At 43.2% G+C, this 68,278-nt stretch overlaps 1 protein-coding gene across 2 annotated transcripts; it reads right to left on the bottom strand.

The window, feature by feature from the left end:
• Positions 1-11,957: 11,957 nt before the first annotated feature.
• On the bottom strand, positions 11,958-66,762 carry c1qtnf1 (C1q and TNF related 1). Of its 2 annotated transcripts, none has more exons than XM_046354376.1 (4): positions 66,536-66,762; positions 14,394-14,587; positions 14,120-14,247; positions 11,958-12,900 (listed from the first exon to the last, which is right to left on the bottom strand). In XM_046354376.1, the coding sequence occupies exons 2-4, from the start codon at positions 14,585-14,587 to the stop codon at positions 12,350-12,352; spliced, it is 873 nt and encodes a 290-aa protein (XP_046210332.1). In that variant the 5' UTR covers positions 66,536-66,762; the 3' UTR covers positions 11,958-12,349. The 2 variants fall into 2 exon arrangements, with proteins under 2 accessions (XP_046210332.1, XP_046210333.1); XM_046354377.1 differs by lacking the exon at positions 66,536-66,762 and adding an exon at positions 66,237-66,254.
• Positions 66,763-68,278: the final 1,516 nt, after the last annotated feature.

Below are 68,278 nucleotides of genomic sequence, written 5' to 3'. Positions count from 1 at the left end.
TAGGTGTGTGTTTGATACATTTTGATCATAGGTGTGTGTTTGATACATTTTGATCATAGGTGTGTGTTTGATACATTTTGATCATAGGTGTGTGTTTGATACATTTTGATCATAGGTGTGTGTTTGATACATTTTTATCATAGGTGTGTGTGATATATTTTAACTGCCTGGTTGATTTGTGCACTAGTAACAATTGGCCTTACCCCATAGAGGCTAGGGATGTGTCAAATTGAAAAAAAGGTTTTCCATAAAAACAATAAAGACATTTGATAAAATTCCATGTCAAATCCTATTGCGTGGTACGACCGCTAGGGTGCAAGTTTTACTGCAGTCATACAGTAGGCGGCATCTGGAATCTGCTCGGGTAGGTTAAATTTAGCTCTGAACACAACCGTTAAAAATTCTTAAGGTTCCTCCCCTTTTTTTCAAATGTTTGCCTAAAATGACATACCCAAATTTAACTGCCTGTAGCTCAGGACCTGAAGCAAGGATATGCATATTATTGATACCATTTTAAAGGAAAAACATTGAAGTTTGTGGAAATGTGAAATTAATATTGGTGAATATAACACATTAGATCTGGTAAAAGATAATACAAAGAAAAAAACTTGTTTTTTTTGTACCTTCATATGCAAGAGAAAGGCCATAATGTATTATTCCAGCCCACGCGCAATTTAGATTTGGTCCACTAGATGGCAGCAGTGTATGTGCAAAGTTTTAGACTGATCCAATAAATCATTGCATTTATGTTCAAAATGTTGTATCAAGACTGCCAAAATGTGCCTCATTTTGTTATTAATAACTTTTCAAGTTCATAACTGTGCACTCTCCTCAAACAATAACATGATATTATTTCACTGTAATAGCTACTGTAAATTGGACAGTGCAGTTTTATTAACAAGAATTTAAGCTTTCTGCCAATATCAGATATGTCTATGTCCTGGGAAATGTTCTTGTTACTTAAACCGTTATGCTAATCACATTAGCGCACATTAGCTCAACCGTCCCGAGGGTGGGACACCGATCTATAGAGGTTAAGAGGTTTTAATTCACTTTGACTCCAGTGTTCCTTCCATTTTTTATGTGCATTAGCGACTCACAACAAAAATATACATAGCCAAGTGATCACAGTTCTACCTACATTCTATTTACCCCAGTTATTTGTCTTGCACTCCATTTCGAACCGACTGCTCCCTACACACAGCTCCTATTAGGCCTATTGAAATGACTGCCTATAAAAACATACAGTGCCTTGTGAAAGTATTCGGCCTCCTTAAACTTTGCGACCTTTTGCCACATTTCAGGCTTCAAACATAAAGATATAAACCTGTATTTTTTTGTGAAGAATCAACAACAAGTGGGACACAATCATGAAGTGGAACGACATTTATTGGATATTTCAAACTTTTTTAACAAATCAAAAACTGAAAAATTGGGTGTGCAAAATTATTCAGCCCCTTTACTTTCAGTGCAGCAAACTCTCTCCAGATGTTCAGTGAGGATCTCTGAATGATCCAATGTTGACCTAAATGACTAATGATGATAAATACAATCCACCTGTGTGTAATCAAGTCTCCGTATAACTGCACCTGCACTGTGATAGTCTCAGAGGTCCGTTAAAAGCGCAGAGAGCATAATGAAGAACAAGGAACACACCAGGCAGGTCCGAGATACTGTTGTGAAGAAGTTTAAATCCGGATTTGGATACAAAAAGATTTCCCAAACTTTAAACATCCCAAGGAGCACTGTGCAAGCGATAATATTGAAATGCAAGGAGTATCAGACCACTGCAAATCTACCAAGGCCTGGCCGTCCCTCTAAACTTTCAGCTCATACAAGGAGAAGACTGATCAGAGATGCAGCCAAGAGACCCATGATCACTCTGGATAAACTGCAGAGATCTACAGCTGAGGTGGGAGACTCTGTCCATAGGACAACAATCAGTCGTATATTGCACAAATCTGGCCTTTATGGAAGAGTGGCAAGAAGAAAGCCATTTCTTAAAGATATCCATAAAAAGTGTTGTTTAAAGTTTGCCACAAGCCACCTGTGAGACACACCAAACATGTGGAAGAAGGTGTTCTGGTCAGATGAAACCAAAATTGAACTTTTTGGCAACAATGCAAAACGTTATGTTTGGCGTAAAAGCAACACACCTCATCACCCTGAATACACCATCCCCACTGTCAAACATGGTGGTGGCAGCATCATGGTTTGGGCCTGCTTTTCTTCAGCAGGGACAGGGAAGATGGTTAAAATTGATGGGAAGATGGATGGAGCCAAATACAGGACCATTCTGGAAGAAAACCTGATGGAGTCTGCAAAAGACCTGAGACTGGGACGGAGATTTGTCTTCCAACAAGACAATGATCCAAAACATAAAGCAAAATCTTCAATGGAATGGTTCAAAAATAAACATATCCAGATGTTTGAATGGCCAAGTCAAAGTCCAGACATGAATCCAATCGAGAATCTGTGGAAAGAACTGAAAATTGCTGTTCACAAATGCTCTCCATCCAACCTCACTGAGCTCGAGCTGTTTTGCAAGGAGGAATGGGAAAACATTTCAGTCTCTCGATGTGCAAAACTGATAGAGACATACCCCAAGCGACTTACAGCTGTAATCGCAGCAAAAGGTGGCGCTACAAAGTATTAACTTAAGGGGGCTGAATAATTTTGCACGCCCAATTTTTCAATTTTTGATTTGTTAAAAAAGTTTGAAATATCCAATAAATGTCGTTCCACTTCATGATTGTGTCCACTTGTTGTTGATTCTTCACAAAAAATACAGTTTTATATCTTTATGTTTGAAGCCTGAAATGTGGCAAAAGGTCGCAAAGTTCAAGGGGGCCGAATACTTTCGCAAGGCACTGTATATAACTGATGGGTTACACAAACAAAACTGCAGACAAGCTACATTCCTTGCCAAATCATGACAGTTTATCACTAATTCAAAATGTACTGGTTGATTAAAGCAGGGAAATATGTGTTCCAACTACGAGCTGCAGCTTTGGAATAATAAATGTGTCTCTTCTATTTTAAGCTTTTTGCTAATGGTCTCCAACAGGTCAATCGCTAGCTACCCGTAGCTTGCAGCACACCTATGAGTAACTCGCCAACCAATTCTGAAAGTACATGCAATTTTCAAGTGTTACAGCGCAAACTGTCAAAAACAAATTTCACAAGTATCAGAGCCAATTAATGCTTGATCCAACAATGTGGTCGGAGGCACCATATGAATGGTGGGATGCAATTGCACATCTCAGAAGGCACGCAGAGGCCAAATTGAGCTCCATACCGCATCACTGTGCACCTCTCAAATGTTTTAACAATGCAGAACACAAACTCACTTCCTTGACAACTTTCTTCACAACAGCTCTGCGCTGCTCGGTGATGTGCAAGAAGTATGAATACCCTGACTTCTGCAGAGGCCATATCACCATAAATGCTGCACGGCTAATGTAGATGTCAGATTGATCATGCGGTGCCTTTCAGACACCTCAAGCTCCAGCTACTATCTAATCAAGGCAAAGTTGACATTATCCCACCCCTGGTTAGCCACTATTGGCTTAAAAATCCAAACCTAACACAATCTCTGCCAATACATTTCCAGCATTATTGCCCTGTCTGTCTCTGTGGTGCGCGCTTTTGTCTATCACTATGTATGTAGCCAACCAGTTGATGTGATTACCATCTTGTGGGTTGACAGAAATACTAAGTGTTAACTGAGAAGTAGGCTTACAGTTGAAGTCGGAAATGTACATACACTTAGGTTGGAGTCATTAAAACTTGTTTTTCAACCACTCTACAAATGTACTGTTAACAAAGTATAGTTTTGGCAAGTCAGTTAGTACATCTACTGTGTGAATGACACAAGTAATTTTTCTAACAATTGTTTATAGACAGATTATTTCACTTATAATTTACTGTATCACAATTCCAGTGTGTCAGAAGTTTACATAAACTAAGTTGACTGTGCCTTTAAACAGCTTGGAAAATTCCAGAAAATGATGTCATGGCTTTAGAAGCTTCTAATAGGCTAATTGACATCATTTGAGTCAATTGGAGGTGTACCTGTGGATGTATTTCAAGGCCTACCTTCAAACTCACTGTCTCTTTGCTTGACATCAAGGGAAAATCAAAAGAAATCAGCCAAGACCTCAGGAAAATAATTGTAGCCCTTCAGTATTCTGGTTCATCCTTGGGAGCAACTTCTAAACGCCTGAAGGTACCACATTCATCTGTAACAACAATAGTACGCAAGTATAAACACCATGGGACCACGCAGCCGTCATACCGGAAGATGAACATACTTTGATGCGAAAAGTGCAAATCAATCCCAGAACAACAGCACAGGACCTTGTGAAGATGCTGGAGGAAACCGGTACCAAAGTATCTATATCCACAGTAAAACAAGTCCTATATCGACATAACCTGAAAGGCCGCTGAGCAAGGTAGAAGCCACTGTTCCAAAACTGCCATAGAAAAGCCAGACTACGGTTTGCAACTGCACATGGGGACAAAGATTGTACTTTTTGTAGAAATGTCCTCAGGTCTGATGAAACAAAAATAGAACTGTTTGGCCATAATGACCATCGTTATGTTTGGAAGAAAAAGGGGGAGGCTTGCAAGCCAAAGAACACCATCCTAACCGTGAAGCACAGGGGTGGCAGCATCATGTTGTGGGGGTGCTTTGCTGCAGGAGGGACTGGTGCACTTCACAAAATGGATGGCATCATGAGGCAGGAAAATGATGTGGATATATTGACGCAACATCTCAAGACATCAGTCCGGAAGTTAAAGCTTGGTCGCAAATGGGTCTTCCAAATTGACAATGACTCCAAGCATACTTCCAAAGTTGTGGCAAAATGGCTTAATGACAACAAAGTCAAGGTATTGGAGTGGCCATCACAAAGCCCTGACCTCTACCCTCTAGAAGATTTGTGGGCAGAACTGAAAAAGTGTGTGCGTGCAAGGAGGCCTACAAACCTGACTCAGTTACACCAGCTCTGTCAGGAGGAATGGGCCAAAAATCACCCAACTTATTGTAGAAGGCTACCCGAAACGTTTGACCCAGGTTAAACTATTTAAAGGCAATGCTACCAAATACTAATTGAGTGTATGTAAACTTCTGACCCACTGGGAATGTGATGAAAGAAAGAAAAGCTGAAATAAATCATTCGCTCTACTATTATTATTATTTCACATTCTTAAAATAAAGTGGTGATCCTAACTGACCTAAAACATTGAATTATTACTAGGATTAAATGTCAGGACTTGTGAAAAACAGAGTTTAAATGTATTTGGCTAAGGTGTATGTAAACTTCCAACTTCAACTGTACCTGGCAGTACAGTATATCATGAGTAAGTATTTAATTTGTACCTACACTGAACAAAAATATAAATTCCCCATGTAAAGTGGTGGTCCAGTGTTTCCTGAGCCCAAATAAAAGATCACAGAAATGTTCCTTAAGTACAAAAAGTGTATTTCTCTCAAATGTTGAGCTTTTCTTTTTTTTGCCAAGATAATCCATTCACCTGACAGGTGTGGCATATCAAGAAGCTAATTAAAAAGCATGGTCATTACAAAGGTGCACCTTGTGCTGGGGACAATAAAAGGTCACTCTAAAATGTGCAGTTTTGTCACACAACACAATGCCACAGATGTCTCAAGTTTTGAGGGAGTGTGCAATTGGCAAGCTACCTCCAAAGTTGTTGTAGATAATTGTGTATTGTGTCGTGTGGGCAAGCTGTTTGCTGATGTCAACGTTGTGAACAGAGTGTCCCATGGTGGCGGTGGGGTTATGGTATGGGCAGGTATAAGCTACGGACAACAAACACAATTGCATTTTATCGAGGGCAATTTGAATGCACAGTGTACCGTGACGAGATACTGAGGCCCATTGTTGTTCCATTCATCTGCAGCGATCACCTCATGTGTCAGCATGGTAGTGCACAGCCCCATTTCACAAGGACCTGTACACAATTCCTGGAAGCAGAAAATTCCCCAGTTCTTCCATGGCCTGCATGCTCAGACATGTCACCCATTGAGCATGTTTGGGATGCTCTGGATCAAGGTGCATGACAGCTTGTTCCAGTTCCCGCCAATATCCAGCAAGTCCATGCTAAGGAGATTTGTTGTACTGCATGACCAAGTAGTGGTCACACCAGATATTGACTAGCTTTGTGATCCATGCCCCTTCTTTTTTTGAATGCATCTGTGACCAACAGATAAATATATCTGTATTCCCAGTCATGTGAAATCCATAGATTAGGGCCTAATGAAGTTATACATTGTTAAAACAAAAATGTTATTTTTGGTCTGAATGGAAAGCTAAGGTGAGCAATGAGGTAAAGGTTAAGGGTTAGAATCACATTTCAAGAAAAGGAATTGTAGAAATAGACGGGGTTTATGACTTTGTGACTGAGGTAACTAGTGACGACTAGGCACAACTCCAATATAAAATGTTTTTTCTCCAAGTTGCCAGTATGTCACAGGTCCTACTTATATCAGAACACTTGTAACAGCCTAATCATTACAAAACTTCTATTCGATCAAATAAGCTACACTTAGGAAATAAGCCAATTGACTCTCTCATTGACCTCACAGTTACAATATCCCTCTTGCTTCGCCTTTTCCTTTCTGGATCAACGATAATGGGTCATAACGAAAGTGGCTCACCTTTAGACAGGCATATTTCTATGGCAACGAATCCTTCAGAACTACCCTGTTCCAGGGCAGGCTAACTCACGACTACCTCCACTGACCCTGCATGAAATCACTGAGCCGTGATTTAAGGAACGTGAAGCTGGTTAGAAAACCCTGAATAGATCTAGCTTGTTTCGTAGAATACTCCTCGGCACTGGTACCAGGCTGTATCAACTAGCTACGTTTGCTCTAAGTACATTTAGCTAGCTAGCCAGCTGTGTTACCACCAGCTGTGTTACCACAATTTATTTTAGCTACAACTTGCTAAGAAAATCCAAACTCGCTAGGTGTTTGCAGACAGTAAGATACAGAAATGAATTGTGTAATTATAGAATGCTCATGGATATATATATATATTAATAAGCAAAGTGGAAAGCAGCATTGTTGTCACCAACATATTGTTGCATCTGCGGCATTGACCATGCAGACTATCACTGCAAGTGGTTGTGACCGGTTGAGTGAAAGGGGGCGGGGCTTGGTGTGTGTGGAAGGAGATAGGAGAGAGATGACTCAAGTAGCAAACAAATAAACTATAAAAACAGACATTACACACGGCAGAGTAGCGTAACACATTTAACAAACCAAACTTTGACACACACTTATACGAGGTGGAGTAAAAACCCAAACTGGTCCGTGCATCAATACCGGTATATAGTAAAATACGGTATACCACCTGAAGTGAGAGTGTGGTTATGGTTATTTAAAAGTCATGGATTTCTCTATATGATAGCTTGAGAGGAGAGGTGGACATGACGCTAGGGTTGAGGCTTGGGTTTTGGTTGAACACTAACCCTAGCATTTGAAGCTCATTACAACACCCAACACTGCCACTCAGAGGGAAAAATGTTTCTTATACTCTTCACTCTGCATTTTCAGAGAATCTTCCAACCACAACTTCAGCATTTCACCTGTAAGTAAACACAGGACCATTTTACTCCAATAGAAAAAGATTAGAGTAAATTCAGAGTTAAAGCTAACAGCTCTACTGGTAGGTAGTACAAAACGTAGACCCCATTGCTAACCACCCCGTACAGACAGTGATATCTCCCTGTGTGAGTGATGTGGTCAGCTAAAATGGTGTCAGCCATTTTAGCTGCCATCTTTCTCTATGCATTTATGCTGCGCTTGGGAGATTCCCTGGCTCTGGCATCTGCTGATTACCCCTACACACTAATCTATTCTCATAGCTTATTTATACTCGGTTCACTCTACCCCCACGGGTAAAAGCTTTTTAAATCACTTATCTTCATCAAGGGAAGAGAGAAGGAGAGAGTGAGACGAGGAGGAGGGGAGTGAAAAAAAGACTACTGGTGTTTCCTTTTCTTCCAGTTTTTTTATGCTTGTATTTTGCAGCTCATTCTTGCTAGTGGCTAAATGGCTGGAGGCCAGAGATACTGAGGGGAGGGTGTACGGGGTGTGTGTGTATGGGGGGGGGGGTAGTGCTGACAGTGTGTTTGTGAAGTGTGTGTGTGTTGAACAGGAGGAGTGCTGGGATTGAGCCAAGACAGGCCAGGATAGGACAGGGAATTGGTCAGGATCAAACACAGAGCTGCTTTACCAATCCAAGCCACAAGAGGGCAGAAGAAGACCTCTGCAAAACCAGGAGCCTATAGAAATGATTCAATGTTCTTACTGTCACAAAACAGTTATAACATTTCAAAATTGCTCTTATTTCTGTGTGTGTGTGTGTGTGTGTGTGTGTGTGTGTGTGTGTGTGTGTGTGTGTGTGTGTGTGTGTGTGTGTGTGTGTGTGTGTGTGTGTGTGTGTGTGTGTGTGTGTGTGTGTGTGTGTGTGTGTGTGTGTGTGTGTGTGTGTGTGTGTGTGTGTGTGTGTGTGTGTGTGTGTGTGTGTGTGTGTGTGTGTGTGTGTGTGTGTGTGTGTGTGTGTGTGTGTGTGCATGACTACTGCATGCATATGTGCCTATGTGGGCATAGAGAATGAGAGAGAGGGACAGAGAGAGGAAGTAGTAACTAAGAAGACATAATATTTGCTGTCTACAGGTTGGGTCTGGGTTTGGGTTGGTGTGCTTTGTTCTCCCAAGCACATTCCTCTGTGTCCACCGAGAAAGTTTGGCAGGTACACACCATCAAATAGCCAGGAGAAATAGAGACACACCCTATATAATACAGGCATACACACACACACACACACAACAACTAAACAAGCATGCAAAACCACCATATATCCCATGCACCCTATCACTCAAACAACAGAACATTATTTATTTGTCTTTTTAATGAATATGGTCCATATACATACTCAACTTGATCGTATCAAAACTGCTTTTAAACAATGCATAGTGGCTGAACAGCCTTAGTCAAACAGTCTACTATAGAAAACATGTATGTCTGCAGGCACTAAAACATTTTCTGGCAATTCTGGTCTCGGCTAAGTATTTCCTGGGATCTAATTCCAGACCAAATTCAATATCTGGCCTTTCTCCCTAGATCATCTTTTCATGTGATGGTTTGGTTTGAAAAGAGGCCCTTCAGAACCATGAGGGACAGTCAACTAAGACCCATGGATCGTTGGTAGAGCAAGAAAGCGTTGTGGGTTTGACTCCCATGGTGGACCAGTATGAAAATGTATGCACTCATTAAGTAGCTCTGGATAAGATCATCTACTAAAATATAAATGTTAAAAATGTGTGAGGGTTTGGTTTGCACAAGGACCGAACTAGGACCCATTGATTGGGAATAAGGGTTTGGTTTGGAACGGGGCCCAACTAGGACATAGGGTGTGAGGGTTTGTTTTGGTTTGGAACAAGGACCATCTAGGACACAGGGATAGGGTGTGGGGGTTTGGTTTGGAATGGGGCCTTGGCAGTTAACAGTGAGCTCTAGGGACGTCAACTCGTATACAAATATATTGGCCCTCTCCTATTCTCGCTATACACCAAGTCACTTGGCTCTGTCATAACCTCACATGGTCTCTCTTATCATTGCTATGCAGACGACACACAATTAATCTTCTCCTTTCCCCCTTCTGATGACCAGGTGGCGAATCGCATCTCTGCATGTCTGGCAGACATATCAGTGTGGATGACGGATCACCACCTCAAGCTGAACCTCGGCAAGACGGAGCTGCTCTTCCTCCCGGGGAAGGACTGCCCGTTCCATGATCTCGCCATCACGGTTGACAACTCCACTGTGTCCTCCTCCCAGAGCGCCAAGAACCTTGGTGTGATCCTGGACAACACCCTGTCGTTCTCAACTAACATCAAGGCGGTGGCCCGTTCCTGTAGGTTCATGCTCTACAACATCCGCAGAGTACGACCCTGCCTCACACAGGAAGCGGCGCAGGTCCTAATCCAGGCACTTGTCATCTCCCGTCTGGATTACTGCAACTCGCTGTTGGCTGGGCTCCCTGCCTGTGCCATTAAACCCCTTCAACTCATCCAGAACGCCGCAGCCGTCTGGTGTTCAACCTTCCCAAGTTCTCTCACGTCACCCCGCTCCTCCGTTCTCTCCACTGGCTTCCAGTTGAAGCTCGCATCCGCTACAAGACCATGGTGCTTGCCTACGGAGCTGTGGGGAACGGCACCTCAGTACCTCCAGGCTCTGATCAGGCCCTACACCCAAACAAGGGCACTGCGTTCATCCACCTCTGGCCTGCTCGCCTCCCTACCACTGAGGAAGTACAGCTCCCGCTCAGCCCAGTCAAAACTGTTCGCTGCCCTGGCCCCCCAATGGTGGAACAAACTCCCTCACGACGCCAGGACAGCGGAGTCAATCACCACCTTCCGGAGACACCTGAAACCCCACCTCTTTAAGGAATACCTAGGATAGGTTAAGTAATCCCTCTCACCCCACCCCCCCTAAGTTTTAGATGCACTATTGTTAAGTGACTGTCCCACTGGATGTCATAAGGTGAATGCACCAATTTGTAAGTCGCTCTGGATAAGAGCGTCTGCTAAATGACTTAAATGTAAATGTAAATGTAATATTTCTGAAACCACCTTGGACATTTTCAATGACTCAAGGTTTCATAGAAAGTGAATACTGGCTTGTGGAAAAATATTTTGTTTAAGATATTCATATTTTGGTAGATATTTCTACACCACTGAGGTCTAACACGTTTTTATTGACAATACATTATATTTAAAAAAACTAAAAACATAGTATATATCAAATACTTTGCACAACTCAATAATATATATATTGATTGTTGCTCAAATCTAAACAGCACCATTGAACAGTTAAAGCACCATGTAGTATTATTATTGTATATGTAACTGATTTTGCCCTATGCGATTATCATTTCCATTTTTGCTAAACCGATATTGTATCTTCAGTAAATCTGAGTCTATTGTTGTATTATGGAGACTGGGTTACATCCACACTGGACCAATGTTGTCAATATTGGCGCTGGGTTTTTTATTCAAATAATCAAAGGGCAACCCCACCCTAGTACAATAACTCCACAGACAGGGCTGACTACAGTCTACAAATGTCAGACAGACAACACTGCAGAAATGGAGTGACCTTTTCTATCTGAATGGAAAGAGGTTTGCTTCCAGGTTTTGAATGTCCACAGTCACTGAACAACCAGAATGCTTTGGCTCATTCACTTCTAGCACCTGTTGCTTTATCTTTATCTTTATCCAGGTTGTATGAAATGTTTTATAATATATGAAGTATACCTGTGTAGTTCATCCAGTCAGGGAATAAAGCCTGAATAACAAGATATAAAGTGCTCCATCTCCTGTTCACTGTGAATTGGTCTGTAATGGAGGTTTTTCCTGGGTAAGTCCTATCAATACCTGTTTTAGGATATGTTTACAGTGTAATTTAATAGCCATTTTGTGTAACTCAAAAAGATGTTCTATCGCTACATCTGCATTTGAAAGCTATGATGGGTGCTCTTAACCTAACATATGGTTTATCTGAGTGCAAACTTGGTAAGAATTATAATACTTTCCATCACACAAAATACATAATTCATAAAATGGTCTCCATCCCAAATGGCACCCTATTCCCTATTTAGTGCACTAATTTTCATCATGCTCCATAGGGTTCTGGTCAAAAGTAGTGCAAAATATAGGGAGTAGGGTGCCATTTGGGATGTACACTTAGTGCTGCCAGGGGACATGGAGTACTTTTTAAGGTTTACTGGCCAAATGGACATCAGTACAGCTATGTGATGGCTGCAGATGCAGGACACTTCTTCACACCCTCAAGGCACTTTAAACTCAACAACACAACAGTGACAATCTCGAATTCATTTTGTTTGGTTCCTGACAAAACATCCAAAAGATCCTCAATCTTTATTGGACTGTGTGGGCAACATGTTTTTGCTAGATTAAGACTTGGCTTGGTTTACTTCTCAAAATATATATTTTGCTATCTGGATTATGTTATATAAAATACATTTATTAAAAGACACAATAAGAATATTAAGGAGATATTCTACTATGAACTGTGAACCAATCACTCTTCTGATTGTGTCTCCATCTCGTTTCACACGTGTCCATAATATCACACAAGCCCACAACCCTGTCTACATCTCAAATAGCACCCTGTTCTCCCCTATATAGTACACTACTTTTGACCAGGGCCCATATGGCTCTGCTCAAAAGTAGTGCACTATATATGGAAAAGGGTGCCACCTGGGACATAGACGCATCCGTCCCCCTCCTCCTACCCCTCGCTCTTTGGCTTGATGAGGTGTCCATTGAAAGTGACGTAGGTATCAAAGTCATCGCTGAAGATGGCGTTCTCTCTCTCCCCTTTGAACAGCCTGACCCACACCTGGTCCTCTCTCTCCAGCTCTAGCATCAGGCTCTGGCTCTGCATGATACTCCGGTCACTGGGCTGAGCGTACAGGATCACCACCTCCCTCTCGTTATGCATAACGTGCACATACGTCTCCTTCTGGTTCCACGTGTGCACGTTCAGGCTGAAGTAGTAGACCCCTGGCACGTAGCAGTAGAACTTGCCGGTGAACATGTTGAAGTGGCCGTAGAGGTTGACGAGCTCGGTGTCGAACACTAAGGTCTGGTAGTAGTCGTTGGAGTGGATGGCCTTCTTGCGGCCCACGGAGAAAGCAGCGTACTGGGCCTTGCAGGGTTCACCCGGGGTCCCTATGCTCCCTTTGGTGCCCCTGATGCCGTTGGGCCCCCGGGGACCGGATTGGCCAGACTTACCGGATTTACCGTACGGTCCTCGCTGGCCACTGTCCCCCTTCTCACCTGGAGGAGGAAGAAGTAGAAATGTTAGTAAAACTCCAGTACATGCAACTTTTCAAGGCAATAAGAAGAGAATACCTCAGGTCAGTGAATGCAGTCAAAGGTCATGGTTTAAGGTAAGACTACAGATAAATTATTGTGTTTGTGTCTGACACAGATTTGCCCACTGCTTTGCATAGCTAGTGGTCATTCACCATAACAGTTACAGTACCACATCTGTTTTCACATTCTCAGCATCCAAGATGTACAACGTGGCAGATACAAATGCCCACAGCTGTTGTCCCCTCTCCTAACCCACTGGTTCCCAAACATGTGTACGCCCAAAGCCTTTAATCGCCTCATCATTATCCCCCAAGACACAACTTGAGTCTCAAATTACACCTTATTCCTTATATAGTGTACTAATTTTGACCAGGGCCCATAGGCACTATGTATGCAATAGGGTGCCATTTGGAATGCAGACACACTCCAGTTTTAAAGCTGAGACCCAGTAAAACGTTTCACAGCCCACCAGTGAGTCCTAACCCACTACTTTTCCTAACCCTGGGGAACAATTTACTTACCCACAAACTCAAAGCGTTTGTCCCCTCTCATCTTTGTGGAGAGTCACCAAGCTCATCCTGCTTGCCAAAGACCCTGCATGCCTGTGTGGTTTAGCCCTGAACTGATCTTGGCAGAGACATTATTCTGGTTAGAAAGGTATGAGAGGCTCGCTGACTCTCCAAAGCCTTGTGGGTAGTTGCTATTTGCGAGCTTCAGTTGCTAACTTCAAACCCATTTGCTATCCGGCCCTTTACCTTTATGGCAAATGAACCAATCTGCTTTCTGCTACACTGGACCACAAATTTGATGTTCTTGCAACTCTTTAAATGGAAAGTGCTGTCCCCTAGTGCCTAGCCTAGTGGTTAGAGCGTTGGACTAGTAACCGAAAGGTTGCAAGTTCAAATCCCTGAGCTGACAAGGTACAAATCTGTCGTTCTGCCCCTGGACAGGCAGTTAACCCACTGTTCCTAGGCCGTCATTGAAAATAAGAATTTGTTCTTAACCGACTTCCCTAGTAAAATAACGGTAAAATAAAAAATGGTTGAAGTTAAGTTCAAGTTAATTGCGTCCACCAACCATCTCTCCTCAGAAATTGAGCCTGGGAACAAGGTTAAGTTTAAGTATGTAAATTCACTTAACTTAATGTGGTAGTCAGTAGTAGTGCAGGTGACCAACCTACCTTTGAGGATGGTGATGTTGATCTGTGGCACCGCTTGGTACTGTTGTGGGTAGTGGGGGTTGGAATAATGAGGAGGGGGCTGCTCTCCAGGGTCACAACACCGCCGACAGTCTTTACCCCTCACTTCACTACCAGGGGCAATAGAAAACAATGTCAATGGATACATCCCAAATGGCAACCTGTTCCCTATTTTGTGCAATACTTTTGGCCCATAGAGCACTATATAGGGGTGCCACTCAGAGGGGTAGTATGTAGGAGTAGTATGCAGTAGTACCTGACATCTCTGTGGTAGACCTTGGTATTTGTCCTGGGGTCTGTCCTGAGGTCTGTTGTCTCACTGTCCCTGTCTCTGTTCTGGTCTTGTTCCTGGTCGTAGGGGGTCCGGTAGGGTTCACCTGAGACCACCAATAGGAGCAGTACCACCCACGCACACAGGGCAGAGGGCGGCTGCCCACCCCGCACTGTCATCTTCGGGAAACAGGAAGTGACATCAGTCATAATTAACTCCATATCTTCTCCAATGTACTTTGAGAAGGAGAGGAGGAGAGAGGACACAGGAAATCAAGGAGATACAATTGAAATTCATCCATTAAAAACAAAATGGTTGTTCTGCACTTTAGTTTTGCCATGAATAGACCTCTTTCTTTCTTTCTTTCTTTAGGACAGTGATTACTACATCATCGGTGAAGTTGGGGACAGGCCCAGTGTCTCTGGAGACAGAGTGGTTGGCTTGCTACATAATGTGTTTGTGGGATAAACCAAACTCATATATTCTCATCTGTTTTCACTTGGATGGCTATGACACCTCAATATGACAAACAACAACAGTGTGCGTCCCAAATGTCACTATATAGTGCATTGCGTTTTACAAGGGCTCTGGTCAAAAGTGGTGCACTATATAGGGAATATGGTATCATTTGAGACGGAGACAGACTGTACTCTCAGAGTAAAAAAGTAAATAAATAAAAACACACATTTCCACACATTAGCCTAACTCAAGAGAAATTATGCTGGAGAATATAGTTGTCTTTGAACTTCTTTAAAGCTAGAATCCTTAGTTACTACATCAATTTTTGGACTAAGAAATGATATATACCCTCTAATTCTTGAAGAATATAACTTATAACGTCAATTCCACAGTAAAGTAAAAGCGCTGAGACTCAAAACCATTGATTTCGAAGTTTAACAAACCATACAACTCTATGCACAATAACTACTTTTAACATTTTGCACTGAACATTTTACAAAAGAACTGTGCAGATGCAAACTTTGGTAACAGAATCTCTGTAAAATCTCACTCAGTTTTTTATGTGTCCATGTTTTCCAAATAAATATTTGCTCTGAAATATTATTTAATTATGTAACAGTAAGTAAGTGAAGTGGATTTACACCTGGTAAGGGAATTGCGATAAAGGAATTCTGTCATGCGTCCCTGATCTGTTTGACACAGAAATGCATAATTATAGATATAATTTTCTTCATGGTGATGTATCCTAAATAGGTACACAAAGGTATCCAATATCCTCCTTTGCATATGTGGGTATTATTCTACACACTGGCTATTATTTTAATGTCTCTGCACCCAAACAAGACCAAATATGGTTGGTCTGGGCCGGAACAAATCTGAACCAATCATAGACGTCTATGTTTCACAAGCTTGGACATCAAAGTACACCACAAGAAAGCTCAATAGAGCACAGTAGAGTACAGTACAAAACAGTAGAGTACAGTAAAGTACAGTTGTGGCCAAAATATTTAATAATGACACAAATATTAATTTTCACAAAGTCTGCTGCCTCATTGTCTTTAGATATTTTTGTCAGATGTTACTATGGAATATGGAAAGTATAATTACAAGCATTTCATAAGTGTCAAAGGCTTTTATTGACAATTACATGAAGTTGATGCAAAGAGTCAATATTTGCAGTGTTCTTTTCCAAGACTTCTGCAATCCTGGCATGCTGTCAATTAACTTCTGGGCCACATCCTGATGGCAGCCCAATCTTGCATAATCTATTCTTGGAGTTTGTCAGAATTTGTGGGTTTTTGCTTGTCCACCCGCCTCTTGAGGATTGACCACAAATACTCAATGGGATTAAGGTCTGGGGAGTTTCCTGGTCATGGACCCAAAATATCAATGTTTTGTTCCCCGAGCCACTTAGTTATCACTTTTGCCTTATGGCAAGGTGCTCCATCATGCTGGAAAAGGCATTGTTTCGTTGGTGGTTGGGAGAAGTTGCTCTCGGAGGATGTGTTGATACCATTCTTTATTCATGGCTGTTTTCTTCTGCAAATTTTGAGTGAGCCCACTCCCTTGGCTGAGAAGCAGCCCCACACATGAGTGGTCTCAGGATGCTTTACTGTTGGCATGACACAGGACTGATGATAGCGCTCACCTTGTCTTCTCCAGACAAGCTTTTTTTACGGATGCCCCAAACAATCGGAAAGGGCATTCATCAGAGAAAATGACTTTACCCCAGTCCTCAGCAGTCCAATCCTTGTACCTTTTGCAGAATATCAGTCTGTCCCTGATGTTTTTCCTGGAGAGAAGTGGCTTCTTCTTCTTCTTCTTCTTTGCTGCCCTTCTTGACAACAGGCCATCCTCCAAAAGTCTTCGCCTCACTGTGCGTGCAGATGCACTCACACCTGCCTGCTGCCATTCCTGAGCAAGCTCTGTACTCGTGGTGCCCCAATCCCGCAGCTGAATCAACTTTAGGAGATGCTCCTGGCGCTTGCTGGACTTTCTTGGGCACCCTGAAGCCTTCTTCACAACAGTTGAACCGCTCTCCTTGAAGTTCTTGATGATCCGATAAATGATTGATTTATGTGCAATTTTCCTGCCAGAAATATCCTTGCCCGTGAAGCCCTTTTTGTGCAAAGCAATGATGACGGCACATGTTTCCTTGCAGGCAACCATGTTTGACGGAGGAAGAACAATGATTCCAAGCACAACCCTCCTTTTGAAGCTTCCAGTCTGTTATTCGAACTCAATCAGCATGACAGAGTGATCTCCAGCCTTGTCATCGTCAACACTCACACCTGTGTTAACGAGAAAATCACTGACATGATGTCAGCTGGTCCTTTTGTGGCAGGGCAGAAATGCAGGAGAAATGTTTTTGGGGATTCAGTTCATTTGCATGGCAAAGAGGGACTTTTTCAATCCTATAGAGAATTTGTGGGCAGAACTGAAAAAGTGTGTGCGAGCAAGGGGTCCTATAAATCTTACTCACTTACACCAGCTCTGTCAGGAGGACTATGCCAAAATTCACCCAACTTATTGTGGGAAGCTTGAGGAAGGCTACCCGAAATATTTGACCCAAGTTAAACAATTTTAAAGCAATGTTACCAAATACTAATTGAGTGTATGTAAACTTCTGACCCACTGGGAATGTGATGAAAGATGAAATAAATCATTCTCTCTACTATTATTCTGACATTTCACATTCTTAAAATAAAGTGGTAATCCTAACTGGCCTAAAACAGGGAATTCTACTAGGATTAAATGTCAGGAATTGTGAAAAAGTTAGTTTAAATGTATTTGACTAAGGTATATGTCAACCTCCGACTTCAACTGTATACACTACCGGTCAAAAGTTTTAGAACACCTTCTCATTCAAGGGTTTTTCTTTCATTTTAATATTTTTACATTGTAGAATAATAGTGAAGACATCAAAACTATGAAATAACACATATGGAATAATGTAGTAACCAAAAAAGTGTTAAATAAATCAAAATATATTTTATATTTGAGATTCTTCAAATAGCCACCCTTTGCCTTGATGACAGCTTTGCACAACATTTGCAATGTACAAATTAGGAAGTGTGTGTGTGTGTGTGTGTGTGTGTGTGTGTGTGTGTGTGTGTGTGTGTGTGTGTGTGTGTGTGTGTGTGTGTGTGTGTGTGTGTGTGTGTGTGTGTGTGTGTGTGTGTGTGTGTGTGTGTGTGTGTGTGTGTGTGTGTGTGTGTGTGTGTGTGTGTGTGTGTGTGTGTGTGTGTGTGTGTGTGTGTGTGTGTGTGTGTGTGTGTGTGCGTGTTGCCTCGGTATGCATGTGTGTGCTATGTGTAAAGGTTTTGTGTCAGTGTAGTGTGTGTGAGTGAGTATGTATATAGTGGACTGTATGTAAAGTCTAGTGAGTGTGTGATAGTTTGGGTACCATTAATTTACTTTTTAGCAGACTGGCTATTTAGCAGTCTTATGGGTTAGGGGTAGAAGCTGTCTCTGAGCCTTTTGGTCCAAGAGCCGATGCTCCGGTATCGTTTTGCAAAGGGCAGCAGATTGAGCAGTCTATGGTTTCGGTGGCTGGAGTCTTTGGCAGTTTTTTGGGCCTTCCTCTGACACTGCCTGGTGTAAAGGTCCTGGATGGCAGGGAGCTTGGCGCCAGTGATGTACTGGGCTGTCTGCACCACCGTTTGTAGTGCTTTGCAGTCAAGGGCGGTGCAATTGCGGAGATGCATCAAGTTAAAATGCTCTTGATGGTGAAGCTGTATAACTTTTTGAGGATCAGAAGGCCCATGCCAAATCTTTTCAGCCTCCTGAGGGGGAAGAGGCCATCCCATGTCCTCTTCACAACTGTGTGGGTGTGGGTGGACCATGTTAAGTCCTTAGTGATATAGACGCCAAGGAACTTGAAGCTCTAGACCTACTCCACAAAAGTCCCATCAATATGGATGGGGTGTTCGCTCCCCTCTTTCTCCAATAGTCCACAATCAGCTCCTTGGTCTTACTGATGTTGAGAGGGAGGTTGTTGTCCTGGTACCATACGGCTAAGTCTCTGACCTTCTCCCTGTAGGCTGACTCATCACAGTTGGTGATCAGGCATACCAATGTCGTATCATCAGAAAACTTGATGGTGTTGGAGTCATGCAAAGCCACACAGTCATGGGTGAACAGGGAGTACAGAAGGGGACTAAGTACACACCCCTGAGGGGCCCCTGTGCTGAGGGCCAGCGTGGGGGAGGTGTTGTTGCCTACCCTTACCACCTGTGGCTGGCCCGTCAGGAAGTACAGGATCCAGATGCAGAGGGAGGGGTTCAATCCCAGGGGCCCTAGCTTGGTGGTGAGCTTGGAGGGGACTATGGTGTTGAACGCTGAGCTGTAGTCTATGAACAGCATTCTCACATAGTTATTTCCCGTCTTGTCCAGGAAGGAGAGGGCAGTGTGAAGTGCAATTGAAATGGAGTATTCTGTGGATCTGTTGGAGCGGTATGTGAATTGGAGTGAGTCTAGGGTGTCTGGGATGATGGTGTAGATGTGTGCCATGATCAGCTTTTCAAAGCACTTCATAATTACAGAAGTGAGTGCTACAGGGCGACAGTCATTTAGGCAAGTTACCTTGGAGCTCTTGGGAACAGGGACAATAGTGGTTAGCTTGAAACGTGTTGGGATTACAGACTGGGACAGGGAGAGATTGAAAATGTCTGGGAAGACATCTGCCAGCTGGCCTGTGCATGCTTTGAGAACATGTCCTGGGATTCCATCTGTGATTCTTAACCTGTTTAAATTATTGTTATCATGCCAGAGTTGGGAAGACTATATAACACTGGAGAATTTGCTATATATAATCAGAAGGATAGAATTATGGTCAGATTTGCCAAACAGGGGGCGGGGGAGAGCTTTGTATGCATCTCTTTGTGTGGAGTAAAGGTGGTCTAGGATTAATTTTTTCTCTGGTAAAACTGAATTAAGTTTGCCTGCATTAAAGTCCCCGGCCACTAGGAGGGCTGCTTCTGGGTGAGCATTTTCTTCTTTGCTTATGGCCTTACAGAGTTGGTTGAGAGGGGTTTTAGTGCCAGCTTCATTCTGTGGTGTTAAATAGATGGCTACAAATAATTTGGATGAGAACTCTCTTGGTAGATAGTGTGGTCTACAGCTTGTCATAAGCTACTCTACCTTAGGCGAAAAATACATTGAAACTTCTTTTATATTAGACATCGCACACCAGCTGTGTTTCTTCCAGTCCGCAGTAATCACTGTTCTGATGTCCAGATGTTATTGTTGGTCATAAGAGACGGTAGCGGCAACATTATGTACACAATAAGTTAAAAAAGAAGTTACACAAAATGCAAAAAAAAAAAAAATATCACAATTGGTTGGGAGAAAGTAAAAAGCCAGCCATGTTCTTCGGCGCCATCTTGACATACATACATACATACATACATACATACATACATACATACATACATACATACATACATACATACATACATACATACATACATACATACATACATACATACATACATACATACATACATACATACATACATACATACATACATACATACATACATACATACATACATACATACATACATACATACATACATACATACATACATACATACATACATACATACATACATACATACATACATACATACATACATACATACATACATACATTCTATTTGCCATCGCTTTGAAACTGTGTTCTTTCACAAATGTTCTTAACCTATATACGTTTTACGGTACAGTATGTTTTACATTAGTTATCTTGTTGTTATTAGTTATTAGTCCCAACCTTCAGGTCCATTCAACCCCTCCCATCTATCTCTTAACACCATCCATATTGGATTTCTATTTGCCATATATTTTTCATCTTGTGATATTTCACAAAAGTTCTGAACCTTTCTATTCTCATTGTTTCTACAGATTGTAAATTGAAAACAAAAGTTTTTGCTAAAAGTATTATTATATTATTGATCGATTGACTATGACTTTTGAGCTCACCCAGTAGTGCTATCTGCAAGGTTAGCTCCAGGTAAATATTGCAATTCTTCAGGCTTTCCTGGACCTGTGATCAAAAACAAGCTACAAATGGACAGTACCAAAACAAATTATCTAATGATTCTGCCTATTTGCAGCAAAATCTGCAGAGCTGGGAAGATTGTATCCCCCACATAAAGTTTATTGGTTGCATGAATTTTGTTTCAAAGTTTTGAATCCGGCGTCATTTTGCGTATCAGTTCATAAACCATGTGCCATGGAATCGGCCCGTCAAAAATCTCTTCCCAACTATTTTGCAATCTAAATGGCACGGCTGTCAAATGTTTTGGTCCTTAAATGAAACTGGTAAACTTTTTTATTTATCACAATTGTCTTCAACCAATTATGGTCTTTAATGCAGTGTCGACAGACAAGTTCCTTACTTTTTCCCCCTTCCACTTTCCTCTTCCATTTTTGCGGTAATGCTGCAACTAGTTGGCTGTAATTTTGGATATTGCAGACATTTCCATGTTTTTGTTGTCTGCATGTGTGACATAACTCCACCTGTCCTATTAATTATATAATTTACAAAGATGATACATTTTTTAAACATTCTATCATAAAATTAGTATATTTGAGTTTAACCACAATATTTGTTGTGTTACTTGTTCTGTCTTTTCTGGTTGTCACAGCTGTTGAAAGGAGAGGACCAAGGTGCAGTGTGGTGAGCGTGCATTTTCTTTTACTTAATCAAAATGACGCCGAAGGGAAACGGGCCTTTCTTGAATATAGGGTGAGATATTCTTACTAATTTGCTAGAGAACCAGTTCCGATTTAAGTATAACTTTTGTATGACTGAAGCCTTTAGTGAGAGGTCTAATGCTTTAATATTTAATCATTTCTGCCCCCCAAATTCATATTCATTATATAAATATGCCCTTTTAATTTTGTTATTTGTTAAACATATTTCCTTTCTCACGAACAAGCATTTTCTGTTTCCCCAACTAGGCATTCTTTTGTATTTCCCAGTAAGAGTAACACTTAGTCTTTCCCTCCACATGTTGAACACAATGTACGTGTGTGCTTTCTGCAGATGTATTTATTGCATTCTACACAAGTGGTGCTGGTTTTATTGTCTCGTCGAGGAGGGCAGAGCTGGCATCTTTTCCATTTCTTGTCAACACCTGTATCCACTGCATCCATCAGAGATCTGCTGCTCTCACGTTGAGATGAAGCTTGGGAAAGCTCCTTTTCACGCAAACATAATTATAAAAGCGCAACCAGAAACATTCAAAACAAAATACTGCAATAAACACTTGTTTATTTTGAACCTGCGCAAATATCTATACACATGAAAGCCTCCTGGTCAAAATGACCCACAACATCATGTTCGTATACAAAATCTACACAGATATTCCACAACACATCAGTGTGTCCACCTTTTGAAGTTAGGTTCATGACCATAAATTAGGAAAAGTAATTTAATTTCATGAAGAAAAGGGAGAGGTTAACTAGTATTTTAGACAACATAATAGGAGGGTTAAACTAAAACAGCATATAAGCAAATAGGTAAACTGGGATATTACTAAAGAGTTAATCAGGGTGATTTTTCCACAGATAGAAAGGTATTTAACCTTTTCATGGTGGCAAGATCTATTTTTGCCAACTTTCTATTAAAATGTATTGGAGTGAGATATATACCAAGTATATCCACATCACCATCAGACCATTTAATTGGGAAACTACACAGTAATGTAAAATGTATATTTTTTTGTGATCCAATACGTAAAATAGTACATTTGATACTATATTAATTTGGTTGTAATCCAGAGAGGTTAGAAAAATGATCTAGATCCATATATGGAGGGATCCAAGTTGTGGATTTAAAAGAAAACATGAATCATCAGCGTACAATGACATCTTTGTTTTTAAGTCCTGTATTTCTAATCCCTTGATATTACTGTTGGATCTGATTTTAACAGCTAACATTTTGATGGCCATAATAAATAGATATGCCGATAGTGGACAACCTTGTTTTACTAGTTTAAAACTTTCTGAGAAGTAGCCATCATTTACTATTTTACACCTAGGGTTATTATACATAATTTTAACCCATTTTAGAAGAGATTCTCCTAAATTGAAATGTTCCAGGCATTTCTATATAAACTCCAGTCGTACTAAAAAATCTTTTCAAAGTCAGCAATAAATAGCAGTCCTGGTTTCCCAGATTTTTCAGTGTTCTATTGTTTCCAGTTTTTGACTTATATTATCTCCAACGTATCCTCCATGTAAAAAACCTGTCTGGTTAGAATGAATAATGTCCAACAATATACATTTTGCAGGAATTGCTGCATCACGACAATGAAGTGTAACGGGCCTCCAATTTTTTTCCCCACTTGTATCCTGTTTCAGTAATAATTAATTCATACCTTCTTGTTGAGTGTCTGACAATCTACCATTTACATAGAAGCTGTTATAACATGCTAATAACGGTCCTCTGAGTATATCAAAAAACTTTTGGTATACCTCAACTGGTATGCCATCCAGCCCTTGAGTTTTCCCAGACTTAAAGGCTTTAATTGCGTTGATAAATTCCTCCTCTGTAATTTCACCTTCACATGAGTCTTTCTGTATGGCTGTTAATTTTAGATTATCAATTGAAACAAATCTATATAATTAGCTTAATTTAGAGGAGATGGAGGAGAATGAAATGAAAACATATGCTTAAAGTACTTTGCTTCCTCTTTCAAAATATAATATGGTGAATCATGGGTAACTCCATCGTTTGTAACAAGTTTCAATAGATTATTTTTGGTAGCATTTCTATGTTGAAGATTAAAAAATAATTTGGTGCATTTTTCCCCATATTCCATCCAGTTTGCTTTAATATTATAATATATGACCATTTATTTTAGTTTTTCCTCTAACCTATTCTGAGCCTCTATGGTACAGTTTTTATTGTTCTCCATCTGTTCTGTTTGACCTGTTTCCTTTGTTAGTATGGACTCCTTTGACCTACATTGCTTTTGTTTTAGAGATGAATACTGAATTGCATGGCCTCTAAAGGCACATTTAAAAGTGTCCCACACTAAGGGGATTTGCTGTACCTATGTAATGACGGAAAAATTCAGTTATAAATTCCTCTGTCCTAGTTAAAAACAAGTTATCCGATAGGCTTTGATTAAATTTCCAATATCATTGGCTTATTGGTTTGACTTGATTCTGTACACCTGGGGCCTGTTCAGGAGAATGGAAATTTACAGAATGTTCAGATAAAAATGTATTGTGTACATCAAATATGATCGTTATTATTACATATATATATTTATGTTTATTTAACTAGGCAAGTCAGTTAAGAACAAATTCCTATGACTGCCTACCAAAAGGCAAAAGGCCTCCTGCGGGGACGGAGGCTGGGATTAAAAATATAGGACAAAACACACATCACGACAAGAGAGACACCACAACACTACATAAAAAGAGACCTATAAGACAGGAATATGTTCCGGGATTCTTCCAATGCCCTCTGACGACCCATCAAACAGGCAAAGCATGAATACAGGACTAAGATCGAATCGTACTACACCAGCTCCGATGCTCGTCAGATGTGGCAGGGCTTGCAAACTATTGCAGACTACAAAGGGAAGCACACCCGAGAGCTGCCCAGTAACACAAGCCTACCAGACGAGCTAAATTACTTCTATGCTCGCTTCTTCTGCAAGTAACACTGAAACAAGCATGAGAGGATCAACTGTTCCGGACGACTGTGTGATTACGCTCGCCGCAGCCGATGTGAGTAAGACCTTTAAGCAGGTCAACATTCACAAGGTCGCAAGGCCAGACGGATTACCAGGACGTGGACTCTGAGCATGCGCTGACCAAATGGCAAGTGTCTTCATTGACAATTTCAACCTCTCCCTGTCGGAGTCTGTAATACCAACATGTTTCAAGCAGACCATCATAGCCCCTGTGCCCAAAAACACTAAGATAACCTGCCTAAATGAATACCGACCCGTAGCACTCACGTCTGTAGCCACGAAGTGCTTTGAACGGCTGGTCATGGCTCAAATCAACACCATTTTCCCAGAAACCCTAGACCCACTCCAATTTGCATACCGCCCCAACAGATCCACAGATAATGCAATCTCTATTTCACTCCACACGGCCCTTTCACACTTGGACAAAAGGAACACCTATGTGAGAATGTTATTCATTGATTACAGCTCTGCGTTCAACACCATAGTGCCTTCAAAGCTCATCACTAAGCTAAGGACCCTGGGACTAAACACCTCCCTCTGCAACTGGATCCTGGACTTCTTGACGGGCCACCCCCAGGTAGTAAGGGTATCTGCCATGCTGATCCTCAACTCGGGGGCCCCTTAGGGGTGCGTGCTCAGTCCCCTTCTTTACTCCCTGTTCACTCATGACTGCACGGCCAGGCACGACTCCAACACCATCATTAAGTTTGCCGATGACACAACAGTGTAGGCCTGATCACCGACAATGATGATACAGCCTATAGGGAGAAGGTCAGAGACGGGGCTGTGTGGTACCAAGACAACAACGTCTCCCTAAATGTGATCAAGACAAAGGAGATGATCGTGGACTACAAGAAAGCAGGTTGAGAGCTTCAAGTTTCTTGGTGTCCTCATCACCAACAACCTAACATGGTCCAAACACACCAAGACAGTCGTGAAGAGGGCACAGCAAAATCTATTCCCCCTCAGGAGACTGAAGAAATGTGTGATGGGTCCTCAGATCCTCAGAAGGTTCTACAGCTGCACCATCGAGAGCATCCTGACTGGTTGCATCACTGCCTGGTATGGAAACTGCTCGGCCTCCGACTGCAAGGCACTACAGTGGATAATGTGTACGGCCCAATACATCACTGGGGCCAAGCTTCCTGCCATCCAGCCTCTCTAGTCATAGACTGTTGTCTCTGCTACCGCACGGCAAGCGGTACCAGAGCGCCAAGTCTAGGTCCAAGAGGCTTCTAAATAACTTCTACCCCCAAGCCATAAGGCTCCTGAACATCTAATCAAATGGCTACCCAGACTATTTGCATATTGCCCCCCCCCTCTCTCTCTTTACACTGCTGCTACTCTCTGTTATTATCTATGCATAGTCACTTTAATAACTCTACCTACATGTACATATTACCTCAATTACCTCGGCTAACCAGTGTCCCCGCACAACTCTGTACTGGTAACCCCTGTATATATACTCAATATTGTTATTTTACTGCTGCTCTTTAATTATTTGTTACTTTTATTTAAATCTTTGACCAAAGTCTGCAGTGTGTGTGTAAGTGCATGAGTGCTGGAGGCGAGCAAAAGCTCGGGAGAGAGGAGGGAGTGTGGCGGGGGTACCTGTACCAGACAGGGGGGGACACGCCAGACGGTGAACCGATCGCCAGGTGGAATCCAAGCAGCAGTGCAGCAGGCAACGGGAGTAGGTGTCACACCCACTTGGGAGAAGTTTTTTTTAGGAGGCAGATTCCTTATAGAAAACCCCAGCTAGCTAGCCAGACTCTGTCCACCGTTTTTCTTCCACGTGAAAAAGGAGGTCGTTAGCTAGCTATATCACTTCAGTTTCGGCGAATGGTCCTTTTAAAACGTCCAAACAAATTTGTCCTGTGGCTGTTGTATTTTGGAGATTTGCGAGGAGGATATCTTCTGATGTGATCAACGCAACAATATTGTTTCTTATTGAGGTAGCTTACAATTTTAGTGTCCTGGCTGCATGTCAGTTCAAGTTGGAATTGATATGATGATGATTGTAATAAATTAATATAGCCAAAGATTATCATGCTTCGCATCTTTCTCTGATAAATCTACTGTCAGATAGATTGACATATTTATTATAAGACGTGTGTGCTCTATTCATGCTCTATTCAAGTCACGTCCTTTGTAGTTTCTTTCTCAGATCTGTATTCAAAAAGTTTTAACAAGTAGTCCATGGATGAGAGGATCATTGTGGACCAGGTGGCCGGTTGGTGAGAGCCATGGCACGGGGGAAGAAACTGTTCAGGTGGCGGGAAGTTTTGGTCGTGATTGACTTGAACCGTTTGCCAGATGGGAGTATGTGGACGAAAGGGTGGAAGTGGTCGGTGATGATCTTTCATGCACGCTTCCTTGCCCTGGAGTCGTACTCAAATATATTTTTTTACGTAGTTGCTTTCGCAGAGTTGTATTTAAAGTTTTTGGGATCTGCATTCAAATAGTTATAGTCACCTCCAACATAACTAGAATTTCGATATCATGGATGGTCAGTCCTTGCATCCATAGCGTTGTCTATGCATTTGACAGTGGTTACATTTCTCCAGGCCCATCCCTCACCTTTTTACCAAAACAGCAGCAGGTTGGCCACTTTGTTTTTGTTTCATTAAGGATTCTAGCTTTAAGGTAGTGATAACCTGACTCCCTCGGACCGCCCTGAAGATCAGATACAGTGTGTTTGAAGATTACCTGAATCCAAAGATCAAGTTAAGGGTCACTGCTCTCTTATCCTTGATAGGAATGTGATGTTACTCTTTGGATCAGGACTATGGGATGAGAGAAAGGGTCAGAGTCAGATGACTGCTCAAGTATGTATGGGATGTTGTTTTTCCATACATATCATGGGGAGTGTGTGTGTACTGGCAGCACATATATTTGGCAACTATTTAAGGCTATTCTGGTGGTCTAAAAGTATATGGCATATTTTTATGGCACTTTTTATGGCTCCTGGCATTGCATTATGGCTCCTGGCATTGCATTATGGCTCCTGGCATTGCAGTATGGCTCCTGGCATTGTATTATGGCTCCTGGCATTGTATTATGGCTCCTGGCATTGTATTATGGCTCCTGGCATTGTATTATGGCTCCTGGCATTGTATTATGGCTCCTGGCATTGCATTATGGCTCCTGGCATTGCATTATGGCTCCTGGCATTGTATTATGGCTCCTGGCATTGTATTATGGCTCCTGGCATTGTATTATGGCTCCTGGCATTGTATTATGGCTCCTGGCATTGTATTTGTTTCTCACAGTATGTGTATTTTTGTCTGCTGCTGTTTTGACATTGAATATAGACATACACTGAGTGTACAAAACATTAAGAATGCCTGCTCTTTCCATGAAATAGACTGACCTGGTGAATCCAGGTGAAAGCTATGATCCCTTATTGATGTCACTTAAATCTACTTCAATCAATGTAGATGAAGGGGAGGAGACAGGTTAAAGAAGGTTTTTTAAGCCTTGAGACAGGGATTGGGTATGTGTGCCATTCAGGGGGTGCCAGGCGCACCGGTTTGTGTCAAGAACCGGAACCGGTACCACCCAAATGACATCCAGCCAACTTGACAACTGTGGGAAACATTGGAGTCAACATGGGCCAGCATCCCTGTGTAATGCTTCGACACCTTGTAGAGTCAACAAGGGCCAGCATCCCTGTGTAATGCTTCGACACCTTGTAGAGTCAACATGGGCCAGCATCCCTGTGTAATGCTTCGACACCTTGTAGAGTCAACATGGGCCAGCATCCCTGTGTAATGCTTCGACACCTTGTAGAGTCAACATGGGCCAGCATCCCTGTGTAATGCTTCGACACCTTGTAGATTCCACGCAGCAACGAATTGAGGCTGTCCCGAGGGCAAGGTGGATACAACTCAATATTAGGAAGGTGTTCTTAATGTTTTGTACACTCAGTGTATATTTGATGAAGTCATAAGAAGAAATATTGCAGCGTCATAGAATAAGTTGTAATACAATGCAATATTATATTTAGACTGCGTGCATCTACAAATATAATGACGAGAGGACATAACCCTAACCTTAAAAATCCACTTTAAAACAGCCACTCACTTAAATGGCCACTGATCCTTTTTATCCTCAATCAAATAATGACTTCCTCTGCAATTTGACAGAAGGTTTCACTGCGTTTTACCAGAGCGTGAGTACCAAATGGCACCCTATTCCCTATGTACAGTAATGGCCCCTGGTCAAAAATAGTGCTCTATAAATGCAATAGAGTGCCATTTGGGACTGAGAGACTGCCGTCCATTACCAAAGGAAGTGGTCAATTGCCTGTGATCCATTCAGTGAAATACAGGGTAGAGCATTACCTTTCAGTGTAATGGTAGGGCTTGATTGTTTTTCTTATCCAATTAGGAGATTGTATCCCTCTAAAGTCTGGAATTACAACACACACACACACACACATATGCATGCACGCACACACAAACACACTCTCCTCTCTCCGTAACAAGGTAATTGCTAGCATCACAGCCGCTTTTAAGCTGGGGGTCACTGTTTCAGGGTTTGATTTGGTTTCCTGTGATGCGATGTGGTTGAAATGGTTTTCCAAAACGAAGCCATGCGGTCAGCTTTTAAAGCAACCTCTTTAGAAAACATAGCATCACACACAACCACATCAACACACACAAATATGTGGCACAGACTCACGAACACACGTACCCACACACACACACACATACACATACACATGCAGTAAGTAGAGTTGTGCTTTTGAAGTCAACAGGCCAGACAGAACACTACTACCAATTAACCATTGAACAAAATATCTGTGAACCACTGTGGTAGTAAATCAGACAGCGGTTGCATCCCAAATGGTGCTCTATTCCCTATATGGTGAACTACTTTTAACCCCTATGGGCCCTGGTTAAAATAAGTGTACTTAAAAGGGAATAGGGTGCCATTTGGCATGCAGCCAGAGAACAGACAATCAACACAAATAGAAGATACTTTGTACTGGCCGAGAAGGTTCATACACGGTCTGATAAGGTACAGGTCTAAGAATGGAGACAAAGAATGGATAAACAGTAGCTACGTTGTTAACAAAGGATGGAAGAAGAAAGAAAAGACACCAGCGAATGAAACAAGACAGAAGATATCAAAAGTATAATCAGTTTGTGTGTGTGTGTTCATGCATGGGTGTGAGACTGGATCTCCTCAAGAGCACAATAATCTTGCTGGTGCATCTGGAGAAGTTCAAAGCAGCGGCATCATGCACCTATGATTTTAGAGGGGGCACGAGGTATGTGAGGATGGAGGGGGGATGGTCTGGAAGCATTTTTCAAACCCCTTTTTCCTGCAATCGAAAGCAATTATTCATTATGCCTAATTCTATGTAAAAATATGTATAATTTTCTACATAGGTTATCTAAGCATTTATCTTTACCTGTTCAATTGTCATTTGAATGAATTATGTACATTGATTCTGTAAGAACTTTTACGCCTTAGAAGAGTTTATTACAACTGCCACACTGGTATATAGCAACATAACCCCATAATTAAAGACATTTTGGTATTTTCTAAAGTCTAGCAACCTTGCAAGCATGCATGCCAGCGAAGATAGTTAAACAAGATACTCTAACTGGTAGCACAGTAGCCTTTAGGCAGCACAGAAGTCAGTAAATTACTGTAGATTTACAGGACCTTTAATGTAACACAAATTTACAACATATTACTGGAACACCTGACTGCTGTATTTCTAGAATTAGTGTAGTGGAATGCCATTGAGCCCGCATAATGCATTGCACTTTACAGTACTGTACTGTAATATATAATTATATAATTACAGTAGCTATCTGTAAAATAAAATGCTGTAAATCTACAACAATTTGTTACAGTGTGAGGTTGGGAGTTTGGGAACCTCTCTAGCTAGCTAAAGTCAACTTCATAAAATTGCTATGTGGCTAGTATTACAGTGAAACAACAAAACGTTTTGGTTTTATTTATTCATCAAGAAGGAATCAATAGAGATAAATAGTAATGGTGTCTTTTTGTAGGCACTATCTCCACCATTAGGTCTGTGGTAAACACAGGCTTAGGAGATCTTATACGTTTTGTGAGATAATCTTCACCAGCGAATGTAACCTTTTGTGAATTTTGAAGCATTTCTGTAATACAAAAAAGCACAAAGCACATAAAATGATTCGTATTTCATAAATGTCATGTTAACTGACTGATATTATCTCATAGAGCAAAACGTCTAAGATATCCTAAGCCTGTGTTAAATGCCGAAAATAAGGTCTGAGGTTATCGCAAAACCCTATTCTTTCCCCATTGTTTTTCCTGAACGAACCAGAGGTAACTCTCTTCCGTTTCTTTAGGACAACAAGCTGGCGAGCTCTATATGCTACATAAATTGATCAAATTAATTTACAAACACACCTCCTGCGAGTCCTGCCCATCACTGGCAGCTAAAATCAAATCAAAGAATGTGTGTGTCACTTGACACTCTCCCCTCCCCTGACGACACTGTCTGCATGCATTAGATTATCTAGCACGCTGCCTAGCATATCTTTGCTCCATGGTGCACCTTAGAAGGAACCACTTAGTGGGAGAATAGGGCTGGTCCAGTCAGTGTGCCCCCTTCGCAAAATACAGATGACAAATTTTTCTAAATTATAAAAATAATAATTTAGTTTAGTAATACATTCAACATCTGACTTTTTTTTTAACAGGACAGATCTAAGGGGGCATGTGCCCTCGTGCGCCTATGGACATGATGCCTATTGTTCAAAGGCATTGTGACCACAGCTGAAACTAATCGCCTAGCTAATCTGATTTGTTCAGTCTATGACCCCTGACCTCTAACACTATAACCTCTGTTTGTTCAGAGCAGTGGCTCTGTCACAAATGGCACCCTATTCCCTCTGGCTAAAAGTAGTACACTATATAGGGAAGCGGGTGCAATTTGGGACGCAGTGGTTGACTTTGAAGAAAAAGAGGGATGGAATTGCCCAATGCTCAAACAACAAAGACTCACATTTCATTCAGCTCACAGGAATATCTGTTCATTTTTGGAGTGGTTGTCTTGTTTTGTCATCTATGACCAAACATTCTGGAGCTAAGTGTGTGTTGTGTTGTCTTGATGATTATGTAAAGAGTGGTTATTGGTGATTTATGTGTGTTTACACAACAGTAAGATGGGCTAAAATAGTCCAAAACTATTTTATCCCATCTTACTCTTGTGTAAACATACATGAATTACCACTAACCACTCTTTACATAATCATCAAGACAACACACACTTGGCTCCAGAATTGGCCCTGTATACTTTTACTTGACCATGTAACTCATTGTTGTTTATTGGAAACAGTGGTTGTGAGTGACTATTTACAGCAAACCAGACATCACTTTATGCCTCTCCTAAATCATGTTAGCAATATAGATCTGTAATATTCAAAGCTGATATCTAACAAAACCATTGAACACTAAAGTATGCACTTTCCGAGTTCTCTCATAAGACAGCCATGATTTTGAACAAAGGACGATTCCTCATTTTGTGTTTGAGTTGGTGTTCCTCTTCAAGCCCCTATGATGTTTACAATCCCACTTCCGATATCTTCCTAACCATCCCCCCTCTTTCCTCCGGATCCCCTCCAGAGATGTTTACACTACATTGGCAGACACACATACATGCTGTATGTATGCACAAACACTGTATATATGCACGCACGCACACACACACACACACACTGTACATACGCTTTGGACCAGCAAGTTTAGGGAACATGAGAAAAATAGTAAATCTCCAACCACAGTCCTGACCTTACTGTAAACTGTGTTGCATAACCCATAGTGTTATTGCTTCCCATATCTCCAGGGAACTCTTGCACCGGCTGTGTGTGTGTGTGTGTGTGTGTGTGTGTGTGTGTGTGTGTGTGTGTGTGTGTGTGTGTGTGTGTGTGTGTGTGTGTGTGTGTGTGTGTGTGTGTGTGTGTGTGTGTGTGTGTGTGTGTGTGTGTGTGTGTGTGTGTGTGTGTGTGTGTAAAGATGGACTACAGATACATAAACATTTATCTTGTTACTTATATAAGATATTATAATGATAAATGTATCAAACTAAAATATAACATAATTTTATACAGTTGTGTTTAGATAATACAGATACATACAGGTATTGGTAGCACTTTATAATAGCTCAATGTAATAAAGCATTTATAACGGATTAAATAGTAAATAGTTTGTTTATTTCTTATTAATCCAGACATAAGATGTTTGATATATGTCCTTATAAACCATTTATTAAACAGTAGTTAATTATTTTTGGGGGTGTCATCTAAAGTTTGGGATACTTATACTTTACAAATGTTTTGAGTGACCAATGTCATTTCTAACAAAAATGTGGAAAGATTAAATCGTCTGTGACAGTAGAAGAGTCACGTTGTCGTTTTGAGATAGGTTCCCCTGTCTTACTCTCCGTCATGTTTGGGTGTTGCTTGTTGTCATTACTTCATGTCTTAAAGTAATGATGGACTGTCGTTTCTTTGCTTATTTGAGCTGTTCTTGCCATAATAATAATCCACTGGATGTCATAAGGTGAATGTACCAATTTGTAAGTCGCTCTGGATAAGAGCGTCTGCTAAATGACTTAAATGCAAATGTAATATTATGGACTTGGTCATTAACTTCTTGGTGACAGGTGGCAGTATTTTCACGTCCGGATGAAATGCATGCCCAAATTAAACTGCCTGCTACTCATCCCCAGAAGATATGCATATTATTAGATTTGGATAGAAAACACTCTGACGTTTCTAAAACTGTTTGAATCATGTCTGTGAGTATAACAGAACTTATTTAGCAGACAAAACTCAGAGGACAAACCATTCAGATTTTATTTTTTTGAGGTCACTCTCTTTTCAATGGGTTTTCATTGGGAATCCAGATTTCTAAGGGACCTTCTTGCAGTTCCTATTGCGTCCACTGGATGTCAACAGTCTTTAGAAATTGGTTGAGGTTATTGCTTTGTGTAATGAAGAAGTACGGCCATCTTGAACGAGGGTCACTTGAAGTGTACTGTTAGATAGAGCGCGTGACCAGAAAGCATGCTACAGTTTGTTTTCCTCCTGTATTGAACACAGATCATTCCGTCTTAAATTTGATCAATTATTTACGTAAAAAGATACCTGAAGATGTATTACAAAAGTAGTTTGTGTCACGCCTTGGTCATTGTATTTTGAGTTTTTGTTATATGTTTGGGTAGGCCAGGGTGTGACATGGGTTTATATGTTGTTTTCGTATTGGGGTTTGTAATATTGGGATTGCGGCTGATTAGGGGTGTGTCTAGTTAGGCTTGGCTGCCTGAGGCGATTCTCAATCAGAGTCAGGTGCTTGTCGTTGTCTCTGATTGAGAACCGTATTTAGACAGCCTGACTTTCGCTCTGTATTTTGTGGGTGTTTGTTCCTGTCTCTGTGTTGTATTCACCAGATAGGCTGTAATTAGTTTCTGGTTTCGTTTGTTGTTTTCGTATTTCAGTTTTTTCATGTACCGTCTTATCATTCATTAAAGTCATGAGTAACCTACACGCTGCATTTCGGTCTGACTCTCTTCTTACAACAGACGAACGTTGTTACAGTTTGAAATGTTTTGGCAAAGTTTACAGGTAACTTTTGAGATATTGTAGTCACGTTGCGCAAGTTGGAACCGGTGTGTTTCTGGATCAAACGCGCCAAATAAATGGACATTTTGGAAATATTTTGACGGAATTAATCGAACAAAAGGACCTTTTGTGATGTTTATGGGACATATTGGAGTGCCAGCAAAAGCAGCTCGTCAAAGGTAAGGCATGAATTACATTTTTATTTCTGCGTTTTGTGTCACGCCTGCAGGGTTGAAATATGGTTCCTCTCTTTGTTTACAGAGGTGCTATCCTCAGATAATAGCATTGTTTGCTTTCTCACGGAAAAGCCTTTTTGAAATGTGACATGTTGGCTGGATTCACAACAAGTGTAGCTTTAATTTGCTGTCTTGCATGTGTGATTTAATGAAAGTTTGATTTTTATAGTAATTTATTTTTAGCTCTTTCTGCATTTTCTTTTGGTCCTCTGAATTTGGCGCTCTGCATTTTCCCTGGCTTTTGGCGAGCGTCCCACATATCTCAGAGAGGTTAACGAGCGTCCCACATATCCCAGAGAGGTTAACGAGCGTCCCACATATCCCAGAGAGGTTAACGAAATAGGACTATCTTCTGTATATCCTCCCTACATTGTCACAATACAACTGATTGGCTCAAACGCATTAAGAAGGAAAGATATTCTACAAATGTACTTTTAACAAGGCACGCCTGTTAATTGAAAAAAGTAACTACCCTAAGAGTGTGCAATACTGTCATCAAGGCAAATGGTGGCTACTTTACTTCTAAAATATATTTTGATTTGTTTAACACTTTTTTGGTTCCTACATGATTCCATATGTGTTATTTCATAATGTTGATGTCTTCACTATTATTCTACAATGTAGAAAATTGTACAAATAAAATAAAATAAGAAAAACCCTTGAATGAGTAGGTGTGTACAAACTTTTGACAGACAGACAGACAGACAGACAGACAGACAGACAGACAGACAGACAGACAGACAGACAGACAGACAGACAGACAGACAGACAGACAGACAGACAGACAGACAGACAGACAGACAGACAGACAGACAGACAGACAGACAGACAGACAGACAGACAGACAGACAGACAGACGAAAACACAGTCATGGTAAGCACAAATCACCCAGAAAAAAACGATATTTTCCTCCACAAATTAATCCCCAATCAATACTTTAAAATTGCCTGAATGGCACCAGGCATTTTTTTCAATAATGAGGCAAGTGTCTGAATTCATTTGTTGTTGTAGAGAGGAGGAAGTAGAACCCTTCAGGAATTTGAAAGTTTCCCATAATTTAGCTTGGTTTCCATTTCAATATGGAAGAGCGGTTACATAATAATCAAATTTAGCCTTTTTAATTTGTTTTACACAATGATTCTTCAATTGCTTAAAAGCTTGCTAGTGTGGGCCAAAGCATGTGCTCCTGGCCTTTACCCACGCATCATCTCGTTTTACAAATCAAATCAAATTGTATTTGTCACATACACATGTTTAGCAGATGTTATTGTGGGTGTAGCGAAATGCTTGTATTTCTAGCTCCGACAGTGCAGTAAAATCTAAAAAGTAATATCTAACAATTTCACAACATATACCCAATACACACAAATCTAAGTAAAGGAATGGAATTAAGAATATATAAATATATGGATGAGCAATGTAGACTAAGATACAGTAGAATAGTATAGAATACAGTATATGCATATGAGATGGGTAATGCAAGATATGTAAACATTATTTAAGTGACTAGTGTTCCATTAATAAAAGTGGCCAGAGATTTCAAGTCTATGTACATAGTCAGCAGCCTCTAATGTGCTAGTGATGTCTATTTAACAGTCTGATGGCCTTGAGATAGATGCTGTTTTTCAGTCTCTTGGTCCCAGCTTTGATGCACCTTTTGATGCAGGCAGTGGCTCGGGTGGCGGTTGTCCTTGATGATCTTTTTGGCCTTCCTGAGGCATCGGTGCTGGAGGTGTCCTAGAGGGTAGGTTGTTTGCCCCCGGTGATGCGTTGGGCTGTAAAAATTTGTGAGGGTTTCAGGTGCCAAGCCAAATTTCTTCAGCCTCCTGAGGTTGAAGAGGCGCTTTTGAGCCTTCTTCACGACACAGTGTGTGGGTGGACCATTTCAGTTTGTCAGTGATGTATACACCAACGTACTTGAAGCTTTCCACATTCTCCACTGTGGTCCTGTCAATGTGGATAGGATGGTGCTCCCTCTGCTGTTTCCTGAAGTCCACAATCATCTCCTTTGTTTTGTTGACGTTGAGTGAGAGGCTATTTTCCTGGCACCTCACTCCCAGAGCCCTCAACTCCTCCCTGTAGACTGTCTCGTCATTGTTGGTAATCAAGCCTACTACAGTTGTGTCGTCTGCAAACTTGATGATTGAGTTGGAGATGTGCTTGGCCACGCAGTCATGTGTGAACAGGGAGTTCAGGAGGGGGCTGAGCACGCACCCTTCTGGGGACCCAGTGTTGAGGATCAGCGAAGTGGAGATGTTGTTTCCTACCTTCACCACCTGGGGGCGGCCCGTCAGGAAGGCCAGGACCCAGTTTCACAGGGCCGGGTTCAGTCCCAGGGCCTCGAGCTTAATGATGAGCTTGGAGGGTACTATGGTGTTCAATGCTGGGCTATAGTCAATGAACTACATTCTTAAGTATTCCCCTTGTCCAGATGGGATAGGGCAGTGTGCAGTGAGATGGTGATTGCATCGTCTGTGGATCTATTAGGGTGGTAAGCAAAGTGAAATGGGTCTAGGGTGATAGGTAAGTTAGAAGTGATATGATCCTTGATTATTCTCTCAAAGCACTTCATGATGAAAGAATTGTAGTCATTTAGTTCAGTTATCTTTGCTTTCTTGGGAACAGGAACAATGGTGGCCATCTTGAAGCATGTTAGGATAGCAGAATGGGATAGGGAGAGATTGAACATGTCCATAAACACACCATCAAGGTGGTCTGTGCATGCTCTGAGGACTCCTGGGTCGGCAGCCTTGCGAGGGTTAACACGTTTAAATGTCTTACTCACGTCGGCCACGGTGAAGGATAGCCCACAGTCCTTGGTAGCGGGCCGTGTCGGTGGCACTGTGCTATCCTCCAAGTGGGCAAAGAAGGTGTTTAGCTTGTCCAGGAACAAGAGGTCGCTGTCTGCGACGTTGCTGGTTTTCCTTTTGTAGTCCATGATTGTCTGTAGACCCTGCGACATATGTCTTGTGTCTGAGCCGTTGAATTGCGACTCCACGTTGTCTCTGTACTGACGTTTTGCCTATTTGATTGCCTTGTGGAGGGAATAACTACAGTGTTTGTACTCTGCCATATTCCCAGTCACCTTGACATGGTTACATGGGGTGGTTCGCGCTTTCAGTTTTGCGCGAATGCTGCCATCTAGCCACAGTTTCTGATTAGGGTAGGTTTTAATAGTCACAGTGGGTACAACATCTCCTATACACTTCCTGTTAAACTCAGTCACCGTATCAGTATATTCGTCGAGATTATTCTCGAATGCTGCCCGGAACATATCCCAGTTCGAGTGATCAAAACAATCTTGAAGTGTGGATTCCAATTAGTCAGACCAGTGTTGAATAGTCCTTAGCACGGGTACTTCCTGTTTTAGTTTCTGCCTATAGGAAGGGAGGAGCAAAATGGTGTCATGGTCAGATTTGCCGAAAGGAGGGCGGGGGAGGGCTGTGTAGGCATCCCGGAAGTTGGAGTAGCAGTGGTCGAGTGTTTTAGCAGCAGGAGTACTACAGTCAATGTGTTGATAGAACTTCGGCAGCCTTATCCTCAAATTTTCTTTGTTAAAATCTCCAGCTACATTAACAGCAGCCTCAGGATATGTGGTTTCCAGTTTGCACAAAGTCCAGTGAAGTTCTTTGATGGCTGTCATGGTATCGGCTTGAGGGGGATAAACACAGCTGTGACTATAACCGAATAAAATTATCTTGGGAGATAATACGGTTGGCATTTGATTGTGAGTTATTCTAGGTCAGGTGAACAAAAGGACTTGAGTTCCTGTTTGTTATCACAAGTACACCATGAGTTGTTAATCATGAAACATACACCCCGCCCTTCTTCCTGGAGAGATATTTATTCCTGTCTACGCAATGAACTTAAAATCCAACTTGCTGGACCGACTTAGACAGTAAATCCTGAGAGAGCCTGGTTTCCGTGAAATAGAGTATGTTACAATCCCTGATGTCTCTCTGGAAAGAGACCTTCGCCCTGAGCTCATCAACTTTATTATCCAGAGACTGAACATTAGCTAGTAATATACTCTGAAGCGGTGGGTGGTGTGCGTGCCTCCTAAGTTGGACTAGAAGACCACTCCGAGTACCTCTCCTCCGCAGCGTTGTTTTGGTTGGCCTCTGGAATCAGTTCAAATGCCCTGGGGGGTGCGAACAAAAGATCCGCTTTGGGAAAGTCATATTCCTGGTTGTAACGCAAGTAGTGCTGGTGAGTTACCACTGCTCTGATCTCCAATAGTTCTTCTTGGCTGTATGTAATAACACACAAAAAATATCTGGTCTAATAATGTTTCCTAAGAGCTAGGAGCAGGGCAGCCCTCTAATGTCAGCGCCATTTTAGGATCTCTAGGGTTGGGCCGCGTAGGCTTTGTCACCAGCTGGGTTAGTTTTACATCATTAGACATGTTTTTTAGATTGTCTGAAGCCTGTATTTCCCAATCATAATTTAGGTCACCCCGGATAATAACTGCTGATTTAGTAAAAGAAGACCACAAACTAATTATTTCCTTGAGTGCAAAAAAGGTTAGCCGACCCCACCAGAGATTCTGGGTTCGAGCCCAGGCTCTGCCACAGCCGGCCGTGACCGGGAGGCTCATGGCACGACGCACAATTGGCCCAGCGTCGCCCGGGTTAGGGAGGGTTTGGCCGGCAGGGATATCCTTGTCCCATCATGCACTAGCGACTCCTGTGGCGGGCCAGCCGCAGTGCACTCTGACCAGGTCACTAGGTGTACGGTGTTTCCTTCGACACAGCTGGCTTCCGGGTTGGATGTGCGTTGTGTCAAGAAGCAGTGCGGTTTGGTTGGGTTGTGTTTCAGAGGACGTGTGGCCTTCACCTCTCCCAGGAGTTGCAGCAATGAGACAAGACAGTAACTACTACTAATTGGATACCACAAAATTGGGGAGAAAAAGGGGGTCAAAAAATAAGAAAAAAGGAAATATGAACACAGGGTTCAGGTCCTAGATGGTTTGGGTGGAGCCCATCATCCCTGTAGAGCATATTTTATTTCCAAAAGGTGTCAAAAATGGAGGGTTGTCATGCCAACATCAGACCAGAGAATCTTGTTTCTCATGGTCTGAGAGTCCTAATATATAATAATAATATATGCCATTTAGCAGACGCTTTTATCCAAAGCGACTTACAGTCATGTGTGCATACATTCTACGTATGGGTGGTCCCGGGCTGTCATGCTCTACCAACTGAGCTTTGCTCTTTGCCAAACTGCTGTCATGATGCTGATGAGTAGCTTCCGTCTGACCACTACCATAAAGGCCTGATTGGTGGAGGGCTGCAGAGATGGTTGTCCTTCTGGAAAGTTCTCCCATCTCCACAGAGGAACTCTGGAGCTCTGTCAGAGTGACCATCTGGTTCTTGATCACCTCCCTGAACAAAAATCCATTCTCCCCGATTGCTCAGTTTGGCCGGGCGGTCAGCTCTAGGTAGAGTCTTGGTGGTTCCAAACTTGATGAAACATTCTTTGTAATCTCTGAAGGTGGGTGCTGCCAATCTGGGAAAAACTCAGTTTCCCAGGAAAATGGTAGAAAATGGTTGAGTGGAGTTTAAATTCTGTTGAACTCCACTCAAATAAAATATGTTGTTGAGGAATCAGCTAAAAGTCAATCACTCCACACAGTGTGATAGTTAGTTAGATTGAATCACACAGTTCGTAGGATCACCACAGTTATAGGCAGCAAGCCAGAACACAACCACAGACTATAAACTTCAGCCAGCACTAGGACCCACAATAAACACAACCAAGGCACAAAACTGGCGAAGAAATCAACAGCAGGGATAGAGTGGCAATTAAATGCTGGGTTCCATCAAAACAGCAATGCAACAGAGGCCATGTTACCAGAATGATAATCAGGAGAGAAGCAGCTTGGAGGGGGATGTATTTCCCAGTACAGGATGGTGGAATGCCGGGAGGGTGGCAAGCACTACACAGGGCCGAGGAGAATCCAAAACGTGTAAATCCAAGTGGATTTCAAGTTTGGAATTAGTCCAAAAACATTCAAGACACAATGTCAAGCGGAAGGATGGAATATGTCCATATATAGTTATAATCGGTTTTTGGATCATCGACCCAAAATATGTAATCTTCTTTATTACTTTGCCAAACATATCATGACGATAGTGGTGCTCAACATGTGTTACATTTGTGAACGTCTAAATCAACATTTGGGCCAGTTTAACAGCGTTGGTCCCTCCTATAGACAAAGGGAGAAGAGCTATGTAAAGGGCTCAGTTATATCATTCTGAGCATATACAATGTGTCTGCATCCAACGTAAAACAAATGTTTGACTTCCACACAAAATTACTTATTTACTTATTTTAGGAAGTGTGTAGGTTTCATTCTTTATTGTAGAACTGTGCAAGTTATGTATTTAGATCTGCATGCTTGAGACAAATTCAGCAATTGCTTTCCCATGTCTGTGCTGTGAAGCAGTCAAGCTGGATAAATATTTTTCTATGGACCGCACCTTTGACATGCAGTATATAAATGGATGTAATGATGCAGTCAACCACCAGAGGGAGGCAAATACAATTTTATTCGATAGAGGACATTTACATGGTCCTAGGAAGGTCTGGACCTAGGATCAACGGAGACACTCAAGTTTATGAATACTATATCTCTTGACACATTGATGAAAATAGTAATGGCCTCTAAACCTTCAAGCTGTATACTGGACCCTATTCCAACTAAACTACTGAAAGAGCTGCTTCCTGTGCTTGGCCCACCTATGTTGAACATAATATACGGCTCCCTATCCACCGGATTTGTACCAAACTCACTAAAACTGGCAGTAATAAAGCCTCTCTTGAAAAAAGACAAACCACTCTGGTTTTAGACCCCATCATAAGACTGAGACTGCACATGTGAAGGTGGTTAATTACCTTTTAATGGCATCAGACCGAGGCTCTGCATCTGTCCTCGTGCTCCTAAACCTTAGTGCAGCTTTTGATACCAATGATCACCACATTCTTTTGGAGAGATTGGAAACCTAAATTGGTCAACACGGAGAAGTTCTGGCCTGGTTTAGATATTATCTGTCGGAAAGATATCAGTTTGTCTCTGTAGATGGTTTGTCCTCTGACAAATCAACTGTAAATGTTGGTGTTCCTCAAGGCTCCATTTTAGGACCACTATTGTTTTCACTATATATTTTACCTCTTGGTGATGTCATTCGGAAACTTAATGTTAACTTTCACTGTTATGCGGACAACACACAGCTGTACATTTTGATGAAACATGGTGAAGCCCCAAAATTGCCCTCCCTGGAAACCTGTGTTTCAGACATAAGGAAGTGGATGGCGGCAAATGTTCTACATTTAAACTCTGACAATTAATCTTGATGGTTGTACAGTCATCTCAAATAAAACTGAAGGACCTTGGCGTTACTCTGGACCCTGATCTCTTTTTTTACGAACTTATAAAGACTGTTTCAAGGACAGCTTTTTCCATCTACATAACATTGCAAAAATTAGAAACTTCTGTCCAAAATCATGCATAAAAATGTATCTATGCTTTTGTCACTTCTAGTTTAGACTACTTCAATTCTCTACTTTCCGGCTACCCGGATAAAGAACTAAATACACTTCAGTTAGTGCTAAACACGGCTGCTAGAATCTTGACTAGAACCAAGACATTTGATCATATTACTCCAGTGCTAGCCTCTCTACACTGGCTTACTGTTAAGGTTTACTGTTAAGGCTGATTTCAAGGTTTTACTGCTAACCTACAAAGCATTACATGGGCATGCTCCTACCTATCGTTCCGATTTCGTCCTGCCGTACATACCTACACATACGCTACGGTCACAAGACACAGGCCTCCTTACTGTCCCTAGAATTTCTAAGCAAACAGCTGGAAGCAGGGTTTTCTCCTATAGAGCTCAATTTTATGGATTGGTCTGCCTTGGCTATCCATGTAAGAGATGCAGACTCGGTTTCACCCTTTAAGTCTTTATAGAAGACTCATCTCTTCAGTAGGTCCTATGTTTGAGTGTAGACTGGCCAAGGAGTGTGAAGGTGAACGGAAAGGCTCTGGAGCAACGAACCGCCCTTGCTGTCTCTGCCTGGCCGGTTCCCCTCTTTCCACTGGGATTCTCTGCCTCTAACCCTATTACAGGGGCTGACTCACTGGCTTACTGGGGCTCTTTCATACCGTCCCTAGGAGGGGTGCATCACTTGAGTGGGTTGAGTCACTGATGTGATCTTCCTGTCTGGGTTGGCGCGTCTAATTCTCTCTTTCTCTCTCTCTGATGACCTGAGCCCTAGGACCATGCCTCAGGACTACCTGACATGATGACTCCTTGCTGTCCCCAGTCCACCTGGCCGTGCTGCTGCTCCAGTTTCAACTGTTCTGCCTTATTATTATTGGACCATGCTTGTCATTTATGAAAATTTGAACATCTTGGCCATGTTTGGTTATAATCTCCACCCAGCACAGCCAGAAGAGGACTGGCCACCCCACATAGCCTGGTTCCTCTCTAGGTTTCTTTCTAGGTTTTGGCCTTTCTAGAGTTTTTTCTAGCCACCGTGCTTTTACACCTGCATTGCTTGCTATTTGGGGTTTAGGCTGGGTTTCTGTACAGCACTTTGTGACATCAGCTGATGTAAGAAGGGCTATATAAATACATTTGATTTGATTTGAGTTACTGACTTGATCTTCCTATTCGGGTTGGCGCCCCACCTTGGGTTCGTGCCGTGGGGGAGATCTTCGTGGGCTATGCTCGGCCTTATCTCCGGATAGTAAGTTGGTGGTTGAAGATATCCCTCTAGTGGTGTGGGGACTGTGCTTTGGCAAAGTGGGTGGGTTATGTCCTGCCTGTTTGGCCCTGCCCGGGGGTATCGTCGGGCCACAGTGTCTCCCGACCCCTCCTGTCTCAGCCTCCAGTATTTATGCTGCAATAGTTTGTGTCGGGGGGCTAGGGTCACTCTGTTATATCTGGAGTATTTCTCCTGTCTTATCCGGTGTCCTGTGTGAATTTAAGTATACTCTCTATAATTATCTCTTTTACTCTCTTTTTGCTCTCTTTCTCTCTCTCTCTCTCGCGTGCTCTCTTGGAGGACCTGAGCCGTAGGACCATGCCTCAGGACTACCTGGCCTGATGACTCCTTGCTGTTCCCAGTTCACCTGCTCGTGCTGCTGCTCCAGTTTCAACTGTTCTGCCAGCGGCTATGGAACCCTGACCTGTTCACCAGACTTGCTACCTTGTTCCAGACCTGCTGTTTTAAACTCTATAGAGACAGCAGGTGCGGTAGAGATACTCTGAATGATCAACTATGAAAAGCCAACTGACATTTACTCCTGAGGTGCTGACCTGTTGCACCCTCTACAACCACTGTGATTATTATTATCTGACCCTGCTGGTCATCTATGAACATTTGAACATCTTGGCCTTGCACTGTTATAATCTCCACCCTGCACAGCCGGAAGAGGACTGGCCACCCCTCATAGCCTGGTTCCTCTCTAGGTTTCTTCCTAAGTTCTGGCATTTCTGGGGAATTTTTCCTAGCCACTGTTCTACACCTGCATTGCTTGCTGTTTGGGGTTTTAGGCTGGGTTTCTGTACAGCACTTTGTGACATCAGCTGATGTAAGAAGGGCTTTATAAATACATTTGGCTGATTGATTGGATGGCTGTCTTCTGATTTATAAAATGGTGGGAAATCAATTAAATAAGTCATATAAACACATGAATCATTTTTAAAGGAATTCTATTGTCTGATTTTGGGGACTGTCAACTTAAGAGTTAAGGAGCATCGGGTACTGCTGGAATGTCTAGCAATGGCATGTCCATCTATTGTGAGAAATTACACTGAAAATTGTAACAACTGCTCCCTCAAATCATTTATAAAGTATTTATACAATTTTTAAAAGCCCACACTTTAGATGAAGCCAAGCAAAAATACTTAGGATCCATATTAAACATCTTATAAATAATCTTATGAATCATTATAAATACTTTAAAAGTTGTGTGAATAACTAGGTTACTAACATTTACAAATGTGGGTGTACTTACTAATAAATGATGAACAAACTACTTACTGATCCATTATAAATTATTTATTACGTGGAGTTATTATAAAGTGCTATAACAACATTTTCAGTAACAGTGTCACGTCCTAACCATAGAAAGCCTTTATTTTCTATGGTAGAGTAGGTCAGGGCGTAACTAGGGGGGTTAGTCTAGTTCATATTTTCTGTTTTGGGTTCTAGGTTGTTTTTTCTATGTTGGGGTTTTGGTAGGATTCCCAATTAGAGGCAGCTGGGTATCGTTGTCTCTAATTGGGGATTATACTTATTAAGTAGCATTTTTTTCCACCTGGGTTATGGGATATTGTTCATGTTTAGTTGCCTGTTAGCACTGCATTGTTAGTCACGTTTCGTTTATTCTTTATTGTTTTGTTTTTTCTAAGTTTCACTGTCTAATAAATATGTAGAACTCATATCGCGCTGCGTCTTGGTCCGACCATTATTACGAACATCGTGACACAAATAAATACAATTGTACTTGCAATGACTGTGATGTGTTTTTTTAACTACCTTAGTTGAATTCACTGACTTTAAGAGTGTCTACTTTTTGAACAAAATGTAATTGTAAAAAATGAACAATTGCAAAGCACACTGGGTGTTCATTATAATAATACCCAGCTTTCTTTGCGAGCATTCATTTTTATATTGACACTTTCATAATTTAGCAGACACTTCTATCATACCATAGTGTCATGAGACATCTGACACCAATGCAGGGTGAAAGTCGGCCACAAAAATACAACCCCTGTAAAAACAAATGGTATAGAACAATATTTTGTAATTTACAACAAACAAGTAAAATACAAATTACAGGTCTCAAAAATATCTTGTTACAAAATACATTGGATTGTATTTTGTATTTCACTGCAAGCTAGTGAAATACAAATGACGGAATACTCAAAAGCAATTGAAATAAGTATTTCAAATACATGTAACAGAAATACTGCCCATCTTTGCACACACATGCACACACACACACAGTAATGATAACATGCCAGGAGCATTTTCACCTGTAGCATGATAGAAGACCAATTAAACAAAACACCTAGGTTACATTCCAAATGGCATCCTATTCCCTATATAGTGGCTTACTTTGACAAGGGCCCACCTGACCCCTATGTGCCTTGGTTAAAAGTAGTGCACTAAATAGGAAATAGGGTGTCACGCCTTGGTCATTGTATTTTGTGTTTTCGTTATATATTTGTTCAGGCCAGGGTGTGACATGGGTTTATTGTGTTGTCGTATTGGGGGTTTTGAAGGCAATGGGATTGTGGTTGATTGGGGGTGTGTCTAGTTTAGGCTTGGATGCCTGAGGCGGTTCTCAATCAGAGTCAGGTGATTCTTGTTGTCTCTGATAGGGAACCGTATTTAGGTAGCCTGGGTTTCACTGTGTTTTCGTGGGTGATTGTTCCTGTCTCTGTGTAGTGTTCACCAGATAGGCTGTATTAGGTTCCTCGTTCAGTTTGTTGTTTTTGTATTTATTTAGTTATTTCATGTATCGTCATTCTCTTCATTAAAGAACATGAGTAACAACCACGCTGCATTTCGGTCCGACTCTCTTTCGACAAACGAAGAACGCCGTTACAGAATCACCCACCACACACGGACCGAGTGGCGTGGTAACAGGCAGCAGGAGCAGCGAAGGGAGGACGTTATGGACAGCAGAGGTATGGAGTATACGACGTGGGAAGAAATAGACAGGTGGGCGGTCGACCCAGAGAGAGTGCCAGAGCCCGCCTGGGATTCGCTGGAGCAGTACGAAGAGGGCTATAGGAGAATGGAGTCGAAGAGAAAGACACGGCGGCACAGAAAGAAACCCGAAAGTCACCCCCAAAAATGTATTGGGGGAGGGCTCAGGGAGAGAGTGGCAGTCAGGAGTCAGACCTGAGCCAACTCTCCCTGTTAATCGTGAGGAGCAGCGATCAAAGGACTTCCGGATTTGGGAGGAGATATTATACGGAAAAGGACCCTGGGCTCAGCCTGGAGAATATCGCCGTCCCAAGGAAGAACTGGAGGCGGTAGAAGCGGAGAGGCGCTGATATGAGGAGGCAGCACGGCGACGTGGATGAAAGCCTGAGAGTCAGCCCCAAAAAAATATTGGAGGGGGGCTTACAGGGAGTATGGCTATGCCAGGTAGGAGACCTGCGCAAACTCCCTGTGCTTACCGGGGTGCTAGAGAGACCGGGCAGGCACCGTGTTATGCTATGGAGCGCACAGGGTTTCCAGTGCGGGTGCATAGCCCGGTGCAGTTCATACCAGCCCTTCATATTGGCCGGGCTAGAGTGAGCATCGAGCCAGGTAAGGTTGGGCAGGCTCGGTGCTCAAGAGCTCCAGTGCGCCTGCACGGTCCGGTCTATCCAGAGCCACCTCCACACACCAATCCTCCGGTAGCAGCTCCCCGCACCAGGCTTCCTGTGCTTGTCCTCGATCCAGTATCACCAGTGCCAGCACCACGCATCACGCCTACAGTGCGCCTCGCCTCTCCTGTGCTGTCGGAGTCTCCCGCCTGTTCAGCGCTATCAGAGCCTTCCACCTCTACAGCGCTGCCGGAGCCTCCTGCCTGTTCGGAGCAGCCTGAGCTGCCAGTCTGCATGAAGCAGCCAGAGCTGTCAGTCTGCAAAGAGCTGTCAGTCTGCAAGGAGCTGCCAGTCTGCAAGGAGCTGCCAGTCTGCAAGAAGCTGCCAGTCTGCAAGGTGCTGCCAGCCTGCATGGAGCAGTCAGAGCTGTCAGCCTGCATGGAGCAGTCAGAGCTGTCAGTCTGTATGAAGCAGCCAGAGCTGTCAGTCTGTATGAAGCAGCCAGAGCTGTCAGTCTGTATGAAGCAGCCAGAGCTGTCAGTCTGTATGAAGCAGCCAGAGCTGTCAGTCTGTATGAAGCAGCCAGAGCTGTCAGTCTGCAAGGAGCTGCCAGTCTGCAAGGAGCTGCCAGTCTGCAAGGTGCTGCCAGCCTGCATGGAGCAGCCAGAGCTGTCAGTCTGCATAGAGCAGCTAGATCCGCCAGTCAGCCATGATCTTCTAGATCTGCCAGTCAACCAGACTCTTCCAGATCAGCCAGTCAACCAGTCTCTTCCAGATCTGCCAGTCAACCAGAATCTTCCAGATCCTCCAGCCAGCCAGGATCTACCGGAGCCTACTACCTGCCTGAGCTTCATCTCAGTACTGGGCTTCCTCTCAGTACTGGGCTTTCTCTCAGCCCCGGGCTTTCTCTCAGCCCCGGGCTTTCTCTCAGCCCCGGCGGCCCCTCAGTCCCGAGCGGCCCCTCAGTCCCGAGCGGCCCCTCAGTCCCGAGCGGCCCCTCAGTCCCGAGCGGCCCCTCAGTCCCGAGCGGCCCCTCAGTTCAGTGGGATTCTGGGTGAGGACTATTAGGCCATGGTCGGCGGCGAGTGTGGATTATCCCAGGACGCGAAGGGGAGGAACTATGCATTAATGGAGTGGGGTCCACGTCCCGAGCCGGAACCGCCACCATGGACAGACGCCCACCCGGACCCTCCCTATGGTTGTGAGGTGCGTCCGGGAGTCCACACCTTAGGGGGGGGGTTCTGTCACGCCTTGGTCATTGTATTTTGTGTTTTCATTATATATTTGTTCAGGCCAGGGTGTGACATGGGCTTATTGTGTTGTCGTATTGGGGTTTTTGTAGGCATTGGGATTGTGGTTGATTAGGGGTGTGTCTAGTTTAGGCTTGGATGCCTGAGGCGGTTCTCAATCAGAGTCAGGTGATTCTTGTTGTCTCTGATAGGGAACAGTATTTAGGTAGCCTGGGTTTCACTGTGTTTTCGTGGGTGATTGTTCCTGTCTCTGTGTAGTGTTCACCAGATAGGCTGTATTAGGTTCCTCGTTCAGTTTGTTGTTTTTGTATTTATTTAGTTATTTCATGTATCGTCATTCTCTTCATTAAAGAACATGAGTAACAACCACGCTGCATTTCGGTCCGACTCTCTTTCGACAAACGAAGAACGCTGTTACATAGGGTGCCATTTGGGATGAAAGCATATTAATGATATAGTGAAGGCTAAAAATAACAACATGGAAATAGACATGTACTCACTGGCAGAGTATAAAGACCTGTACTCACTGGTAGATTATACAGACCGGTACTCACTGGTAGTGTATACAGACCTGTTCTCACTGGTAGTGTATACAGACCGGTACTCACTGGTAGAGTATACAGACCTGTACTCACCTTATAGAGTACATAGACCTGTACTCACCTTGTAGAGTACACAGACCTGTACTCACCTTGTAGAGTACACAGACCTGTACTCACCGGTAGAGTATACAGACCTGTACTCACCGGTAGAGTATACAGACCTGTACTCACTGGTAGAGTATACAGACCTGTACTCACTGGTAGAGTATACAGACCTGTACTCACTGGTAGAGTATACAGACCTGTACTCACTGGTAGAGTATACAGACCTGTACTCACTGGTAGAGTATACAGACCTGTACTCACTGGTAGAGTATACAGACCTGTACTCACTGGTAGAGTATACAGACCTGTACTCACTGGTAGAGTATACAGAACTGTACTCACTGGTAGAGTATACAGAACTGTACTCACTGGTAGAGTATACAGATCTGTACTCACTGGTAGAGTATACAGATCTGTACTCACTGGTAGAGTATACAGATCTGTACTCACTGGTAGAGTATACAGATCTGTACTCACTGGTAGAGTATACAGATCTGTACAGACCTGTACTCACTGATCGATTATACAGACCTGTACTCACTGATCGATTATACAGACCTGTACTCACTGATCGATTATACAGACCTGTACTCACTGATCGATTATACAGACCTGTACTCACTGATCGATTATACAGACCTGTACTCACTGATCGATTATACAGACCTGTACTCACCTTGTAGAGTGTACAGACCTGTACTCACCTTGTAGAGTGTACAGACCTGTACTCACTGGTAGAGTGTACAGACCTGTACTCACTGGTCGAGTATACAGACCTGTACTCACTGATCGATTATACAGACCTGTACTCACTGATAGAGTGTACAGACCTGTACTCACTGGTAGAGTATACAGACCTGTACTCACTGGTAGAGTATACAGACCTGTACTCACTGGTAGAGTATACAGACCTGTACTCACTGGTAGAGTATACAGACCTGTACTCACTGGTAGAGTATACAGACCTGTACTCACTGGTAGAGTATACAGACCTGTACTCACTGGTAGATCATACAGACCTGTACTCACTGGTAAAGTATACAGACCTGTACTCACTGTTAGAGTATACAGACCTGTACTCACTGGTAAAGTATACAGACCTGTACTCACTGCTACAGTATACAGACCTGTACTCACTGCTACAGTATACAGACCTGTACCTCACTGATAGATTATACAGACCTGTACTCACTGGTAAAGTATACAGTCCTGTACTCACTGATAGATTATACAGACCTGTACTCACTGGTAGAGCATACAGACCTGTACTCACTGGTAGAGCATACAGACCTATACTCACTGGTAGAGCATACAGACCTGTACTCACTGGTAGAGCATACAGACCTATACTCACTGGTAGAGCATACAGACCTGTACTCACTGGTAGAGCATACAGACCTATACTCACTGGTAGAGCATACAGACCTGTACTCACTGGTAGAGTATACATACCTGTACACACTGGTAGATCATACAGACTTGTACTCACTGGTAAAGTATACAGACCTGTACTCACTGGTAGAGTATACAGACCTGTACTCACTGGTAAAGTATACAGACCTGTACTCACTGCTACAGTATACAGACCTGTACTCACTGCTAGAGCATACAGACCTATACTCACTGGTAGAGCATACAGACCTGTACTCACTGGTAGATCATACAGACTTGTACTCACTGGTAGATCATACAGACTTGTACTCACTGGTAAAGTATACAGACCTGTACTCACTGGTAAAGTATACAGACCTGTACTCACTGGTAAAGTATACAGACCTGTACTCACTGCTACAGTATACAGACCTGTACTCACTGCTACAGTATACAGACCTCTCCTCACTGATAGATTATACAGACCTGTACTCACTGGTAAAGTATACAGTCCTGTACTCACTGATAGATTATACAGACCTGTACTCACTGGTAGAGCATACAGACCTGTACTCACTGGTAGAGCATACAGACCTGTACTCACTGGTAGAGCATACAGACCTATACTCACTGGTAGAGCATACAGACCTGTACTCACTGGTAGATTATACAGACCTGTACTCACTGGTAGAGCATACAGACCTGGACTCACTGGTAGAGTATACAGACCTGGACTCACTGGTAGAGTATACAGACCTGGACTCACTGGTAGAGTATACAGACCTGGACTCACTGGTAGAGTATACAGACCTGGACTCACTGGTAGAGTATACAGACCTGGACTCACTGGTAGAGTATACAGACCTGGACTCACTGGTAGAGTATACAGACCTGGACTCACTGGTAAAGTATACAGTCCTGTACTCACTGATAGATTATACAGACCTGTACTCACTGGTAGAGCATACAGACCTGTACTCACTGGTAGAGCATACAGACCTATACTCACTGGTAGAGCATACAGACCTGTACTCACTGGTAGAGTATACAGACCTGTACTCACTGGTAGAGCATACAGACCTGTACTCACTGGTAGAGCATACAGACCTGTACTCACTGGTAGAGCATACAGACCTGTACTCACTGGTAGAGCATACAGACCTGTACTCACTGGTAGAGTATACAGACCTGGACTCACTGGTAGAGTATACAGACCTGTACTCACTGGTAGAGTATACAGACCTGGACTCACTGGTAGAGTATACAGACCTGGACTCACTGGTAGAGTATACAGACCTGGACTCACTGGTAGAGCATACAGACCTGTACTCACTGGTAAAGTATACAGACCTGGACTCACTGGTAGAGTATACAGACCTGTACTCACTGGTAGAGTATACAGACCTGTACTCACTGGTAGAGTATACAGACCTGGACTCACTGGTAGAGTATACAGACCTGTACTCACTGGTAGAGTATACAGACCTGGACTCACTGGTAGAGTATACAGACCTGGACTCACTGGTAGAGTATACAGACCTGGACTCACTGGTAGAGTATACAGACCTGGACTCACTGGTAGACTATACAGACCTGGACTCACTGGTAGAGCATACAGACCTGGACTCACTGGTAAAGTATACAGACCTGGACTCACTGGTAGAGTATACAGACCTGTACTCACTGGTAGAGCATACAGACCTGTACTCACTGGTAGAGTATACAGACCTGTACTCACTGGTAGAGCATACAGACCTGTACTCACTGGTAGAGCATACAGACCTGTACTCACTGGTAGAGCATACAGACCTGGACTCACTGGTAGAGTATACAGACCTGTACTCACTGGTAGAGTATACAGACCTGTACTCACTGGTAGAGTATACAGACCTGTACTCACTGGTAGAGTATACAGACCTGTACTCACTGGTAGAGTATACAGACCTGGACTCACTGGTAAAGTATACAGACCTGGACTCACTGGTAGAGTATACAGACCTGGACTCACTGGTAAAGTATACAGACCTGTACTCACTGGTAGAGTATACAGACCTGGACTCACTGGTAGAGTATACAGACCTGGACTCACTGGTAGAGTATACAGACCTGGACTCACTGGTAAAGTATACAGTCCTGTACTCACTGATAGATTATACAGACCTGTACTCACTGGTAGAGCATACAGACCTGTACTCACTGGTAGAGCATACAGACCTATACTCACTGGTAGAGCATACAGACCTGTACTCACTGGTAGAGCATACAGACCTGTACTCACTGGTAGAGTATACAGACCTGTACTCACTGGTAGAGCATACAGACCTGTACTCACTGGTAGAGCATACAGACCTGTACTCACTGGTAGAGCATACAGACCTGGACTCACTGGTATAGTATACAGACCTGGACTCACTGGTAGAGTATACAGACCTGTACTCACTGGTAGAGTATACAGACCTGGACTCACTGGTAGAGTATACAGACCTGTTCTCACTGGTAGTGTATACAGACCGGTACTCACTGGTAGAGTATACAGACCTGTACTCACCTTGTAGAGTACATAGACCTGTACTCACCTTGTAGAGTACACAGACCTGTACTCACTGGTAGAGCATACAGACCTGTACTCACTGGTAGAGCATACAGACCTGTACTCACTGGTAGAGCATACAGACCTGTACTCACTGGTAGAGCATACAGACCTGGACTCACTGGTAGAGTATACAGACCTGTACTCACTGGTAGAGTATACAGACCTGTACTCACTGGTAGAGTATACAGACCTGTACTCACTGGTAGAGTATACAGACCTGTACTCACTGGTAGAGTATACAGACCTGTACTCACTGGTAGAGTATACAGAACTGTACTCACTGGTAGAGTATACAGATCTGTACTCACTGGTAGAGTATACAGATCTGTACTCACTGGTAGAGTATACAGATCTGTACTCACTGGTAGAGTATACAGATCTGTACTCACTGGTAGAGTATACAGATCTGTACTCACTGGTAGATTATACAGACCTGTACTCACTGATCGATTATACAGACCTGTACTCACTGATCGATTATACAGACCTGTACTCACTGATCGATTATACAGACCTGTACTCACCTTGTAGAGTGTACAGACCTGTACTCACTGATCGATTATACAGACCTGTACTCACCTTGTAGAGTGTACAGACCTGTACTCACCTTGTAGAGTGTACAGACCTGTACTCACCTTGTAGAGTGTACAGACCTGTACTCACTGGTAGAGTATACAGAACTGTACTCACTGATCGATTATACAGACCTGTACTCACTGATCGATTATACAGACCTGTACTCACCTTGTAGAGTGTACAGACCTGTACTCACTGGTAGAGTATACAGACCTGTACTCACTGGTAGAGTATACAGACCTGTACTCACTGGTAGAGTATACAGACCTGTACTCACTGGTAGAGTATACATACCTGTACTCACTGGTAGATCATACAGACTTGTACTCACTGGTAAAGTATACAGACCTGTACTCACTGGTAGAGTATACAGACCTGTACTCACTGGTAAAGTATACAGACCTGTACTCACTGCTACAGTATACAGACCTGTACTCACTGCTACAGTATACAGACCTCTCCTCACTGATAGATTATACAGACCTGTACTCACTGGTAAAGTATACAGTCCTGTACTCACTGATAGATTATACAGACCTGTACTCACTGGTAGAGCATACAGACCTGTACTCACTGGTAGAGCATACAGACCTATACTCACTGGTAGAGCATACAGACCTGTACTCACTGGTAGAGCATACAGACCTGTACTCACTGGTAGAGCATACAGACCTGTACTCACTGGTAGAGCATACAGACCTATACTCACTGGTAGAGCGTACAGACCTGTACTCACTGGTAGAGTATACATACCTGTACTCACTGGTAGATCATACAGACTTGTACTCACTGGTAAAGTATACAGACCTGTACTCACTGGTAGAGTATACAGACCTGTACTCACTGGTAAAGTATACAGACCTGTACTCACTGCTACAGTATACAGACCTGTACTCACTGCTAGAGCATACAGACCTATACTCACTGGCAGAGCATACAGACCTGTACTCACTGGTAGAGTATACATACCTGTACTCACTGGTAGATCATACAGACTTGTACTCACTGGTAAAGTATACAGACCTGTACTCACTGGTAGAGTATACAGACCTGTACTCACTGGTAAAGTATACAGACCTGTACTCACTGCTACAGTATACAGACCTGTACTCACTGCTACAGTATACAGACCTCTCCTCACTGATAGATTATACAGACCTGTACTCACTGGTAAAGTATACAGTCCTGTACTCACTGATAGATTATACAGACCTGTACTCACTGGTAGAGCATACAGACCTGTACTCACTGGTAGAGCATACAGACCTATACTCACTGGTAGAGCATACAGACCTATACTCACTGGTAGAGCATACAGACCTGTACTCACTGGTAGATTATACAGACCTGTACTCACTGGTAGAGCATACAGACCTGTACTCACTGGTAGAGCATACAGACCTGTACTCACTGGTAGAGCATACAGACCTGTACTCACTGGTAGAGCATACAGACCTGTACTCACTGGTAGAGCATACAGACCTGGACTCACTGGTAGAGCATACAGACCTGGACTCACTGGTAGAGCATACAGACCTGTACTCACTGGTAGAGCATACAGACCTGTACTCACTGGTAGAGCATACAGACCTGGACTCACTGGTAGAGTATACAGACCTGGACTCACTGGTAGAGTATACAGACCTGTACTCACTGGTAGAGTATACAGACCTGGACTCACTGGTAGAGTATACAGACCTGGACTCACTGGTAGAGTATAAAGACCTGGACTCACTGGTAGAGTATACAGACCTGTACTCACTGATAGATTATACAGACCTGTACTCACTGGTAGAGTATACAGACCTGGACTCACTGGTAGAGTATACAGACCTGTACTCACTGGTAGATTATACAGACCTGTACTCACTGGTAGAGCATACAGACCTGTACTCACTGGTAGAGCATACAGACCTGTACTCACTGGTAGAGCATACAGACCTATACTCACTGGTAGAGCGTACAGACCTGTACTCACTGGTAGAGTATACATACCTGTACTCACTGGTAGATCATACAGACTTGTACTCACTGGTAAAGTATACAGACCTGTACTCACTGGTAGAGTATACAGACCTGTACTCACTGGTAAAGTATACAGACCTGTACTCACTGCTACAGTATACAGACCTGTACTCACTGCTAGAGCATACAGACCTATACTCACTGGCAGAGCATACAGACCTGTACTCACTGGTAGAGTATACATACCTGTACTCACTGGTAGATCATACAGACTTGTACTCACTGGTAAAGTATACAGACCTGTACTCACTGGTAGAGTATACAGACCTGTACTCACTGGTAAAGTATACAGACCTGTACTCACTGCTACAGTATACAGACCTGTACTCACTGCTACAGTATACAGACCTCTCCTCACTGATAGATTATACAGACCTGTACTCACTGGTAAAGTATACAGTCCTGTACTCACTGATAGATTATACAGACCTGTACTCACTGGTAGAGCATACAGACCTGTACTCACTGGTAGAGCATACAGACCTATACTCACTGGTAGAGCATACAGACCTATACTCACTGGTAGAGCATACAGACCTGTACTCACTGGTAGATTATACAGACCTGTACTCACTGGTAGAGCATACAGACCTGTACTCACTGGTAGAGCATACAGACCTGTACTCACTGGTAGAGCATACAGACCTGTACTCACTGGTAGAGCATACAGACCTGTACTCACTGGTAGAGCATACAGACCTGGACTCACTGGTAGAGCATACAGACCTGGACTCACTGGTAGAGCATACAGACCTGTACTCACTGGTAGAGCATACAGACCTGTACTCACTGGTAGAGCATACAGACCTGGACTCACTGGTAGAGTATACAGACCTGGACTCACTGGTAGAGTATACAGACCTGTACTCACTGGTAGAGTATACAGACCTGGACTCACTGGTAGAGTATACAGACCTGGACTCACTGGTAGAGTATAAAGACCTGGACTCACTGGTAGAGTATACAGACCTGTACTCACTGGTAGAGCATACAGACCTGTACTCACTGGTAGAGCATACAGACCTGTACTCACTGGTAGAGCATACAGACCTGTACTCACTGGTAGAGCATACAGACCTGTACTCACTGGTAGAGCATACAGACCTTGTTATGTTTTGTCATTAATTATCATGTCTTGTCCCTGTGCTTCCCATTCTATTAGTTTCCCTCTGCTGGTCTTATTAGGTTCTTTCCCTCTTTCTATCCCTCTCTCTCCCCCTCCCTCTCTCACTCTCTCGCTCTCTCTTCTCTCTATCGTTCCGTTCCTGCTCCCAGCTGTTCCTATTCCCCTAATCATCATTTAGTCTTCCCACACCTGTTCCCGATCCTTTTCCCTGATTAGAGTCCCTATTTCTCTCCTTGTTTCCCGTACCTGCCCTGTCAGATCCTCATTTATAATTCACCGTGCTGTGTCTATGTTTTGCCCTGTCGTGTCGTGTTTCCCTCAGATGCTGCGTGGTGAGCAGGTGTCTGAGTCTGCTAGGTTCAAGTGCCTTCCCGAGGCAACCTGCTGTTCACCTGCTGTTCAAGATCGAGTCTCCAGTTTGTCCTCGTCATTTCGAGTGAAAGTTGTGTTTTTTGATTGTATTTACTTTACTGGATTAAAGACTCTGTTTTCGCCAAGTCGCTTTTGGGTCCTCTTTCACCTGCATGACAGAAGGATCTGACCGAGGAATGGACCCAGCGACTACAGACGCTCGTAACACTGCCGTCGAGATCCAAGGAGCCATGCTCGGCAGACACGAGCAGGAATTGTCTGCTGCTCGCCATGCCGTGGAGAGCCTGGCCGCTCAGGTTTCCGACCTCTCTGGACAGTTTCAGAGTCTTCGTCTCGTGCCACCTGTTACTTCCTGGCCTGCCGAGCCTCCAGAACCTAGGGTTAATAACCCACCTTGCTACTCCGGGCAGCCCACTGAGTGCCGCTCCTTTCTCACCCAGTGTGAGATTGTGTTCTCTCTCCAACCCAACACATACTCTAGAGAGAGAGCTCGGGTTGCTTACGTCATTTCACTCCTTACTGGCCGGGCCCGAGAGTGGGGCACAGCTATCTGGGAGGCAAGGGCTGATTGTTCTAACAATTACCAGAACTTTAAAGAGGAGATGATTCGGGTTTTTGACCGTTCAGTTTTTGGTGGGGAGGCTTCTAGGGTCCTGGCTTCCCTATGCCAAGGTGATCGATCCATAACGGATTACTCTATAGAGTTTCGTACTCTTGCTGCCTCTAGTGACTGGAACGAGCCGGCGCTGCTCGCTCGTTTTCTGGAGGGACTCCACACAGTGGTCAAAGATGAGATTCTCTCTCGGGAGGTTCCTTCCAGTGTGGACTCTTTGATTGCTCTCGCCATCCGCATAGAACGACGGGTAGATCGTCATCACCAGGCTCGTGGAAGAGAGCTCGCATCAACGGTGTTTCCCTGCTCCGCATCGCAACCATCTCCCTCCTCTGGCTCTGAGACTGAGCCCATGCAGCTGGGAGGGATTCGCATCTCGACTAAGGAGAGGGAACGGAGGATCACCAACCGCCTGTGCCTCTATTGCGGATTTGATGGACATTTTGTTAATTCATGTCCAGTAAGAGGCCAGAGCCCATCAGTAAGCGGAGGGCTACTGGTGAGCGCTACTACTCAGGTCTCTTCATCTAGATCTTGTACTACTATGTCGGTCCATCTACGCTGGACCGGTTCGGTGCTACATGCAGTGCCTTGATTGACTCTGGGGCTGAGGGTTGTTTCATGGACGAAGCATGGGTTCGGAAACATAACATTCCTTTCAGACAGTTAGACAAGCCTACGCCCATGTTTGCCTTAGATGGTAGTCATCTTCCCAGTATCAGATTTGAGACACTACCTTTAACTCTCACGGTATCTGGTAACCACAGTGAGACTATTTCTTTTTGATTTTTCGTTCACCTTTCACACCTGTTGTTTTGGGTCATCCCTGGCTAGTATGTCATAATCCTTCTATTAATTGGTCTTGTAATTCTATCCTATCCTGGAACGTATCTTGTCATGTGAAGTGCTTAATGTCTGCCATCCCTCCCATTTCTTCTGTCCCCACTTCTCAGGAGGAACCTGGCGATTTGACAGGAGTGCCGGAGGAATATCATGATCTGCGCACGGTCTTCAGTCGGTCCCGAGCCAACTCCCTTCCTCCTCACCGGTCGTATGATTGTAGTATTGATCTCCTTCCGGGGACCACTCCTCCTCGGGGTAGACTATACTCTCTGTCGGCTCCCGAACGTAAGGCTCTCGAGGATTATTTATCTGTGTCTCTTGACGCCGGTACCATAGTGCCTTCTTCCTCTCCGGCCGGGCGGGGTTCTTTTTTGTTAAGAAGAAGGACGGTACTCTGCGCCCCTGCGTGGATTATCGAGGGCTGAATGACATAACGGTTAAGAATCGTTATCCGCTTCCCCTTATGTCATCAGCCTTCGAGATTCTGCAGGGAGCCAGGTGCTTTACTAAGTTGGACCTTCGTAACGCTTACCATCTCGTGCGCATCAGAGAGGGGGACGAGTGGAAAACGGCGTTTCACACTCCGTTAGGGCATTTTGAGTACCGGGTTCTGCCGTTTGGTCTCGCCAATGCGCCAGCTGTTTTTCAGGCATTAGTTAATGATGTTCTGAGAGACATGCTGAACATCTTTGTTTTTGTCTATCTTGACGATATCCTGATTTTTTCACCGTCACTCGAGATTCATGTTCAGCACGTTCGACGTGTTCTACAGCGCCTTTTAGAGAATTGTCTCTACGTAAAGGCTGAGAAGTGCTCTTTTCATGTCTCCTCCGTTACTTTTCTCGGTTCCGTTATTTCCGCTGAAGGCATTCAGATGGATTCCGCTAAGGTCCAAGCTGTCAGTGATTGGCCCGTTCCAAGGTCACGTGTCGAGTTGCAGCGCTTTTTAGGTTTTGCTAATTTCTATCGGCGTTTCATTCGTAATTTCGGTCAAGTTGCTGCCCCTCTCACAGCTCTTACTTCTGTCAAGACGTGTTTTAAGTGGTCCAGTTCCGCCCAGGGAGCTTTTGATCTTCTAAAAGAACGTTTTACGTCCGCTCCTATCCTCGTTACTCCTGACGTCACTAGACAATTCATTGTCGAGGTTGACGCTTCAGAGGTAGGCGTGGGAGCCATTCTATCCCAGCGCTTCCAGTCTGACGATAAGGTTCATCCTTGCGCTTATTTTTCTCATCGCCTGTCGCCATCTGAGCGCAACTATGATGTGGGTAACCGTGAACTGCTCGCCATCCGCTTAGCCCTAGGCGAATGGCGACAGTGGTTGGAGGGGGCGACCGTTCCTTTTGTCGTTTGGACAGACCATAAGAACCTTGAGTACATCCGTTCTGCCAAACGACTTAATGCCCGTCAAGCTCGTTGGGCGTTGTTTTTCGCTCGTTTCGAGTTTGTGATTTCTTACCGTCCGGGTAGCAAGAACACCAAGCCTGATGCTTTATCCCGTCTGTTTAGTTCTTCTGTGGCTTCTACTGATCCCGAGGGGATTCTTCCTTATGGGCGTGTTGTCGGGTTGACAGTCTGGGGAATTGAAAGACAGGTTAAGCAAGCACTCACGCACACTGCGTCGCCGCGCGCTTGTCCTAGTAACCTCCTTTTCGTTCCTGTTTCCACTCGTCTGGCTGTTCTTCAGTGGGCTCAGTCTGCCAAGTTAGCTGGTCATCCCGGTGTTCGAGGCACTCTTGCGTCTATTCGCCAGCGCTTTTGGTGGCCGACTCAGGAGCGTGACACGCGCCGTTTCGTGGCTGCTTGTTCGGACTGCGCGCAGACTAAGTCTGGTAACTCTCCTCCTGCCGGTCGTCTCAGACCGCTTCCCATTCCTTCTCGACCATGGTCTCACATCGCCCTAGACTTCATTACCGGTCTGCCTTTGTCTGCGAGGAAGACTGTGAGAGCCGCCAATAAACGCAGGATTAAGAGTCCAAGGTATTGTTGCGGCCAGAGAGTGTGGCTTTCCACTCGCAACCTTCCTCTTACGACAGCTTCTCGTAAGTTGACTCCGCGGTTCATTGGTCCGTTCCGTGTCTCCCAGGTCGTCAATCCTGTCGCTGTGCGACTGCTTCTTCCGCGACATCTTCGTCGCGTCCATCCTGTCTTCCATGTCTCCTGTGTTAAGCCCTTTCTTCGCACCCCCGTTCGTCTTCCCTCCCCCCCCCGTCCTTGTCGAGAGCGCACCTATTTACAAGGTACATAAGATCATGGACATGCGTTCTCGGGGACGGGGTCACCAATACTTAGTGGATTGGGAGGGTTACGGTCCTGAGGAGAGGAGTTGGGTTCCGTCTCGGGACGTGCTGGACCGTTCACTCATTGATGATTTCCTCCGTTGCCGCCAGGATTCCTCCTCGAGTGCGCCAGGAGGCGCTCGGTGAGTGGGGGGGTACTGTTATGTTTTGTCATTAATTATCATGTCTTGTCCCTGTGCTTCCCATTCTATTAGTTTCCCTCTGCTGGTCTTATTAGGTTCTTTCCCTCTTTCTATCCCTCTCTCTCCCCTCCCTCTCTCACTCTCTCGCTCTCTCTTCTCTCTATCGTTCCGTTCCTGCTCCCAGCTGTTCCTATTCCCCTAATCATCATTTAGTCTTCCCACACCTGTTCCCGATCCTTTTCCCTGATTAGAGTCCCTATTTCTCTCCTTGTTTCCCGTACCTGCCCTGTCAGATCCTCATTTATAATTCACCGTGCTGTGTCTATGTTTTGCCCTGTCGTGTCGTGTTTCCCTCAGATGCTGCGTGGTGAGCAGGTGTCTGAGTCTGCTAGGTTCAAGTGCCTTCCCGAGGCAACCTGCTGTTCACCTGCTGTTCAAGATCGAGTCTCCAGTTTGTCCTCGTCATTTCGAGTGAAAGTTGTGTTTTTTGATTGTATTTACTTTACTGGATTAAAGACTCTGTTTTCGCCAAGTCGCTTTTGGGTCCTCTTTCACCTGCATGACAGACCTGGACTCACTGGTAGAGCATACAGACCTGGACTCACTGGTAGAGCATACAGACCTGTACTCACTGGTAGAGCATACAGACCTGTACTCACTGGTAGAGCATACAGACCTGGACTCACTGGTAGAGTATACAGACCTGGACTCACTGGTAGAGTATACAGACCTGTACTCACTGGTAGAGTATACAGACCTGGACTCACTGGTAGAGTATACAGACCTGGACTCACTGGTAGAGTATAAAGACCTGGACTCACTGGTAGAGTATACAGACCTGTACTCACTGATAGATTATACAGACCTGTACTCACTGGTAGAGCATACAGACCTGGACTCACTGGTAGAGCATACAGACCTATACTCACTGGTAGAGCATACAGACCTGTACTCACTGGTAGAGTATACAGACCTGTACTCACTGGTAGAGCATACAGACCTGTACTCACTGGTAGAGCATACAGACCTGTACTCACTGGTAGAGCATACAGACCTGTACTCACTGGTAGAGCATACAGACCTGGACTCACTGGTAGAGCATACAGACCTGGACTCACTGGTAGAGCATACAGACCTGTACTCACTGGTAAAGTATACAGACCTGGACTCACTGGTAGAGTATACAGACCTGGACTCACTGGTAGAGTATACAGACCTGGACTCACTGGTAGAGTATACAGACCTGGACTCACTGGTAAAGTATACAGACCTGGACTCACTGGTAAAGTATACAGACCTGGACTCACTGGTAGAGCATACAGACCTGGACTCACTGGTAGAGTATACAGACCTGGACTCACTGGTAGAGTATACAGACCTGGACTCACTGGTAGAGTATACAGACCTGGACTCACTGGTAAAGTATACAGACCTGTACTCACTGGTAGAGTATACAGACCTGGACTCACTGGTAGAGTATACAGACCTGTACTCACTGGTAAAGTATACAGACCTGGACTCACTGGTAGAGTATACAGACCTGGACTCACTGGTAGAGTATACAGACCTGGACTCACTGGTAGAGTATACAGACCTGTACTCACTGGTAAAGTATACAGACCTGGACTCACTGGTAGAGTATACAGACCTGGACTCACTGGTAAAGTATACAGACCTGGACTCACTGGTAAAGTATACAGACCTGGACTCACTGGTAAAGTATACAGACCTGGACTCACTGGTAGAGTATACAGACCTGGACTCACTGGTAGAGTATACAGACATGGACTCACTGGTAGAGTATACAGACCTGGACTCACTGGTAGAGTATACAGACCTGTACTCACTGGTAAAGTATACAGACCTGGACTCACTGGTAGAGTATACAGACCTGTACTCACTGGTAGAGTATACAGACCTGTACTCACTGGTAGAGTATACAGACCTGGACTCACTGGTAGAGTATACAGACCTGGACTCACTGGTAGAGTATACAGACCTGGACTCACTGGTAAAGTATACAGTCCTGTACTCACTGATAGATTATACAGACCTGTACTCACTGGTAGAGCATACAGACCTGTACTCACTGGTAGAGCATACAGACCTATACTCACTGGTAGAGCATACAGACCTGTACTCACTGGTAGAGTATACAGACCTGTACTCACTGGTAGAGCATACAGACCTGTACTCACTGGTAGAGCATACAGACCTGTACTCACTGGTAGAGCATACAGACCTGTACTCACTGGTAGAGCATACAGACCTGGACTCACTGGTAGAGTATACAGACCTGGACTCACTGGTAGAGTATACAGACCTGTACTCACTGGTAGAGTATACAGACCTGGACTCACTGGTAGAGTATACAGACCTGGACTCACTGGTAGAGTATACAGACCTGGACTCACTGGTAGAGCATACAGACCTGGACTCACTGGTAGAGTATACAGACCTGGACTCACTGGTAGAGTATACAGACCTGGACTCACTGGTAGAGTATACAGACCTGGACTCACTGGTAGAGTATACAGACCTGGACTCACTGGTAGAGTATACAGACCTGGACTCACTGGTAGAGTATACAGACCTGGACTCACTGGTAGAGTATACAGACCTGGACTCACTGGTAGAGTATACAGACCTGGACTCACTGGTAGAGTATACAGACCTGGACTCACTGGTAGAGTATACAGACCTGGACTCACTGGTAGAGCATACAGACCTGGACTCACTGGTAGAGTATACAGACATGCATTGCTGTAAAATACTTCCGAATTGAACGAGAGTTGCGGTGCACAGTGCACTGTTCAGATGCTGGAATTGTTTTTGGATGAATGTGCGAAGGTATCCTACTTTTTAAATGATTGGTTTGGTTCATTAAAAGGCAATACCTTTTTCCTGGCCTCTGCCTGCGGCCTCTAAATCACTAAGTCCGACCCTGAACCTCATCAAACTTCACTGGCTCCCTATCCAATTCCATATAAACTTCAATACCCCTCAAAACACCTCTTTCAGAAAGTCTATGGTCTTTGATTGACTTATCATTTACATTAAATGTTTGGCCATTTAGCAGACACTCTTGTACTTATCAACTTACAGTCAGTGCATTCAACCAAGGTTGATAAAGAAAACACATATCAGTCATAGCAAGTAAAAAGCTTCTGTAACCAGTACTGAAAATGTTGTTGTAGTTAACAATACATTGGTCTTCAAAATAATTGTAATTACAACAAGATAGCTTATGATATATCCTGATGGTGCCAATACAATACTGAGCTATTCATGGGAACTCGATGTCAGAGCAATGAAACACAGTGCAATACAGTGAAAGGGACTGTTAAACTGTAAGAAAATTATTTTTACAGTATTTTACTGTAATTACAAGGGATTAGAGGAAGCAGGTTGGCTGTAGGCATTTGCATATTACATACTATTATTGAATAACAGAGGCCTATCAAATGCTTACAAACTGGTTGTGATTACAGTGCAAAACAGATTAAATGGACATAAATTGTGAAGCATTAAAAGGTTTAACACCCACTACCACTATAGTGATGTTACATTTGATACAGCCGCTCTGAGGCATGCGTCGGAATCGCTTAATTTATTTCGTAGCAGTGATCAATGACGTTCAAAGCTTTGTTTCGTCGAACAACCACCTGATTGGTTTGGCATTGGTTTCCATGGAAGACGGAGGCTACACTGCCCATGCGCTACAACATGTGTGACATTATCTCTAATAATTTGACTATTCTAAATTCTAATGACCAGCAGGTGCCACTAGTGTACACTGTGTTGATCAATGCCTCAAGTAATTAACCTATTTTTAACACAATTGGCTGGAAAGCCTCAACTGTTAAGGAAGCTTTGTTTCTCCATCACTAGAGACCTATTTCTTGTACACAATATATTTAGGGAACTACTACCACATATCACTTAAATTGGTACAGGCCACGCAGTAACGGATGCAACAAATACAGCCACTTACAAGGCAAGCCTTAAAATGTGTTAATGAGTCAATATCTTCCCAAAGCACATGAAACCCCACCTCTTCAAAGAGTATCTTAAATAATCCTCCACCTCACCTTGACACTCCCCCCATTTGTATTTAAAAAATAAATATAATCCTGAACCAGCACTTGACTCCCCCCCTTGCTAGCTCTGACTTTGCTGATAGTTACTGTATTGAGGAACGTGTAGTTACTATGCCGTGACGTGCTTGTCCCACCTAGCTATCGTACGATGAATGCACTAACTGTAAGTCACTCTAGATAAGACCATCTGCTAAATTATTCAAATGTAATACCATGCACCCACTAGTGTTGAAAAAAAATGGTCTCTATGCTACTGTATTCTAAATTTCAGTAAATTACTCGCAGCAATTAGCCAATAGATGATAGAGTATCAGAACAAAGTGTGTAAAATGACAACAACAAAAAAGACTATATTACCATATTGTGTGTGGGTACAGCATTTTTACTCATGGGTGCAACTAATATAGCCTCTTACAAGGCTCGCCTTAAAATATGTTAATGAGCCAGAGACTTTCCCCGCCCACAACATTTCCCCACAATGTACCATAATGAATACTGTAAAACACATTTACAGTATTTTACAGTGCATTCTACTGTGTACTGCCATTGAAATTACAGAAAGGTTGTACAGTGTGCTGTAAAACATATTGGGGAGTATTTTACTGTGCATTCTACAGTAATTTAGTTTATACAGTATCGTACTGTTGACTAATACAGTAGGTTACTGATAAAATTACAAAAACGGTGGAGAGTATGCGGACAAGGATTGAACAAGTGCAGTGCCTTTTGACGGCAGCAATATTTTTGGTTAGGGAACTACTGTAGAATAACATCATTGTGTTTTGTTATGTAAGGTATGATGTTTAGACATTGCTTCCTGTATTCTCTGACACTCCCTCTCTCTCAAGGCAGGACATGATCAGTGCAGAAGCAGTAAATTCAGCTGCAGCCTACAGGCTTTGTGATGGTATGCCCAAAGAATTCCTGTCCCACATTCATTTCACTTTGCCTCTTCGGGACACCCAGATGCCTATCCCTCTCCAACCAGCTCTACTTCTGCTCTCTGATTATATCTCAGTCTTTATACTATCACCATTGTTACTGTCAAACAGAGACACAAGGATTGAGTCCCAAATGGCACCCTATTCCCTATAGTGCACTACTTTTGACCAGGGCCTGCACTACAATATAAATAGGATGTTATTTGGGTCCAATTTAAGTATTTACGTATCTGACTACACTGTCACGGGAGACAGGGTGAGGCAAAAACCATGCAGTCATCTCAGAACAAAACAAACACAGAAATGATCGACAAGTATCCAACGACAACAGAAAATAAAAGTTTAAAACGTGTCAGCCACTTGCTGTCAGATAGCACAGTTCAGTGAGGTGCTGAACTCATTCATGATTTATCTCAAATGCATTCAGTCCCAGAATTGAATATAGGCCAGATGACACCACTACAGTACTTACTCAGTTCATGGTGACAGTTTTTGCTTTCCAAACAAAAAATTCAACACTTTGCTTAGTGAAAACACTTTGCTGAGTGTTAGAGTGGTTAACTCTTACCACTGACCCTGCAGCCGCTGTAAAGCCTCAGAGAGATGTATTCCTGTATTCTGGGGTAAAGGGCATTTTAGTACGACATCTGGGAACGGTTTGTCACAACTCCACAGAAGCTGTGTGTGTGTCTGTTTGGACAGGCTTTGTTAACACATTTCATAAGGAAGTGTCCAGTGGCAAAGACTATAGAAACTGGATCTGAGAAGAATGTGTTTTTTCAAGTTTAAAAGATATCTACACGTTATTTCTGACATTTAGATTTAATTCAACAAAAGGAGCATTCTAGATAATATGACAACACTTACTGCTTCTATGATTTTGGATCAACAAGGCTATATGGAAAAGATCCTGCTTGCTTCTTTGACTTAGCCTGGTTTAGCCCACGTTTATCACACCGTCAGCCTTAGTTTGTCCTGGTTTTCTCCAGGTTAGTCTTCCTCAGATCCCTGCAGTCAGTCAGTGTGTGAGTGTCATCCTCCTCCAACTCTCCCCTAACACCGAACACTGCTGCCTGCCTGCTGCCTGCAGAGAGACTAGGTCTTCAAAACAAGTGGAGTGGAGAGAGGGAGGGAGGAAGAGAGGGAGGGTTGGAGAAATAAAGGGAGGAGCACAGATTGTGACCTATAGGGATGAAAGAAAAATAACAACAAAACGAGAGAGAAAGGGCAGATACAAGGAGAGAGAGAGCAACTTGAGGGGACGAGAGGGGAGAGCAGGGAGAGAGAGAAAAGAGACACACAGAGATAAGGAGAGAGCAATGAAGGGACCCAGAGGACAGAGAGAAAGAGAAGGGGGGGGTAAAGTATCTGAAACAAGATTTAACAGTTTGTCTGGACAAATTAAATAAATTGTTCTCCCAGCGTTTTGTTAAGAATCATCTGTTGTAGTTCAATTGTTTGACAGATGTAAAGTGCATGTTTAGGTAATCCAACTTTAACCGACAGTGTTAGCCGTTATTGTAATTTTATCAGTAATTTACTGTATTAATCAACAGTATGGTACTGTATAAACTGAATACAGTAGATTACCATACAATGCACAGTAAAATACTGTACATTTGTTTTACAGCACACTGTAAGAGCTTCCTGTAATTTCAAGAGTTATACAATGTAGAATGCACAGTAAATGCACAACATCACATTAGCTGTACCAATTTTTTATTTTTTATTTCACCTTTATGTAACCAGGTAGGCAAGTTGAGAACAAGTTCTCATTTACAACTGTGACCTGGCCAAGATAAAGCAAAACAGTTCGACACATACAACAACACAGAGTTACACATGGAGTAAAACAAACATTCAGTCAATAATACAGTAGAAAAATAAGTCTATATACAATGTGAGCAAATAAGGTGAGATAAGGGAGGTAAAGGCAATACAAAAAAAAGGCCATGGTGGCGAAGTAAATGCAATATAGCAAGTAAAACACTGGAATGGTAGATTTGCAGTGGAAGAATGTGCAAAGTAGAGATAGAAATAATGGGGTGCAAAGAAGCAAAATAAATAAATACAGTAGGGGAAGAGGTAGTTGCTTGGGCTAAATTAGAGATGGGCTATGTACAGTGCTTAAAGCTAGTGAGGGAGATAAGTGTTTCCAGTTTCAGAGATTTTTGTAGTTCGTTCCAGTCATTGGCAGCAGAGAACTAGAAAGAGAGGCAGCCAAAGGAAGAATTGGTTTTGGGGGTGACCAGAGAGATATACCTGCTGGAGCGCGTGCTACAGGTGGGTGCTGCTATGGTGACCAGCGAGCTGAGATAAGGGGGGACTTTACCTAGCAGGGTCTTGTAGATGACCTGGAGCCAGTGGGTTTGGCGACGAGTATGAAGCGAGGGCCAGCCAACGAGAGCGTACAGGTCGCAATGGTGGGTAGTATATGGGGCTTTGGTGACAAAACGGATTGCACTGTGATAGACTGCATCCAATATTGGAGGCAATTTTGTAAATGACATCGGTCAGTTTTACACGGGTATGTTTGGCAGCATGAGTGAAGGATGCTTTGTTGTGAAATAGGAAGCCGATTCTAGATTTAACTTTGGATTGGAGATGTTT

Source organism: Oncorhynchus gorbuscha, linkage group LG06 (assembly GCF_021184085.1).
Source record: "Oncorhynchus gorbuscha isolate QuinsamMale2020 ecotype Even-year linkage group LG06, OgorEven_v1.0, whole genome shotgun sequence".
NCBI classification, from domain to species: domain Eukaryota; kingdom Metazoa; phylum Chordata; class Actinopteri; order Salmoniformes; family Salmonidae; genus Oncorhynchus; species Oncorhynchus gorbuscha.
This window is presented reverse-complemented; position numbering and strand designations above follow the sequence as displayed.

Bases quoted from the DNA above. Each gene is read 5' to 3' on its own strand.
- c1qtnf1 (XM_046354376.1), bottom strand. From the start codon at position 14,587: ATGACAGTGCGGGGTGGGCAGCCGCCCTCTGCCCTGTGTGCGTGGGTG. The intron at 14,248-14,393 runs GTACTACTGCAT...TGCCCCTGGTAG, and splicing joins GTCTACCACAGAGATGTCAG to TGAAGTGAGGGGTAAAGACT. The intron at 12,901-14,119 runs GTAGGTTGGTCA...TTCCTCCTCCAG, and splicing joins CAACATCACCATCCTCAAAG to GTGAGAAGGGGGACAGTGGC.